We start from the raw sequence: 72,089 nt of genomic DNA, 5'->3' as shown, positions 1-72,089 counted from the left end.
TGATACATGCACCAAATAAACATAAATATTATGTATGTGCTAATTTTAAACATACTAGTTTGACCACTTTGGTGACTAACAAACTATATCAACATAATCACATACATAAAATAAATAACAAATGGCTTCAACAACTTAATCGCACAAAACAAATTGTTCTATGGCCCCAGAAATAATTATTCAAAACAGTCTAATAAATCAGACTAGTAATCAAAAAGACTGTAACCTAAGTTCCTGTGTCTTCAGAGGAGCTTGCGAAATCCACGTGAAAAGTACCAAATTTGTTTCAACTTTCATAATTCCACGTGAAACATTAATGTATGACACCAAATTTTCTCACTACTTTCTGGTGCCATTTACAAGGTTCTTTGTCTCTTAATCCTCCCCTTTTTTTTTTTGAAATGAACTTTTATTAAAGTAGAGACAAATATAATCACAGAAAACAAGAACCTTGTGGCCTCTGCAATGGCGCCACATGAGCCACAACCAAAACAATATGGGCAAATATTTGTAGTGCACACTCTTAATTCATATATACTGGTAAACACAATTTTGGTCATAGCATATACGAATATTAATGCGTTTGACCAGACCATAAAGAAATGCCGTTATTAGGGCTCAGGGTACAAATCATGAAATCCTAACGCTAGCATAACCATCCTAACGTCAGAGATCTAAAACAATAAACTTACTGATGATGCGATACGGTTAATTGTCACAGATTCATCATAAAATTTCAATAAGCGAATATTATCTGTGCAAGTAATCCAGGCTCTGATGCCACATGTAAGATTAATGCATACCAGGATCTTGAACACAATAATCTTACATAGAAACACAACACCGAAAACATACCTGTGCGGAAGACATTATCACGGATTGTATAAACTGGTTTCTACCTCCACTTACTAGCCTTACGTCACGGCCGTCATGATGGAAAAAGATATAGAATCGTTGGTAACCCTAATGGGTGGAGGGAGGACCAATTCATAGAGTTGAGATTTAATCCTAAGACGTCCATCAAGAACTGATCTAACGGACGAGATTTATTCTTTATTAAATATTAGTTATGGGCTTTACATTAATTGGGCCACACATAAGAATAATAAAATTCTAACAAACCAATGCAATCTATATACACCTCTAGCTACTTGAATTTTATTGAACCCATAACTTAAACGTCTATATCTGCCCCTGTTGATGCACAAATTCAAAATCGATAGTCATTCGAACCTTTACATTAAATTCATTCCAAGCACTTTGAAAACATGTTCATCAATATCTTTGGAAAACTATCTACTAAATTTTTATATAGCGATCAAAACTGTTCCTAATCATATTTGCGATTGCAACCGATTGCGACAAACTACTTTTAGGCAAATATTTAATTTTCTAGCTAGTTTGCCCACCAAGCAGTCCCAATAAATATCTGAAGCAGCCTTATCACCGTTCTCTTTTGTGTCATTAAATTGGATAACTTAATCAATATTTGTCCGTGGCTCCAAGAAACATCACCACTTCCAGAAAGACCATGCTGGCTTAGTGGCTTTGTGGATTCTTTAAACAGACGATGAACAAAAAATAAAGTATTCTTGACTTAGTTCAGAGAAATCGAAGAAGGAATTTAAAAGTGAATGGTACAACTATCATGGTACATAGATTTATATCCTTGAATTTTTTTTTTTTTTTTTATGAGAAATCCCACATGGTGTAAAGCTAGGGATAGCAAAGGGACATGCAGGTGCAATGCGGGTTAAAGTCAATATGGGACGGGGCAAATGGCGCGTGTTGAAGTAACAAGGTACGTAGGAGAAACACTACTAAAAATCTTTATTTTTTCTACCGATTTCCCACTAAAAAATATTTGGTGGCTATTTTTCACTGAATATCGATGGAAAATACCTAAATAGTAGTTGTTTCACACGGAGGAATTAGAAAGTTTTTTAGCGTTTTAATGGGAATCTGTTTCTCACCATGAGTTTTTCCAGTGAGTTGGTTCGGTAGGAATGAGGTGGGAAAATACTATTTTATAGCTCAATCTTCTCACTGAATGTTGGTGGGGAAAACTAAAGGCGGATGGAGCACTATAACTAGGGGTTCAATTGAACCCCAAACTTTGGATGCCGGATAAATTTATGTGTAAAAATTTATTAAAATTATAATAACTAATAGATATGAACTCATAACTTTAAAAATATAATGATAAAATTGAACCCTAGAGTTCAAATTCTAGATCCTATTGGGAAAACCTTTATTTCTAATAGTTAAAAAACTTACGTGGCTCGAGGCAGAGCAGTCATGCGGAGTGGGACAGGTTGAAAACACAGAAAAATGCTCTTAAACAGGGCAAAGAGGATTAAATATTTTACGGGTTAAAGTTCAGCCTGTGCCATGAAGTAATAAAAAAAAAGTGCTTTATCGATGTTGATCGATCATGATATCCATAGCAGCCCCCACCACTTTTGCATGCCTATGTGTGGAGCCAAATTAAAGGGGTACAAGTGCTAAGGCTAGGTGTGCATAATTTTTTGAATGTGATCGTCCCTCATTTTAATAAGGTGGGGGTCATGAGATAGCTGGGACCCTTTTACGTTTTCCCAAAACAAAAAAAAATCACGACAATACTATATATAGGCATTATGATTTATGAGTATGCATTCACTAGATGAATGTCTTAGTTAATTATTTTCTTAATTATGATATAATGTATAATGTGGATATTCCTGATCAGCTACCACTGGGTTATCCTGAAAAATTGTCTTATCAGCAAATACAGCAACATATGGTCCTTCTAACTTTTTCTTAGATAATACTCCTATAGGGTTAGGGGATTTTATATTTTCTAATCCATGTAAAGAAGATTAAAAAGAGAGAAAAGAAATGACAACACAACGACTGCCAAGAATTTAAATAGCAAAGTTGAAGTGTTAGATATATAAATAAGTTAAATCAAAATACGTTAATTGAGGCAAGAAACACTTCTTCAATAGCCTTTTGTTCAGTTTCTCATGGATTCAAACTCATCGGTATGAGTTAAGAAAATGGATTCTTAGCCTCTGATGTCTATATAAAAGAGCACGACAGAGCAAAAATACCTTCTTTAACTTTTATTCTAACGGGCTGACTACGTAAAAGTTCTTCGATATTGGTTCATGGGTTACTCGAACTAAGTTCTTATGTGTTTCTAGTTGTGTTAATCAAGCAATCAAATCTTAGTATATACGTATATGTTTTATGTATGCAGCATGATTTGTATATAGAAGATGTCTGGTTTTTGGAGCTTGTCAGCTCGATCAAAGTTTTTCTTGTGCAGAGGATGCAAGTTGCAACTATGCACGATACTAATGGTTTTCTTAATTTTAATTAGCTAAAGTAAGTGGACATAAGATAGAAAAGATAGTTAATTGATATGAAATTAAGGTTGTCACTTAGCAAAACCACTGATAAATTAGTAATAATTTCCATTTCAGTTAATTTAAATATTCTTAAAGAGGCTCCCTTTTAACATGACCATTACATTACACTACCACCATCTCATCTGAATGGATAGAATTTAAACTAGCTAATAATACCTTCCTAAAAGAGAAAAACTTAAAGTGAATGATAAGGTTTGATCGTACTACTTAAACCCCAAATGTTTAATCTCTAGTTTAATCCTTATTAATCTATTTGGTTTGTGGATAAGTTATTCCAAATCTTTATCCATTACGAGGTAAGATTGACTTGTGGTCCCCTTCGTTGCAAGTAGTATGATTACAACATACAAAATTAGTTTGGAAATCAAGTTTAAGCTTAATTAAGGATTCTTGTGGTTTGTAATTAAAGGAAGATAATCTTCTTGGATACATAATCAAAGTTCTATGTCAAGTATTACTTTTCAAAAGATAAAATGGTGGTTAACAGAAAGCTTGAAAGCTGTAAAACTAATTATTATAAAGGGTTATTTCAATCATCTAGAACTTTATATGGGAAGAGCTGTCTATCCTTTTTGAAGTTAACTCTTTTTATCTTTTAAATCATTGTTAAATTAATTAAATTAGTTAATTAACTGATCTTGGTAAATTGTTTTCTTCTCTTTCTTTTTGCCCTTTTTGGTTGCTCATAGAAGTACCAACATGCAGTTGGACACCTATTTAATTTTGGGCTGGTCTACATAACCAAAAACGTGTTATGTGTCGTGGGCTCATCACTAATCCACCAAATTGTGCCAATTTGTCACCTTCAAATGACGGGCAATTCGCAGAATTGTCCTTTTGGGATGGTCTTTAAATTTTGCCCCTCAAATTGCTGGTTTTTAAGTTTTGCCTTTCGCCTAAAATACATTGGCTCTGGATTCAAACCCCTAATCAATCAAAAAATTTAAAAAAAAATCACAAGACAGAGTTTGAATTTCGCTGAGACTTTTAATTATGTTAACTAAAAGTCCGCTTTATGCGTACAGATTTTACCTCGATATATATATATTTTATTTTTTACTTTTCAAGGCAAACTAACTTTTAGTTATGCTCAACTAAAAGTGTGCCCCATAAGACATAACTAAAAAAAGCTTATGCCCCGTAAGCTTGAAACCTCAAACTTTTCCTTAAAAGCTCCAAAATATATATATATATATATATATATATATATATATATATATATATATATATAAAGTATTTATTATATATTGTAGGTATACACACTTATATGTTATATGTTTATAAGTAAAGTTTAAATATAACTAACAAAGCAATGCCTTCACGAATATACATGTATACATATATATAAACTATGCCTTAACTAAAAGTTATACCTAAAATATAGTAAGAACATATATATATATATCAATATGCGGTTATATAACTTATATATATATATATATATATATATATATATATATATATATATATATATATATAGATATACTAAGTTATATATATATATACTTATAACTTATATATTATAACTTATGCCTTGCGAAATTATTTTTTTTATTTTTCGTATATACGTATACATATATATATATATATATATATACCTAAAATATAGTAAGAATATCGCCCTTATATATATTTCAATAGAGAAGGGCAAAACTTAAAGACCACAAATATGAGGGCCAAAATTTAAAGATCACAACTATGAGGGCTAAAATTTAAAGATGACAAATATGAGGGACAAAATTTAAAGACCACCCAAGAAGGCCAATCCGCGCAAAAAAAAGTCTAATGACAGTACCGGGCGGCCCAAATGAAAAGTTTTAACTTATTATTATAGAGAAATGATATTATCTATTAAATTAATTAGCTCTTCACAAAGAGGTGATACTGTCTTTTCATTTGTGTAAGTTTATAGAAGTCTTAGGAAAAAGGCTTCCATGGAAGAATTGATGATCACATATATGGAAGAAATAAACTTTGAAATCTAGGTACAATATAAGCACTTAAAATCTGATGAAATTTACATTTTTTTTATGCAGGGAGAAGTGACTAATTATAATCAGTGTTGACAAATTAACGTTTAACACTAACAGCAAAAGCCCACTTGGTTGCCATCTTTATCTTGTACTGATAGTAACTGAGATGGGCTGTGGCCTTGTGAGTCAAGATGAACTAATTAAGTAATGGGTCATAGTTCAAGCGTCCAACACTAACCAAATTTAAAGACCACCCAAGAAGGCCAATCTGCGCAAAAAAATGTCTAGTGACAGTACCGGGCAGCCCAAATGAAAAGTTTTAACTTATTATTATAGAGAAATGATATTATCTATTAAATTAATTAGCTCTTCACAAAGAGGTGATACTGTCTTTTCATTTGTGTAAGTTTATAGAAGTCTTAGGAAAAAGACTTCCATGGAAGAATTGATGATCACATATATGGAAGAAATAAACTTTGAAATCTAGGTACAATATAAGCACTTAGAATCTGATGAAATTTACATTTTTTTTATGCAGGGAGAAGTGACTAATTATAATCAGTGTTGACAAATTAACGTTTAACAACAGCAAAAGCCCACTTGGTTGCCATCTTTATCTTGTACTGATAGTAACTGAGATGGGCTGTGGCCTTGTGAGTCAAGATGAACTAATTAAGTAATGGGTCATAGTTCAAGCGTCCAACACTAACCAAATTTTAATTGAAATAATTTCACCATGTAGCCTATTTGCAAAGCGACATTAACCAACCGCCTTGTTTAAAAAACTTCATCCATAGCCAGTTAAACGTTTTTAGCATTAAAATCACAATTGTCGCAAGCTTCAAGAATTGGTTTTGAGTTTCGAATATGAAAATTGAGTTTAAATTTAGTGGGTGTTGTCGAAAAAGTTTGAAAAGATTGGTAGTTCAAACTTCAAAAAAAAACTTACTTTCAATTTCGAACAAATATGTCTGAAGTCTGACCTTAGCAAGCCAAACTTCAGGTACAATCGTCGATGATTTGGTCTTGGCAAGCCAAACTCAGGCCAAAATGTCATAAGTTTGCTGCTAAGCCTCATACACGAATTTTGAAACTTCAATTACATATGCCTGAAGTTTGTTCTGAAGTGGCTAAACATACGAATTTTTATACACTACAGCTATGGTTTAGATGGTGATCCCAAAATCGTTATTTGTTCACTTTCCCCGCTTTAATTTGTTTGTTTGTTTCTTATAATATATTTAACTAGCAAATTATTTATTTCATTATGGTTATATCTAACATAAAAATTAAAAAACAATATTTTGACGATTTTCTTATGGGTCAATTTGGGGCAAGTCTTAAGCGTAATTAGGCCAAAATTTTAGATGGGGACTCGGGTTGTGCCCATATTGACCCGTCATGAAAATATTTCGGGTCCTTCGAAGAAATGTTCTATTTCGGGGGCGGTCTTTAATTTTTGTCCCTCAAATCGTTGGCCTTTAATTTTTTCCCTTCGACACTTTAAGTAATAAAAAATTGGTTGAAAATACCCCTGACATTTTGGGTTAGAACCCCAGCAGAGTAAAATAAAAAATAAAAAAACCGCAAGGCGAGGTTTCATAGAAATTACGCCCATTCGGGCAAAGTTATGTCTTAAGGTATAGTTCTGTAGTATGCCTTTTCTGGCATAGCTTTGTGTTGGAAATCTTACGAAAAATACTTGATCACGAACACTCTAGAGAATTCTTCATAGCTTGAGGCATGTCAATTAAGACACTGTCCTTAAGGATATTTCACCCGGTATAGGTGTATCCCTCAGGATTCAACAAGCTCTTATAGTATAAAACTAGGAGCCAGAATCTAACAAAGATTAAAGATGAAAATCCAGCACAATATAATACGGTAGGAGAATTTTGTATTGATACCCCACGTAAAATAAGAAGACATAGACTTTATATAGATAGGAAATACCATCTCATCAAATGGCTCAAGGATATAGTCCAACGTTGACAGTAAAGATGTCAAGAATAAAAGCAACTAAGTCAAGGAATAAAGGCAATTAACATCTCTAATGATGATGATAACGGATGATATTAAAGGGTATTAAAAGTGACCAACTGTCTGTTACAACACAAAATAGACGTTGGGATAGTTATGACAATCATCATATTAAAGACTCATTAACTTGGTGTAAAGAGAATGAATTTATACAATATTCTTTTTGAGATATTAAATTATTTTTACATCAATCCCCCACATATCTTAAAAAGATTATCAAGGAATAAAATAAAATAAAATAAAAAATTTTGCTGGATTTTCACATATGAGTATAATGCGTCGAATTTGGTGTCGTGTAGACTATGAATCAGACCTAGATAAAATAAGATTATACTTACAAAATAACTGGTGAAGTTTAGAACTTCTATAAGCCAAGAATTCTTTTGTAAGCCCATTGTCTTATTTTATCACATTATACTCGCACAATCTTTGTCGTTATCGCGGTTTTGCGCTAAGATGCCATGCGCGTGTCCTGGTATTCGTGAGTGCTCTAGAAATCTGTCACAATTTCGTAGGAGCGGCACCACTCCACACTCATATAGTTCCAATCATCAAGGTATTCTGCAGAGCAATACACCACCTATAAAGGATATGAATTGGATGAAGAGTTTAACTCAACCTCATTTTGCCTTGCAGTATTGCACCATATTCACACACCATAGGAAGAGACATAATTTAATAGTGCATTTTTGATCAACTAATGACTTGTTATTATCCATATGAACCTAATTCATAGGATCTCCAATCACATAGGTTGGGTTACCATCATTGTTAATCTTCTCAAATGACAAAATCTCATTCCCCTAGATGTTTCTTTTGGTCTTGTGAATCGGCCAAATTCACCTCAGACTTCACACAATTATAAAAATCATCACATCTCACAACAGCTGCTCTTATCACAATATGTCGACACAAATAAATATTGCTTTTGTTCAAATTTAAATACTAGCTAAGTAATTTCTTAACCACTCAGCCTCATAACTAGCCAACCTCAAAGCTACATTCAGATATCATTATCGACATACTCTATAGTAATTATGTTTTTCTTGACTGATTTGTATGTTATTTCACCCCAACAAAAGGCGAACACATAGCTTTTAGCGGACTTTGTCTCATGTGAATCAAAGATCCAGAATCATCAATGTATCTCTCTAACACAACGAAAAATCCATCTAATACCATGATTCATGGTATCACATCAAAATATTATTTCAAAAACAGAATTGATCTCATCATCAATAGCTTCTTTCCAAAACTTTATTTTCAAAAACATTTTGAATAACAAAAGTCCACGTGCAATATTATCATAAAAATTCTTTCAAGATGACTCTAGTAAGACCATGACCCCCACATTTTAAGAAATTTAAGATAGGGAAATAATATTTTCATAAATAATGACACTGTAACCCCCACATTTTCAAAACTTTTAAGATAAAGTAATAATATTTTCATAACTCATAAGAAGTTTTACTAATTTCTCATAAAACATTTCATCTTATAAATAACAAACTAATAATATAACTTCACTCAAATAATTATGTAAAATTAACTCCCGCTATGTCATCATCAACAAATATTTTAAGAAAGCAATATGAGAGAAGTATCAATATCCCTTGTATTTTTGTCATTTAAATTAAAACATAGTAACACAAATAAATTATGGTTGTAATATTACTCATAATAATATTATTTTGGTTGACACAACTTTAACATACTCAAATAATACTCACTCCATTTCCTCCCCCCCATGAGCGAGAAGAACTCTTCCTTTTCAAGAACTAATCAAGTTCTTGAATCGCCAACATAAATAAATCATCTTTCTTTTTCAACTAGGGTTTAAACCACAAAATTATTTGTTTGCACAAAGATGCTTAGTAGCACCAAAATCGTCTAACACCCAATCTCTCATATTAGCCACAAGATTCACTTGAGAAATGACCACAACAATTATATCATCCGCTTGGTCAAATTATTTTTCCTTAGCGGGATTATTAATTCTCCGAATCTTCTTCTACGTATAGGAATATATGGCTTAATTTGCCCCACACAAAACAATTGTTATTTCCATTAAAAACTTGATAATCAATTTTCAGAATCTCATTGTAAATCACTAGCCAAACGATATTGGACACTCTCATATTAATTTTTCCTTTGAGCTAACACACTTCAATCACAAGTTGTCTACCAAGAAATATGACAATGTACACGAAAATGATTAGCTGAACAACGACATGCTTCATATTCTTTATTACAATAATATACTAATTATGACTGGAGATCAAAACTTAAAGCAGAACCATCCAATTAAATTAAAGAAACCGGTGAAATAAAAAATGTAGACCAAAGTAGGTGCCATGTCTCTAGATATATTCTGTGGAGTAACATACTATCAAGTCTAATGATCTTATCCTAATACTTTCTATTTCTTTTTAGTATCCCTTTGAGATATCAATACACTAGTTATTTAGTAACAATTTTTTGCCACAAAATCTCAATATTGAAAAGCTCAAAAATTTGCCAGTGTTACTTTTGGTATCTTTCGTATTCAAATATCAAAGTAATTTCTTAAAAATATAATTTTGTATGCCCCATATGTTGAATTACATACCTATAGAAAGTCCAAATTTAAATAGTCTTAGGCACATTCAAATACGAGCAAAAGCATACCTGGAACTTAGACAGATTGTACTAAGTTATTCTCTTTCAATTTTCCATAAGAATAAAGCAAGAAAGGTATCCTTAAGATTGTTGGAAATCTTACGAAAAATACTTGATCACGAACACTCTAGAGAATTCTTCATAGCTTGAGGCATGTCAATTAAGACACTGTCCTTAAGGATATTTCACCCGGTATAGGTGTATCCCCCAGAATTCAACAAGCTCCTAGTATAAAACCAGGAGCCAGAATTTAACAAAGATTAAAGATGAAAATCCAGCACAATATAATATGGCAGGAGAATTTTGTATTGATTTATTTCTACCCCATGTAAAATAAGAAGACATAGACTTTATATAGATAGAAAATACCATCTCATCAAATGGCTCAAGGATATAGTCCAACGTTGGCAGTAAAGATGTCAAGAAATAAAAGCAATTAAGTCAAGGAATAAAGGCAATTAACATCTCTAATGATGATGATAACGGATGATATTCAAGGGTGTTAAAAGTGACCAATTGTCTGTTGCAACACAAAATAGACGTTGGGATAGTTATGACAATAATCATCATATTAAAGACTCATTAACTTGGTGTAAAGAGAATGAATTTATACAATATTCTTTTTGAGATATTAAATTATTTTTACATCACTTTGTAGTATAACTTAATTTCTACAAAACTGTGCCGCCTTAAGGCATAGTTCTATCATCCTACAGAACTATGCCTTAAGGCATAACTTTGCCCCCAATAGACATAGTTTCTATGAAAACCTTGCCTTGCAAAATTGTTTTATTTTTAACTCTCCTGGGTTTCGATCCCAGAATCTCTGATTTCATAGACCAGCAAATAAGGATACTTTGGCCCACAAATTTTCAGTAAATGAGAAGTAAGGGCAAAAATTGAAGACCAACAATTTGAGGGACAAAAATTAATGACCAGTCCATATGAAGAACAGTCCGCACAATTTTTTGAAAATATTCTCAGCCCAACCCGCTCAAATTTGGGTAGGTTGAGTTGATCATATTTTCATGGGCTTTTGCGACCCATATAACTGTCATAACTCACCATAAGATGTCCATTATGCTTGGCCCATACAAATTGAAATCGGGGCGATTTGCAAAAGGGTCGATCCAACCAGACAAATCACAAATGTACAAACGATAAAGAATACACTTTCTTAATGGTAAGAAAAATGAGAAAACCTAATGTAACTTGAATAGCAATGACTTCCTAAAGAAAAAAATCGAGTCCAAAGTTTTAGATAATTGTCAGAAAATTTCTCAAATCCCTACTTTAAGAAAGAAAAATCAAACAAGAAAAAAAAGAGGTACTTTTGGCATATATTTGTACTCATGAACCTTGAATTACATATTTGCATAGACTATAATTGAAATACTACTTTTTCGCTTCTGGGAAAAGAAAAAATAAGTGCTAATTCTGAAAGTGTATGATATATCCGCACTTGAGATAAAGGAAATTATGAAAGACATGTCATACATAATACAATGGAAAGATTTTTCATCACAACTTGAAAGTACCATTGCTTCTAAATAATTGTACTCTAAAAACCATAAAAACAACAAAACTTCTTAATAAACTAATACTATATCCAAATCCAATTTGCATCGATTCTGGTTTAGTAAGAATTTCAATCATGTTTGAAGATGAATTTTCCTGATTTTAGGGTTTTATTTTGACATTCAGCAAGTACAGGAATGTCAATGAAAATGTTAAAAGAATAACACTGTTACCTTAGATCATATAAATAATTCACATTTTTCTAGCCGCCTAAAAGAAGTATTCAGAAATAAAATTACGCTATGCAGAAGTTAGTTGATCACTAGGACAAACTAGATGCAAACATTCCAGGGCCCCATACAACTATTTGAAGGGTTGTAATGATGTGGTTTGCTGGATTTGTAAAATGACATGAAAATATGCTACTTTTATAATGGCAGGGAACGGATGATCCCAACTATTAATGGAGGACAAAAATATTTTATTTCATATAGTTCAAGGGTAATTTTGAACTTTTTCCATACAGAAAGAATTGTTATTTCAATAATAAGAGAACACCAGTATTGTCACCTTAGACATCAAATATTTTCATCCCATGCAACTTCGTGGAGGGTTCTTCACCCTTTTCTTTTACTTCAAACTTCAAAGATATCAAGATCAGGAAACTATGAACAACAGGTGAATAACCACCCACTACATTGCACCCCAACTGTTATATCCCGCGTTTTCGCGTACTTGAAAATTTTGGAATAATTGTGACTTGTATGTTGTAAGGTCATATTTTGATTTAAATTAATATGTGTGACATTTATGAGAGACATTGATGTAGGAACATCGGAGAAGGCCAAGGGCAAAATTTGGAATTTTGAAAATTTGTTTCGGAAATTATGAAATGAGAATTTTAACGAATTGGGCCAAGAAAATTTGAAAGCAAATTGAGGCCCAAAGACCATGAGGTGGCCGGCCATGGTGTCCAAAAATGGCCCAAGTTCAAGTCACATGCTAAGCATGTGACAATTAAAAGGGGAGGACATGTGTATATATTCATATTCATCTTTGGAATGTTCAAGAAAACAAATCAAAACAACAAAAAATTTTTGGGAGCAACACTAAGGCCTTCGGCCGAACAGCCCTTAAGGAAAAAAAAAAAAAAAATTTCTAGCCTTTGTTTCCAATCCAAAAATCTCATCCTTCTTGAATTCTTGATAAGTTTGAAACGCTCTTCGACGTGATACAATTGGTTTGTCAAAAAGGCGACGTTTGCGGCAAAGTTGGAATTGAAGAAAAAGGTATGAATTCCATGTTTCATGTTATGGAATAAATATATACGTTATAACGATTAGAATTGAATGAAGATTTTGGAAGTGTGGTGTGTGTGTGTGTGCATGGCATGTGTGCGTGTGAAGGCCATGTTTGGCCGTGAGCTATGTGGAAGTGGAGTTGGAATGAATTCAAGTTTGTTTGGTTGATTAGTTGTGTTGTTGCGACCCTTGTGTCTTCAAATAACGCTTAATGACCTAAATTGGTATAGAGATTGCTTGTACTTAATTATGAGAAATTTATGTGAATTTGTATGATTTTTATATAAGTATGGAATTAAAGTCTTGAATGTAAATTATGGGTGTTGTTGGTGAATTTGAGAAACGAAAATGTGTTATGAACGTTTTTGTCGAAGAATGGGAGTTTTGAATGAATTATGAATTCGGTGGGATTTTTGTATATTTTGCGAATATTTTGTATAATGGTATGGAATGCTTTCGAATGATGTTGGAATGATTTTAATTAGCAAATGAATATGGAAGTATTGATATTAGTTTGGAATTGTGAAGTTGGAATGGAAATTATTGAATTATGTAGAAAGGAAGCTATTTGTGCCATAATGTAATTTATGATGATTGTTGATGTTGTTGGGTTGTTGTTGTTGATATTATGGCCGAGCTAAGCCTCGGGGATGTTGAACTTATAGGGGAGATGTGCCCAAATTTTTATAGAACAATATGGGCTAAAGTTGGAAATTGTGAGCCTCATGAATAGTAGGCGGGTCAATATGACCATTTGCGATTTTTGGCGAAATGGGATCGAAGCTTTGATGAGCTTAACAAGCGAGAAAGGTATGTAAAGCTATCCCTTTTCTTCTTTTAGCATGTCCTAGAGATACTAGGTTTGAATTTGAGCCTCGGGGATTATTCTGCTCCTCGAAACCCGAGTTTGATTTTAACTACTATTCATTCAATACAATTGAATCATAATTCCTATGTTTTGTTGGAAACTATTCGAAGGTCCATAATTTGCGCAAATGTGATAGAATTATTTCGAGGCTTGCATAAACAATTCCATAGAGTCGAAAGTTCGTAATTTATGTCCGCCACCTCGACTTGACCCGAGGTGGGCCCACTAGCCGAGGTTTCTTTCATTTGTCTCACTTAATCTATTTTTGTATGATATGAAGGGAGGACCTTTGCCTATGAGTTTGAGACTCCGTTTGATTCGTTCCGTAAATTATTTGGAAGCTTCTAAATGTGAACGACACTAAATTTTCCGAAATTAGTCTATGAAGTATTTTTCGTAAGTTTCGAAAATCTAAAGGCTCGTATCTTTTGTATATTAATTCCCGTAACCGCTACTTTCGTAAGCTTTTTGATCTTAATATGAATATGTATATGTATTTGTACGTCAAGTCTTGGAATTTAATTATGTATATGCATATGGCACGCACTACCTCGCTCGTGCCACATACTATGATATCGTTCGCCGGTTCCGGGCCGGTTTGTGATCGTGCGCACTATGATAAATTCGGAAGTATCTTTGTGTTGCGGTTTCCGAGACCTCGCCATAGGGCCGGTTACCGTATATGGAGTTATCTTTGTGATATGGCTAATGCTATGATTTGTTTTGTTGACGCGAGACGTCGCGACATGATATGATATGTTCGGGGTTTGTACGGAGATTTGAAACCTTCTGGAGTATGCTGTGTTGTGGCACCCGGCGTCGGAGTGGTGACCACGTTCACGAGCTTTATGCATGATTTTCTATTTGCATTATGTACGTATTACATATGTCCCCGTACGGAGTTTGATGCATATTGATCCGGTATTCTTCCGTACCTTTCATTTCGTTGTGGTTTGGATTTACGTACTTTATGCTTTACATACTCAGTACATCTTTCGTACTGACCCCCTTTCTTCGGGGGCTGCGTTTCATGCCCGCAGGTACAGAGGTTCGTGATTTGCTAGTGTAGGCCACACATTCCGCCATTACAGAGTGCTCCCTTCGATCCGGAGCCCGCATTTGGTATATATGTTTTACTATGTATTTTCTGCACATTTGTGAGCGTGACGGCACGGCGGGGCCCCCGCCCGTCCTATGTTCGTATGTTCTGTTCCGTTTGTAGAGGCCTGTAGTCATATATGTGGGTCATGGGTCACGTATGTGTTCGTTTGTTTATGGTTGCGTCTTAACGCGGTCCCATTCGCTACTACGGCCAAGTCGGCCAAATTATTTGTATATGTGTATATATGATCGGCGATGTATATTCCGCCGCCTCTCCGACTTTGATATGATACTTTTGTGCGCGCGACCGCCTAAGACAGTATTTATTTTCATTCTGCTACGAATGATGAATATGATATTTGAATTAAGCTATATTTTGATGATTCGATATGAAAGTCTGTTCGGGGTGTCCAAATAGGGCGCCAGTCACGGCCCACGGGGCTGGGTCGTGACAAAAGTGGTATCAGAGCAGTCTGTCCTCGGAATGTCTACGAGCCGTGTCTCGTAGAGTCTTGTTTATCGGTGTGTTGTGCACCACATCTATAAACGTGAGGCTACGGGACATTTAGGGTGTTACCTTTCTTTGGATCTTAGATCGTGCGATAGAGCCAGCTGTAGGAAACGGATTCCTTCCTACTAACCTTTGATTTCAGCTAGAGAACGGTATCGACAGAAGACAGTGACTGATGAAATTGGAAGCTACACGGTACACCGGTGAGCAACGGTATAAAAAAATGCATGTCGGGTAAGGTATTTGAAGTATGATGGAAATATAAAGTTGAAAATCAAAAAAAAAAGAAAACAGAAAACTGCCGCCGGAGCTATTTGAATTATGTATGTAAGGTAAGACCCGACGTATTTATGTTTTTACTTGAAATTGTTAGCCCTGTGTGGCTATGCTATGATACGATATATATATATATATATATGTGTGTGTACATGTTGGCCCTGTGAGGCGTTGCTGGTATCTCTTGTGTGTAGGTTTGGGATAATAAGAAATACAGAGGAACCTCTGCCCAAATTTTTTTTAGAAATACGAAAAGGAAAACGAGATACAAGTTTTTAACATGTCTTGAAAGTCGATACCGATAGAGTAAATCTATTAAGTTGGATTAAAGTTTAAAAGACATCCGCGTCGTTCGTAAGAAGCACCGTCCTTATTTGGGAAATCTTATTGCAAGAACGCATATATGAGCAGCAAATTGGTGATTTATTTAAATGGACCAGAAATATGTTTTGACTACATCTCGCCTTGGAAAAGTCGTGTTGGAGTGCAAAAATGTCCGGCGATTAAGTTTCACCTTATTGGGAAAATACAAAGCGTATGATAAGTAGTTGGGAATTAAATGATTTGCTTACCACTCGTATATATGGAGGTAATTATGTGAATTAAGCATTAAGAAGTTTGCGATGTCTGTCGGACTTTAGTTTTCTTCTGTTAGTAGTTGGAGAGACCCTTACAGAAATATTTTACCCGTTCCCGACGATTGATTAGAGTTGGAATCTGTGGAACAAACTTAACTTGTGGGCTGTGTGGAATTAGGTATACAGATGAAGGTAAGAGGCGACACGGTACCTATATTGTCAGAAAAGCGAAAGAACTTTCTCCAGGTCGGGGTGGGACCCGCCACGGGGACGTTTTGAAAGTTGTAAAGACCCCGACCTATCTTAAATTACGTGACAAAGGTCGTGCGGGGCGGTTGATGTGATTATACCGGCCTTAACGCACCTAAATGCATTAAAGTTGTAAAGTTAAGCGTCTTTAGGGCCAGAGTAATTTTAGATGGGTGACCCCCCTGGGAAGTGTACAAAATTTTCGCAATTATAGATATAAGAGATAAATAGGAAGTTTGAGGTAACCTAAAGGAAATTAGGGTATGTGGAATAGTTAGCAACTTTACAGAGGTCGCATGGGTTGCGGCAGATTAGATTGGCGAAAAGGAAAAAGGAGCAACGCAGCTCAGAAATTAGAGTAAGTTGGAACAAGTGATTAAAAATGTCTTGAGAAAGAAATGACAGAGTATATTTATATGTATGTGTATGACTCCCCTTTAATGACTATGTCGATTGATGGGTGGACCCTAATAGCTAGTGTTGCAATTTATGAAAGACATTATGCGGACAGAATTTATGAGACAAAGCGAAAGGTGTGGTGCAGATGTTCCGAGATAAATTGATATTGATTTTGCTATAGGTTGAGATTGGGACATTTTGATACAATGATATTTGGAGAGAAAGAGAGAGAAATTGAGTGGAATATAAGGGGATCAGAACGTCAGAAAAAGAGTGAAAGTAAGAAATGTAATTAAGCAGAGCTTCAAAAGAGCCGGCAGCCAAAGCACGAAATTATTTGCCAAAGGAACTGGAATGTGACAGTGCAGGGCAAAAGAAAAACCCATGCTATGGAACGATGAATAATTTGACTATCGAGGGAGCAGAACGAAAGACAAGGAACGAATATGAAGGAAGGGTGTGATTACTAACGGAAAAAAAAAATGGCTATATTAATTACGTTACTTGGGGACCAGTTATTAGATAAGATTTTGTATTATGTGATCAAGAGTTGTCATCGCCTCGTGATTTTATTAAGGCTTCATACGAGGCTAATCAAGTTATAGATCGTAAAGAAAAGACATGAGTATGGTGCAGGTACAGCCCCTGTAAAGGGGGGGAGAACGTATTGCGTTAGACTTAAAGTGGCATTACGATATCTTTAAATGTTAAGAAAGGAAATTTGTTGACTAGAGGCCGAGCTTAAGTTATCTACGTGCCAAAGAATAAACGGAAAGAATGAAGGACGCCTTAAGAGGATGCTTTTCGCCAATATAAATTGTGATATATTTATTCCATGATTTAATTCCCCCTATCGAGTAAATGGATGTTGTACAAAAGTACGCGGTAACATGTTCTAAAAAGGGTTGCGAGCCAAGTTCCTAAAAGAGTAATGAAGAGAATTATCAGACTCGAAGAATATTTTGGGTAATAACGATTGTCGTAATAAGGATACCAGTGCTTGGTAGTGTGGAAATCTCTGAAGGAAAGAAAGGGGTCCGTTAAATGCTAGAAAATAGTTCATGGACCACTAATTACGTGAAGCCCAAGGAAATGCACCATGAAATTATGTATAATATCGGTATGAAGTGGTGTCCGACCAAATTTGTAAACAGTCCGCGCAACAGAAATTACTCCACTCATGATTTGGAATTAGCCGCGGTGATTAATATTTTAAAAATATGGCGGCACTATTTATGTGGAGGCTACGCTGATAATTGTACAGACCGTCATTTTTAAGTAAGAAGAAAATGTTATGCATCAAAGGTATAAGAGAGTAAGAAAGGGCCTAAGGGCTATTATGCAGGACGAGCGAAATTTTCATAAGAACACAAACTCAATTGCTATAGCCTATCGAATGTTATGAGGAAATAATTCGGGGCACGAAGATTAGAATGAGTAAGGAAACGTTAACCAGGGAACTTCCGTAAACCCCGAAGCATTAGTAAAAATGGTCTGACTTTGATCAAGATTTTGTAAGCCATCTTTGCTACACCTCCGATTTTGATGAAGCCCCGTCTATTATGTCTCTGTATTTCTAAATTCGATTACGCTCCTATTTGATGTACCTTCGTTCGCCCGACTCTGATTACGAACCTGTTTGATATGCCTCTGTACGCCTAATTCTGGTTACGAATCTATTCGACGTGGCTTTGTACGTCTGATTCTGATTACAAATCTGTCTGATATATTTACGTATGTCCGATTGTGATTACGATCTGTTCGATATACTTTTGTACGTTTGGCCCTGGTTATGAATCTGTCTGATATGATGTCGGAATATAAATTTGTTTGCTATGCTTCTGCACTTTCAAATCTGAATACGTTTTGTCCGATATACTTTTGTGCATCCGACTCTGACAACAAATTTGTTTGGTATAATCCTGTACGTCTGACTCCGATCACGGATCTGTCTGGTCTATTTCCATACGTCTGATTTTGATTATGGACCTATCTGATATAGTTCAGCGCATTTGATACGTCTGGCCCCGATTTTGACTCTGTTTGAGGTAACGTCAGATTATGCTTTTGTCTGTCATACTTTTGTACCTCCGATTTTGGATCGATTAAATCGACATTCGTCGACCTCTGGGTTTTGATAAAGATCCTGTTCGTCATATGTCCTATTTAAGATTATGCAGACCGCTGGACTAATGAAGATTTCGAGCAGTTCTAATGCGGTGCTATTGAAGAATGGTAGGAAGGGCTGGAAAATGAAGGCCCTCACAAGCGCTCTGATTAAATAAAAGTATGTGGTTGGCAAGAGAACCCCCCCCACGAGGAGTTCCTCTTAAGACCTATAAGACTAATTCAACATTCGAGGACGAATGTTCTAAAGGGGGGGAGGATGTTATATCCCGCGTTTTCGCGTACTTGAAAATTTTGGAATAATTGTGACTTGTATGTTGTAAGGTCATATTTTGATTTAAATTAATATGTGTGACATTTATGAGAGACATTGATGTAGGAACATCGGAGAAGGCCAAGGGCAAAATTTGGAATTTTGAAAATTTGTTTCGGAAATTATGAAATGAGAATTTTAACGAATTGGGCCAAGAAAATTTGAAAGCAAATTGAGGCCCAAAGACCATGAGGTGGCCGGCCATGGTGTCCAAAAATGGCCCAAGTTCAAGTCACATGCTAAGCATGTGACAATTAAAAAGGGGAGGACATGTGTATATATTCATATTCATCTTTGGAATGTTCAAGAAAACAAATCAAAACAACAAAAAATTTTTGGGAGCAACACTAAGGCCTTCGGCGAAATTACCCTTAAGGAAAAAAAAAAAAAAAATTTCTAGCCTTTGTTTCCAATCCAAAAATCTCATCCTTCTTGAATTCTTGATAAGTTTGAAACGCTCTTCGACGTGATACAATTGGTTTGTCAAAAAGGCGACGTTTGCGGCAAAGTTGGAATTGAAGAAAAAGGTATGAATTCCATGTTTCATGTTATGGAATAAATATATACGTTATAACGATTAGAATTGAATGAAGATTTTGGAAGTGTGGTGTGTGTGTGTGCATGGCATGTGTGCGTGTGAAGGCCATGTTTGGCCGTGAGCTATGTGGAAGTGGAGTTGGAATGAATTCAAGTTTGTTTGGTTGATTAGTTGTGTTGTTGCGACCCTTGTGTCGCAAATAACGGCTTAATGACCTAAATTGGTATAGAGATTGCTTGTACTTAATTATGAGAAATTTATGTGAATTTGTATGATTTTTATATAAGTATGGAATTAAAGTCTTGAATGTAAATTATGGGTGTTGTTGGTGAATTTGAGAAACGAAAATGTGTTATGAACGTTTGTGTCGAAGAAGGGGAGTTTTGAATGAATTATGAATTCGGTGGGATTTTTGTATATTTTGCGAATATTTTGTATAATGGTATGGAATGCTTTCGAATGATGTTGGAATGATTTTAATTAGCAAATGAATATGGAAGTATTGATATTAGTTTGGAATTGTGAAGTTGGAATGGAAATTATTGAATTATGTAGAAAGGAAGCTATTTGTGCCATAATGTAATTTATGATGATTGTTGATGTTGTTGGGTTGTTGTTGTTGATATTATGGCCGAGCTAAGCCTCGGGGATGTTGAACTTATAGGGGAGATGCTGCCCAAATTTTTATAGAACAATATGGGCTAAAGTTGGAAATTGTGAGCCTCATGAATAGTAACTGGTCAATATGACCATTTGCAGATTTTCGGCGAAATGGGATCGAAGCTTTGATGAGCTTAACAAGCGAGAAAGGTATGTAAAGCTATCCCTTTTCTTCTTTTGGCATGCCCTAGAGATACTAGGTTTGAATTTGAGCCTCGGGGATTATTCTGCTCCTCGAAACCCGAGTTTGATTTTAACTACTATTCATTCAATACAATTGAATCATAATTCCTATGTTTTGTTGGAAACTATTCGAACGTCCATAATTTGCGCAAATGTGATAGAATTATTTCGAGGCTTGCATAAACAATTCCATAGAGTCGAAAGTTCGTAATTTATGCCCGCCACCTCGACTTGACCCGAGGTGGGCCCACTAGCCGAGATTTCTTTCATTTGTCTCACTTAATCTATTTTTGTATGATATGAAGGGAGGACCTTTGCCTATGAGTTTGAGACTCCGTTTGATTTGTTCCGTAAATTATTTGGAAGCTTCTAAATGTGAACGACACTAAATTTTCTGAAATTAGTCTATGAAGTATTTTTCGTAAGTTTCGAAAATCTAAAGGCTCGTATCTTTTGTATATTAATTCCGACAGAACCGCTACTTGCTGTAAGCTTTTTGATCTTAATATGAATATGTATATGTATTTGTCTGTCAAGTCTTGGAATTTAATTATGTATATGCATATGGCTTCTGCACTACTCTGCTCGTGCCTATACTATGATATCGTTCGCCGGTTCCCGGGCCGGTTTGTGATCGTGCGCACTATGATAAATTCGGAAGTATGCTGTGTTGCGGTTTCCGAGACCTCGCCATAGGGCCGGTTACCGTATATGGAGTTATGCTGTGATATGGCTAATGCTATGATTTGTTTTGCTGACGCGAGACGTCGCGACATGATATGATATGTTCGGGGTTTGTACGGAGATTTGAAACCTTCTGGAGTATGCTGTGTTGTGGCACCAGCGTCGGAGTGGTGACCACGTTCCTGAGCTTTATGCATGATTTTCTATTTGCATTATGTACGTATTACATATGTCCCCAGTACAGGTTTGATGCATATTGATCCGGTATTCTTCCCCTGTACCTTTCATTTCAGTTGTGGTTTGGATTTCTGTACTTTATGCTTTACATACTCAGTACATCTTTCGTACTGACCCCCTTTCTTCGGGGGCTGCGTTTCATGCCCGCAGGTACAGAGGTTCGTGATTTGCCGCAGTAGGCCACACATTCTCGCCATTACTGAGTGCTCCTTCGATCCCGAGCCCACATTTGGTATATATGTTTTACTAGGTATTTTTTCGCACATTTGGATCAGTACGGGGCACGGGGGCCCCGTCCCGTCCTATGTTCGTATGTTCTCGTTCCGTTTGCAGAGGCCTGTAGTCATATATGTGGGTCATGGGTCACGTATGTGTTCGTTTGTTTATGGTTGCGTCTTAACGCGGTCCCATTCGCTACTACGGCCAAGTCGGCCAAATTATTTGTATATGTGTATATATGATCGGCGATGTATATTCCGCCGCCTCTCCGACTTTGATATGATACTTTTGTGCGCGCGACCGCCTAAGACAGCATTTATTTTCATTCTGCTACGAAGGATGAATATGATATTTGAATTAAGCTATATTTTGATGATTCGATATGAAAGTCTGTTCGGGGTGTCCAAATAGGCGCGGGCCACGCCACAATGGCCGGGTCGTGACACCAACACTATCCATACAACTATACAATTTCAAAATATATAATAGATAATTATATAAAATGCCACCTGCTGATACAAAAGAGTTATGTTTACATTCGTTTAAAATTCTGGGTTCGCCTTTGCCTCACCAAAGTAAAAACTATAAGGCGACAGGCCAACACAAAAATATAATACAACTCACACAAAACTTATGCAGATCAAGAACAACAAGTGCATTGAGCCAGTCCATTCTCATTGCAAACATGACACCTCTTATTTTGTTCTTCATCCTCATCAAAAATTCGAGCAAAGGCAAGAACCTTACATCCCCACAACCTCACAAACATAATCAATTGGCCTTAAAGGAAGGCCTCTTAATAACTTTGGCAATTCAACAATTTCATTCAATTGCTTAATCAATTCAGCACCTCAATGTATTTCCCTTTGATAAAAACTTGTGGCAATGTCACATTATTGTTCTTCTCACCCATAACACTTTTGTAATTCCTTCCTATACACGTTGTGCATTGAGACGTCTCTTTCATCGACTTTAACCTGATAACTTCTTAATTTCATTTTCACCATATAACAGTCTTCGAATTCCTTCGTATACTCGTGAAGTAAATCATACACGACTTGTTTTGTTTCAAGTTGCAAGATACCTTTTGTTAGGTTATAATAATAATAGACTACTTGCTCCAAATTAGAATTTTATAACCTTTACTTGTTTTAACGATCTAATTGCAAGTCCCTTCGGGGACATCCGATAAAAAAAAAAAAAAAAAAAAAATCTAATTGCAAAATAAAAAATATATTCTCTTTTCTTGTTTCTTATTATTTTTTGTCATTCCTCTCTATCTTAATTATAAGTCAAGATGTTAAGAGGTTTGGACTTAAATTCTGACTTGTAAATGTTTGTCCATCTAGTAATGTCTATCTGGTTAGTGAATATGTACATTTGTTGATGACTTAATACCTAGATAGACTCTTAAACTTGACATGTTTTGTAAGATAGACATTCAAACTTTATTAAATGAGATAAACCGCTTAAATTTGAGCCAGTATCTCATAGGCATCTCACGATGACATAGCAAATGCATGTTTTGCACGCACAGCTGAGCCATTGAATAACTCAAATTATGCTTTCTCTTTTTTACTCAAATTACTTTACATATGCAATTGTCTTTTTACATTTCCAAAAACAACTCCATGTGGGTCTCGTAACTCCTTCACTGATATCCTCATATTCTTCTCCTTCACCATTAGCTTCATGTTCTCCATAGCTATGATGACCTTTTTTGGTAATTAAATTATTACTATATCACCAGAAAATATAATTTTATAGAAGAAAACCCAATAAGATACAATTATACAAATAAATCTTTTGATGTTTCTAATGTGCTTACTGTGAAAATGAAGCATTAAACCCAACACATGGATATTTCTAAACAAATCTTGTATTCAAGAAATGGGTATTCTTGGCTGTGGTTTATGGCGTCAAAACTGGGAGAAAGTCTGAAGGTGAAGTCTGATTCTAAGAAAAGTTTTTTAACTCATATGACCAAATTGAGTGATTGTTTTGAAGGGCCGGAGTTTTTTTGGGAAGAAGATGGACAATTGGTTTGGGGTGGGGAGGTGGTGGGGTGTAAAGGCGTAGTGGGTGGGAGGGGTTTGTTTATTCTTTTTTGTTATTATATTTCTTTAACATCTGTACTTTTCAAATTTTTAATAGATAATTTAGTTATATTTTTATAAACTTTTTAAAAAATTACATGTGTCATTCAATAATTGGTCTACTCAACACATCATAAGCAAGTGTATTTCACACACTTGATCTTATGTACACAGTATTTAAAAGATACACTTTTGCTTTAAGTTTATCCTGGCCACTCACTAAGTTTAAGTGTATACTATCTTACAAAATACGTTTAAAAACTATCTATATAAGCCTTTGTTGATATACTAGTTTAACTGTTTAAGTAGTCACATCTATGTTGAATAGAATAAAAAAAGTACTAACATAAAAGAAAAAAGAAAGAATAAACAAAACAAATATAACATGGATAGACAGAATTAAAAAATTGCTAATTACTCCGCCTTTCTCTTCGATAAAACGCACATATTTAAGCTATACAATTTATGTTACTTCAAGGGTTGATTAGCTGACCCATCCAGCAGCCGCAATTGACCCGTTTAAAAGATGGGTCGGCTGCTGTTGCAACCTAAATTGACCCAACAAAGAAATATTATTGACCCAACCCGTTAAATATGGGATGGGTTACACATTCATGGATCAAATCTATCACCTCTATTTAGTTGTTCAGTTTAATATAACAGCTTTTAAGAAACTAAATAATACGTCCAAAATCAATTACGAGGTTTTCACGTCACTTCAGTAGTTGAAAACTTTGTTTTTATCTTCTTTTGTTTCGCTCTTGCCATTTCTTTTCCTATTACTTGCTTCGTTTTATAATAGTGCCCTGATTTGTTTCTATGAATCAGGAGTTCCAACTCACAAATATCATTCTACCATCAATAATCACGTCCGCTATTTTGTGGAGGTTGTTCCCAAAATTCCACATTCAACTCCTAGAATACACATCATTGCTCTGCTATGTTCATTACAAAAAACAAATCTCAAAAGAATTCTAGGTAAATAAGAACCAAAAACTATATAGGAAAAGATAAAATTGCCAAAAAATTATGAGAAGTTATCATGAACGATCCTCCACAGAAATTCCACAAGGAATAGCCTTACTTGAAGAAGTATGAATTCTCTGGCTAGGATGCTAAAAATGTGGACGCCTGTATTTTCCTCAGCCAATTTGGTTACTCTATGTAATAGCTGAAGGGCTTCATTTCTCACTTGTAATTTGACCTCGTAAATTGCATCCATTTTATGTTGTAGCAGCACATTCTTGTCCCTAGTTGTGACAAAAATTCTACTACCTTTACCAAACCAATCATGATAACCAGCCAAAGCACGTATCTGGTTCACATGATCAACTCCATCAAGAACAACGAGGACCTTCTTAGATTGAAGTTTTTCTCTTATCAAGGTGGTTCCCTCAAATATGTCATTAGCCTGAACATGATAATTGAAGGTTTCTTTGATGAGGTCATTTTGCAAATATACAAGGTCATGTTCCTTTGTAACTTCCCCAATAGTTGGAAGAAACACTGCACCTTCAAAGTGGTGTGAAAACATGTCAAAAATGGCTTTTGCAGTTGCAGTCTTTCCCGTTCTTGGGGCTCCCCACATCCCAATAACACGAACATTTTCATCAAATCCTATCCTTAAACATCCTAGCCTTTTCATGTGAAATTCCACTGCCCTGAGATGCATTATTTCAGTTGATTTGATGATTGTCACCTCCCTCTCAACCACTTTAACAATTTCTTGGATGACCTTCGCTTCATTCCTATACATAGAACAAGAAATAATCAAATGAGATTACCAAATTTTCACAAGAACGAAAAAGTAAAAACAAATAAAACAAAAACGACAAACTTATATTTGTTAATAAGACGTATTTCATTTTTCACAATTTACGTGATACACTTTGTTGGAAATATTAACAGTATTAATCAGTAAAATGAACAAAAGAATATAATCAACTTATCGGATGAACGCTGCGTCATGGCAAGCCACTGCCTTGCAAGCGATTTCGGACCGACTGTGGCACAAATTGTTTATCCCGGTCGCTCCCTAAGGTTCCACAACACTTCCAAACACTTGCACTAGTAGCTGAAAGTTTGGAGTTTGGACAAACACAGTTGCCCATAAAAAGAAGAAGAAGAAAAGATTTTACTTTATCTTTTTTGATATGCCAAATATGATCCCATAAGATCATATATGTAGCAAAGTATTTAGCTTTTTTTGAAAATATTTTTCATGAAATTATAAGAGTAATTAAGATCATAAAGACAATTGTAATGAAGGCCATAAAGACAATTCAAAACATTATCCTTCATTATGAGGGCTACCATTAAGACTCATAAAACATATAATCAATTCTTCTGTTGACCAAAATTAATAGTAGATATTATATAAATTTCAAAGATGTTTCTTATTCTTTATTTGAGATATTAATAATATAAGTATCCATGTTTTACAATCCCCCACATATCTAAAAAAAATAATAAGAAATAATTTCTGGGCAAAAGGAAGGAACATGTACTTAAGTGTCAATATCTTTCAATTTGAATTAACACATAGTGAAATGAGGCAACAACTAATATCCACAAAGTGAAGTACTCTTGAACTAAATGGACATAAGTTGAGACCCCCACAACACATACGATATCCTTAATTTTATGCAAACTCCGCGATACTAACAAAGTGCTTTTATGGTCATGCACACACCTCGGGTCTTATGAGTGCTCTAGAAAGACGGCCCAAGTCTTTCATAAAAGGCGACCACACCTTTACACTCACGTAGGTGATTCCATCAAGTCTATCTCAAATAGACCACCTTAAGGCTATGGAACCATTAAGAGCAGAATAAGCTCAACCTTCTCATATCAAACGGTGAATCCATTAAGTGCTTCTCAAACACACCCCCACAACGGGCTATGGATTAAGAGTAAAACTCAACCTTACAAAATACTACCACACGTCATAGGGATAGGATATGTAGTGTATATTGACGGCCTATATGGCTTCGTTTGACCACAAATGGGTATCCACCATATTACCTCAATCCATGGCTTTAGCCCTATCCCCCTAGACGTTTCAAGAATTATTCTCTTTGCCAAATTTTGGTTAAAGATCCGCCAAATTTCTCTCGGACCTTACAAATTCCAAGCTTTAACAATTGCTTGACAACATCATGTCTAACGCAAATATGTCCTTGTTTTTTCATTGTACACACTACTCTTAGCAATTCCAATTGCCTCCTGTGAGTCACAATGTAAAGAACTGGTTTAGCTTGTTCCCCATAATGACACATCTGTCAATATTAGAGCTAAAAATCATCATTTACAAGTAGTAACATGTGAGTTATTTCAAGACTGATATATGCCCTTGTAACACCTTTTTTTTTTTTTTTGTTAAATCATTCTCAAAAATGCAAATTACATTTTTCATTATGAATATTTTTCTCATTTATTACCCTCACTATTTTGAGAATTTAATAAAATTTTACACTCATGAAAATATATCACACAATAATGAAAAAAAAATTAGGTAAAAGATAATTTTACCTTTTTATCTCTTGAGTTTGATAGGTAGAAAAGTGATTAAACCTTTTCAACTCACAACAAAGCTTGTAGATAACTTCTACCTTCACATCTACTGATTTTTCAGTTCTTCATCACCTTGACATCCATAAAGAGATGTAATATATCTTTCTACTTCTACTCAATGTGTTCTAGAAATTAGCTAAGTCTGAATGCACTAGTTCAACTAATTCTGTTTTTCTACTTAGTGATAGTCTTAAAAGACCTTTTGTTATGTTTTGCTTCTACACAAACTAAGCACTTAGAAAACTCATCAAAATTCATCGCATGAATTAAATCTGTTTTCTAAATCCTCTAATAGACGCAATATTAACAATAGCTTAGCCTTCCACAAATCAATAGACTCAGTAATATAAGCAGAATTGAAAGCACTTTCATTTTTATGATTTCTTAAAGGCTATAAAAATTCACAATTTTCAGCTATTAAACATACTATAAAATTTTCATAAAGGTTCACCAACCTTAAGATAATATTTAAATGTAAACATCATTTATTTACATGGTCAAAAAATTGTATAACAACTTTCAAGTGTAGATATGATCCTCCCAATTTAAATAATTCATATCATTTCACAGCTTTGAGATGTTTGTGCTTATCTGACCTTTTCTCATCATGTTTTCTCTTGGCTGAATTCTATCTTCCGAGATGGGGGTAAGGTCTGCTGTCACACCCCAACTTTTGATAGGGCATGATGGGCACCCGACCCTTACTTAGGGCCGAGCGAACCCGCTGATTCTCGTGATACTCATAATCTTACTGGACTCTTAAATTACGAAATGAGTGCATAATGTAAGCTTTTCAAAAAAACATGCTTTTCGTCTTTCTCAAATCAAGTAAAATCTGTAATCATATGAAATTTGTAACATAATGCATAATGATACATCGGCTTACAGAGCCGCTTACAAAACTGACATGTTATATACGTGACTCTAGTCTCTAACATAAATCAAGATACCATAACACAGATACTGCGGCTCGGCAATACTCCGGAAGGAAATGGAGCTCGCAATCCAGTGGAACATCTTCTACTAATATCCTCTACTCATCGTATACACTGCGTGGCATGAAACGCGTAGCGTCCACAAGAAGGACGTCGGTACGAATAATGTATTGAGTATGTAAGGCATGGATAACAACATAATATAGATATGGAAGGTAACATGGAATAAGAGAGATGTACATCCGGATGCCTCATAAGGCGGATGTCATGCATGCTTAGCCTTTAAAAAAAATATTTCTATACATATACATAGTACCATGCCGGCCATTAAGGCTCGGTGGCATATATATAGTATCATGCCCGGCCATAAGGCTCGGTGTTATCATCATTAACGCGCGTCCGGCCTCCCACACGGGGGCAATATGCCCCCTTTGCGGTGGTGTTGCCATGCCCGGCCGACTATAGCGCGGCGCGGTGTGAGAAAATACATACATATATATAAAGCATGCATGAGAGCCCAATCAAAAGCCACAATTATATCGGAGTGACGTAAGGTCGGTAGCCTCCGATTATGTTATGGAATAATCATCATCGCTCTATCTCACCTTGAAGGAACAATTATTATAAGGCGAGATCAACAACAATGAATAAAATCGAGAAAATCATGACATAATCTCAATAATCTCATAATAGCATTAACATCATAAGCTTTGGAATTTCTAAAATTAAAATCATCATCATCATAATCATCATAAAAACATTCTCATCTTTAACATCGTCATTCATATTGTAAAAACATGTCTGTTGTTGTTGTCATAAAAGTTTATAGAATCATAAATCTTTGACTCGGAAAATAGGGACATTTTGAAAAATATTTATGGATTATCAAGAAAGAAGTCATGCCTTTGAATCATGAACTCTATGAATCATAAATTTCTAGCTTTTGAGAATAAGAATATTCTTGAAAAACATTTATGGATTCAGATGAAGGGATCATGGGACATTTGGAAAACACCTATTGGATTCATAAGAAAAGAATCATGCCTTTAGAAGAAAGGGACTAGCCTTAACATACCTTTGGAGCTTACTCTCCGACTTTCCAACTTGCTTCCTGTCGCACGATTTATTTAGGATCGGTCGTCATCTCATAATCTACATAGGCAACCATTCGTATTATCATTAGGCTCATTATCACACTCTTATCTTAAGTCTCTAAATAAATTCCTTTTAAGGTCTCAAATTCGGACACATCTCCCTATTTATATGCCTAGCCCGAATTCTCAATACCAACAATCAACAACCAATAACAACAACGAAACAACAACAACCTCATTACTACCAAAATATTCCATCAAATACTCCACATGATATTTTCTCCAATTCACAAACGAATTCGATACATAATTATTCCATAAATTTATCTCCGTAAATAAGCCTTAAATGATACCAAAAGAGAAAGATTCATATGCTAATACCGCGATATCTCCAATACTTGCCTTACTCCCAAGCCACAAATTCACCGCAACACAATATTATAATCGTAACTATACGCCGGCGGAACCCGAATCCGGAGATTTTTACTTAACTCGCGTTGAAATTTAATGGAAGGAAGGTTGGAGAATTCTCTAGAATTTTTGGGAATGAGGGGTTAAACCCCTTTATATAGTTGCTCGAAGTCAGCTGCTTGATCTTCGTTCACCGACTTCCGTAGGAGTTCTTGTTCATCCGCGGAAATTATTTCGAGACCTAAAACTTTTATACATCGATCTCTTTATTTGCATACTTGGATATGTCCAAAACTTCATACAGTCTGTATAACTTATTCAACATCCCAACTTAGCAAAACTTATTTTATTTTTTTCCGATTCGTTTAACCTCCAACCTTCGCGGCACTTACTTATCATTTGTTGAACATAACATAAACACTTATAACTTCAAACATAATCCTGTCCTTTGAGCTTATGTGACTAACCTATGATGCAACTCAACGCACGAGAATACGGGATGTAACATCTGCGTACATTTTACCCTCCCCAGACCCCACACTATGGGATTTCACTGGGTATGTTGTTGTTGTTGTATATCATTTCACAACTTTAAATTAAACTTCACACGATTTTACACAAAATATATTTATGTTAAAAAATAATATGATGAGATCGCAAATCATCAAAAAGCATGTGATATATGTTAGTCCAACACTTATTATGCATTTTAAGATCATCACAAAATTGATATCTACCCTAATCACTTACATCGCTAATATTTTATAAGAAACACAAGGGTAGATTTGTAAATAAATAAGAGTGGAGTTGTAAGAAAATAGAACCCGATTATTGCGACATTCTTTTCTTGCCATTGAAATTGTCTTTGTCTTCCCATTGAAATATGACAATTTCCATTCTAAAGAAAATTATTGTTGTCTCGGATTTGTGTCCGTTCAAATCTCTTATTTTGATCCCATAGCTAGCCTCGTTGCCCAGTGTTTCCGTTATTATATAATAATTAGCATGTCTCCAAAAGTGCAGTTATTTGACGAAGATAACTGCATATGAAATTAAACAACGATCTCGAAGTGAACATCTTAGTAATAAAATTACTTCATGAACAAGAGCAGTGTATGAAGATAATATTTTTCTTCAATCAAAAGCTCACAACTTTGATAAATCGGGAATAATTAACCTCTTCCTTGCCAATTCATACTCGCTAAAATAACGTACTCTAATTTAACATTATAATTTAATATTAAATGTCAAGCTCCAACACATACATGAGTTCCTTCAAATATACATAACACCCATCCAATCAACTTTCATTATCATGATAAGCAACAAAAGTTTTGAAATAAATATTAGAATATTTGCTACAATTCCTTTTTAGGACAACATTCACATTGTTGTCTCAAACAAAATGTACTCTATTAATCAGCATCCAATCACAAGATTTATCTTTTGCAATGGCTATTACGACTTGACAATAACAATTCATCGATGCAAAAGTGTCGGTTTAATTCCTAACGAAATACTCATCAAGAGGTTTCGTAACCATTCAACCTCATTGTCAGTCAATTCAATATTACAAACTCATATTCCATGATAAATTTAGCTATTATTCTTTTTTCCTCCTCTTGATCTTTTGCTTCTCCACAAACATTTTATTTTTTTCAAAAACACTTTTAATAACAAGACCTAAGTGAAATATTATCACTTTTTAAAAGATTCTCTCAACATAACTCTAATAAGATAGCGTAACCCCCACATTTTCAGAATTTTAATATAGGGGAATAATATTTCATAACTCGTACGAAATATTTATACTTTCTCATAAGACATTTCTTCTTATAAATAACAAGCTAAAATATAACTTCATCAACAAATAATCATGTAAAATCTACTCACACTATGTCATCATTAACAAATATTTTAAGAAGTAATATGAGAAAGGTAAGTATCAATACTAATATTTTGTCATTTATTTAAAAATAAGTAGGCACAAACAAACTATGGTTACAATATCCATTACTCACAAAAATATTATTGAGGTTGACACAACCTTACCATACTCAAATAAAATCGTCACTCCATTTTTTCCAATATGAGTTTAAGAAGAACTTTCTCTTTTCAAGAACTTGAGTAGTTCTTGAATTACCAACATAAATAAATCATTCTTCTTCTTTAACTTGGGTGACACAAAATAAACTTTGTTAACACAAATTTGCTTAGTAGCACAAGAGTCTAACACTCAATCTCTTGCATTAGCCACAAGATTCACTTGAGAAATGACTACAACTATTATATCATTCTCTCACTCAAATTTATTCATGTCAAATTTCTCACTTTAAAAAAAAAAAAAAAAAAAAGACAAAACAGGTTTCTCATCTTTTTTCCAGGACCACATTCTTAGAGCGCAAATAGAAGTATTTTACATTCATCACCAAAATATGTGTAGAATTATTTTACCTCTCCTTATGCTACTGATCAATATTGCATAAAATAAATCGCTTTCAAAGTGTTGGAAATGTTAACAGTATTAATCAGTAAAACGAGCAAAAGGATAGAATCACTTATCGGATGAACGCTGCGTCGTGGCAAGCCACTACCTTGAAAGCGATTTCGGACCGACTGTGGTGCAAATCGTTTAGCCCGGTCGCTCCCCAAGGTTCCACAACACTTCCAAACACTTGCACTAGTGACTGGAAGTTTGGAGTTTGCACAAATACAATTGCCCAAAAAGAGAAGAAGAAGAAGAAAAGATTTTACTTTATCTTTTTTTGCTATGTCCAAATATGGTCCCATAAGATCATATATGTAGCAAAGTATTTAGCTTTTTCTGAAAATATTTTTCATGAAATTATAAGAGTAATTAAGATCATAAAGACAGTTGTAATGAAGGCCATAAAGACAATTCGAAACATTTTCCCTCATTACCATTAACACTCATAAAACATATAATCAATTCTTCTTTTGACCAAAATTAACAGTAGATATTATATAAATTTCAAAGATGTTTCTTATTCTTTATTTGAGATATTAATAATATAAGTATATATGTTTTACACTCTTTTCTTTTTAATAAGTTTAAAAAAGAATGATTTTTTTTTTATATTTAATAACAATTATTTTTAAAATTTTCATTCTCATCTTAAAAATATCTATGACATGTCTTTCAAAGTCTTTCTTCTTTATTATTAATCTAGTTTCAACGTGCCTCGCACGTTATCCCCTGTCAATCTCTCAGATGTTAGATGATGTTATTTGAAATTACATATTATTTATTTTATAATGTACAAAAATATCGTTTGATTGTATCCACTTAATACTTCCCATTATCCTTTATGCTTTTCCCTACATGGAAAAAATGTTATGACTAAAATATCCGAAGATTAGGAATTGAGCTAGTGACCATATATTTTATTTATTTTCATTATACTGAAGATAGTTATATTCCACAAAATTAAAAGAATATCAGTCATTTGTTTGCCGAAGAAGTTAAATGTATTCTAAGAAAAGAATATACATGATAACACGTTTGTTCACAAATAATTCACACAAATTATAGGGACAAAATGTGTCACTCATAGGTGAGAACTCATAGTTTTCCTATTCCACTTGACCAAGTGACACAGCATTTTAGCAGACCCAAAAAGAATAAAAACAACAACCTTGCTAACTAGAATACATGAAAGAAATTAATATCTCCGTCAAGACTTTTATATTGAGCGTGTGTCAGTGGCTAATGAATTTAAAACAAATGATTTTAGAATGGTATAACAATATAATCCTTCATATATTGATAAGATGTTTGTTTAATGAGTTCTTGTCCTTATGAAATAGGTATCTTTTAAACCGCAAGATATATAGTCGGAACTTATTAAAATTCCATACAAGTTAATAACTTTTATTTCTTAAGTTGGAGTATTAAGTTATTAACTTATAAATTGGGCAAAGCTATTATTGTTACACTTTTATCCAACTTAAGAAATATGTTGATCAATAACTTATCTTTTGAAGGGTATAAAAGTTGCTCAATATTTGAGGATATTTTATCTTATATGCAATGTAGTGTATTTTAATTTTTAAAGGGTATAATATCTTTTTATGGATTGAAGTTCAATTTTTTTTTTTTACACGTTGGCCTAGGTCTAATCCCAATTCAATTTTTAAGCCTGTTGAAAATCCCATTGTATTATAAATTTCACGTTGCCTAGGCTATGACGACCCATTGAATTGCACGCTAATATTCCCCTTCTTAATTTATTCTTCTCTCAATCAGTTTTTTTTTTTTTTCTGGGTTCTTATTCATATTGTAGATACCAACTCAAATTCATATTCTGTTATAATTCTACTGAAATAAAAATGTGTCACTGACCCTCGGTTATTTTTCTGTTTTAAAAAGGTAATCTTTTGTAATAATAGAAAATAATAAATATAGTAAGATAATTGAATTATTAAATTTGAAAAGCAAATAAAAAATTTATTCTGAAATTACATAGACGAACGGAAAGTTTGTTCTTGGTATTGAAAGCAATGCTTATAGCCTGTATGGCCAAGCTTCTAAAATCAGCTTATTTTAAAAAGTACTTTTCAAAAAAACACTTTTGGCGAAAATCAGTTTGTGTTTGACCAATTAATTATAAAAGCACTTTTGAACAGCAATTAGTGTTTGGCTAAGCTTTTAAAAAGTGTTTCTATTTGTATTTTTCTCAAAAGTACTTTTAAAAAAAATGCTTTTAGGCAAAAGCGCTTCTGCTACTCTCCAAAAGCACTTATTTTCTTCCAAAAGCTTGGCCAAACACTTCACTTTTTTTCAAATAAGCACTTATTGAAAAAATAAGTACTTTTGGGGCAAAAATAAGCTTGGCCAAACAGGCTATTAGTCAAGCTTCTATAAATTATTGATTCACAAAAAGATATATGGTTCACAAGTGAGAATAGCTTAGAGAGAAGAAAACATGTTTCAGTGCAATAAGAAAGGACGTCATTATCTAGCTGTAAGTTTATATGGGAAAATTGTAGTTGATTTCAACTTCTAAAAATTATGCAAGGCTAATCTGACAAAACTTCAACCTAACGCTACGGAATCTGTACATTTGCTAATGGGCATACTCGAAGGAACTTGCCAGAAGTTAAGGCCATACACGCTGAAGGTAGAGGCCAACACAACTACTATATGAACTCTATAGATTCTAAACAAAATAGGATTAAATAATTTCGAGTTTATGTTTACAAATAACTGACTACGTTATGACCTTTTTTAATGACAATTCTGTCCTTTTCTAGTAGAAGTTAAAATTAACAGCTTGAGGGCATAAAAGCCGTTCAATATTTAAGGGATATTTTGGTCAACTAACATTTATATTCATGTTTTTAAAATAATATATACACATAGATATAGATAGATACGTGCAGTTGCACGTTATTTCAAATCAATCTCAATCATAATAAGAAAATTTAAATAATATTATTTGTAATTACATATATTTATTTTATGAGTTACAACATAGTATAAGATTGTATCTACTTAATACTTAGTTGAAATTGATGTTCTCGGTATTTATTCTTTTTCCGTTTTCCCCTTTTATAAAACATGTTATGACAGATCATTCAATATTAGAGATTAAGTGATCATATATTCATTTAGTGTCATTTATTTAAAGTACAAACCCACGTTATTTAATAAAAATAGTAGTTGTAAATCTTCGCAACATACCTACAAACATAACACTCTAAAGTCTAAATGTATCATAGTGGAGATTACAAATATGAATATAATCGTAGTTTTACAGCCAACAAAAAAGGAGCCTCTTTTCAACCCTCACTCCTAAATGCTCTAAATTCACTATCTTTTAAGAAGTTAAGAACTGACAGAAATGTAGTTATGACAAAAATATAGTTACATACTTGAGAACACAATCAATTGTCATGTACTATTTGAAGTCCGATTTTTTAAATCAAAACATATGGGAGTCGAAGTGTAAGTAAACGAAAGAAGTAGTAGGAAATCTAATTGAAAAAGATTGATACGCTTAAAGTAAACAAGAAGTGGTTGAGAATGGAAAAACAGCATACCTGACCGGCCTGAAGAGATTTTGTTCGCTTGAATTACCTCCAACAATTGTGACACAAAGTCGAGGAAAACAAACACAAGCCCTGTGATAGAAATAGGGAAAAAAGAACTCAAATACAGATACATGACCGTAAATACCAACTATAGATGAAGCTTCAAACTAGCCATGGGTTTCTTCTTGGCTGGAGCTTCCTCACTGAGAGAGTCTTTCAGTCAAAGATATATGCACATATGTAAATGAAAAAAATGTAACCCATTGGAAGTTAATCGAAAGCCTTCATGATCAGAAAGTTCCATTAATCACAAGAGAATTACCCTCATTACAAGAAAATTGAGAAGACGAAGGTTAAAATGAACGATTGTTCATCAACCCTTCTAGAAACACTTGTTCTTCAGTAAACGTTATAAACTTTTGACTTCTGCACTTCTTTAAAAAGGTCACCGTTTTCTGTACGACTTTTGGGTTATATGATAATAATATAAAATAAAAAGAAGAATAGGAGGGAAACCAGAAAAGTAAGAAAAAAGATAAATAAAAATCCTAATTAAGAATCCTGTACCCCGTCTCTCCTCCCCCGCTTCATTTTTTTCTTTTTCTTTTAATCCCTGTTCACCCTAGTTTCCTACAATTAGTTACTACTATTTAGATTTTTAGCGTAAAAGAGGAAAAGGTAAGAGAATAAGGTCTTAACTGGTGTTATTTCTAATTTTTCAATATAAATACAAAGTAAATAAACCAAATTATGCATGAACGACAATATATAATTTTTTTTCCACAAGCCAAGAAAATCTAAATAAAAAATAGTTGCTTCGAAGATAATAGTAGTGCACTATTTTAGCCAACCATTGAGGGGCAGCGGACAAAGAATCAAAACTTTTAAAATTGCTATTGATGAACTCTTAATAAATTATCAAAACTGTAATGACGGAAATCAAGCAACATCAAAATATTTGGAGCAGATAATTACCAGTTTTATTTTCCTGTAATCACATTACTCTGCCAAAGCATAGTTTCACTCTTAAGACAAGTAATGTGAAAGCGAAATCGAAAGTAAAATGTTTCACCAAAATTCCCATACTTGGACTTATACTTGGCCAAAACCCGATGTAGAAAAAGGGAAAAAAGAAAAGATTTAATACAAAGATACTTGAAATAAACACCAACCAAAAGATGAAGAACTTGTACCTTCAAATTTTCTCAAGGATGATAAAATTCCTCTCTAATATCATTCAAGAAAGCCGATGGACGTTCGAATGTTCAACTTTCCCCTAGAAACACTTTTAACAAAACCCAAACAATACTTAACACTATGAAGCAAAGTACTTATCGAGCAAAAACAACAAATAAATATTTTAGTGTCATTATCTATTCATAAAATGCAAGACGAAAAACTCATTAAGTGAACACACTCAAGATCAATCAAATCTCACAAAATGGACGATCAAATAACCAAAAGATACAAACTTTATGTATATGGCTTAAACGTTTATGTATAAGTTTTATAAAATCATGAACTATCTCTTTGTTCTGATCATTGTAACTTAAAAGTTTTAGACCTGTATTTCAAAATTTAAGGCGATAAAAAATCTTCCCCGCTTCAATTACGTAGCAATAAAGTTTGTATCGTTTGGTTAAGTTTCAAAAGAAAGAAGGAAAAAGCGCCTGTATTCTTCCCCTTCTTTCTTCTTTGTCAACCAATGGATGGTTTAATGCAATTCGGAGGGCTAAGATTTTCGGGTTTATCAATTCAAGTAAGAATCTATTACTAATCAAAAGATACAAACTTTATCTCTACGGAATTGAAAAATAATCAAACAATACAAACTTTATTGCTACATGGTTGAAGCGGTGAAGATCAGAACATAGACATAGTTCATGATTTTAGAAAACTTATGCATAAAGATTTAAGCCATATTCACGTAATTATGCCTTTAGAATGCTACAAAAATAACTAAAGTATGTGTATACCTTAGACTTCACGGATTTTGTAGGAAAGCCTAGTCCCTCTTTAACACGCAGAGTTTTGTACATATGGTTTAAACCTGTTTAGAAAAATCTTCTTCCCCTTTCTCCTTTCCTACATACTTTGTCTGCAATTCAACCAAAACAAAAAAAAAATTGCTAAATTAAGGATTAAATATTCATGTAAATTAAAAGTTTAGATGGAACTCTCAAATGGAAGAGGGAAAAGGGGGAGAAAAAAAAAAGGAGAAGGAGGAGAACGTTTTGGGGGAGGAAATCGACCGGGGGGTAAAAGGTTTTTGGGAGGAATGTCGTTGTTTCCATCCGTTACAGGGAATTAATAAGCGAAGCGACTGTTGAAGTCTATTTTTCCCCTTTTTTCCTTTTTTGGATTCTAAGGCATGCCACATGCCTATGTCCATGCTTTATATAGATACTAGAGAATTTGCCTGCACTTCACGCAGAGTAATAAATTTTATTGAATTTAAAGTAACTCTTAATCTTTTCTTATTAGTTTTCCTTTTAATGATTTTTTGCTTTTGCTTTTACTTTTCATCTCTTGTCCTTTTCTGTCACTTAGATTAATTTTACCGTTCATAATTCTGTCACGTAATTATTTTTCATCTTTCGCCTTTTCTTACTCTCTTTTTGTTTTTCCTTTGCTTGTCCTTTAATTTCATCCTTCGTTTTCTTCCTCAAATTAATTCCCTCCGGTCCCTTAAGAAACTTATATCCCTCCCTGAATAACCAAAACAATCTCCTTTCCTTGACATACTACTCTTACGGTTGCAAAATCACTTTCTCCCTTGATATATTCACTTTCTTTTTTATTAGTCGTGTTCGAGTTTTGAGCAAGGGCAAAAATTGGTAGAAAATGCTTTTCTCAAAATGCGCCTTATACGATGCAAATTTTGATTAATCAGATTTTGATGCGGTTATCGAACATTGGGTAGAGAATAAAAAAAACTAAATACATTCAAAGAGAGAAAGGAGAAGGTTTGCATATGCAAGATTGAAAAGATGATTAGATATTCGGTATTAGTAACGCAGAAAAGAGAAAACAGTAAGATTAAAAAAAAGATGTTCGACGTCAATATTTGTAGTAATAAATACAAATAGCAATAAAGAAACTAAAGATTACTAAGAAACTATATCAAGAGTTTCAACTTTCACGGATACGAAATATGGTGAATTTTATCCAATCAATCATCTAGCCGATCACACAATGAGTTGATATGATGAATATTATTCAAAACTCTTGGTTGAACCCACGACACATGAACGATCCCTTCTGCTTGATAGATTATTCCCTTTGATAAGAGGGAGGCCGATAATGATTTTTTATAGAATATTGAAAAATAATTTAAACGTAATGATGGAGAAAATATTATTGAAAGAATGAAGGCAAAGCATTTCCCGAAAACTATGTTTAGAATAGTAAATTGTACTACTGCATTTGAATGCTTCAAGAATATAGCCATTCAACCTTAGTTCCTATCAAACTCTATATACAACTCCATGAGCTTAATGTGGAAGAGAACAAAGGATCAAAGAGATGCACATCCACTAATTATAGTAATGAATACAAATAGCTGACCACGTTACAAAAAATATACTATACGTATAGTAACGTACAGTGAGAAATTGCTATACAAGTAACTCTTTGATATTTTGTACCACAAGGATTCAACCTAATAGAAACAAATAATTTTTGGAAGATGGAATAGAAGATAGAGGAGCAGCAAGATATTCAAGCCATTTTATAGATATGTTAAAGGTAGCAACGTCTCAATCCAGATAGAGTAAAAGGTTAGTTACTCTTTTTAAAAAAGCCAAACCTCCGATGGAAGACATTTGAATCGGTTTTATTTTATATTTTAAATAGATACATTATTATAAAATACTAAGAGATCACACCTTTGAAATTTGAATAGCAGCTGTTATGCCTGGAGAAGTTTACAATGGAAGAAGAAGAGGTAACGTCAAAGAAAAGAAACAGATAGGGCTTTTTGGAAAAGAGATTAATAGTAATAATTAGATATAAAAATAAGAATTATATATAGTTACCGTACACAAAACATGGTTTCTGTCCTTGTGAGCTCACCATGATACACAAAAAAGATGAACTTAAACGTTCAGGATTTGACAAATCCTGAAAGCACTGGCTGTTACGTAACCTTCACTTGATATATGACTCTCAACCCTGCCAACACAATTAATAGAAATCCGATAGATGTGTTCTTGATCATGTTCTGTTCACATCCGCAAATACATGAATTTACAACTGCCCTAATTGAAAATCCAAGTGTGAACCGTGCAGGCATGCACTGGAATAGAAAGAATTGGATCTTATAATTAAGAGGAATTTAATGAATTGATGCAACTTTTGACGGTTTAACCGAACCGTTGCAACTGTTGAGTTTATGACCGAGCCATGGTATTAAAACTAAGAGGAAAGAGACAGAATAATAGGGGAAAAGGAAAAAAGCTAAATAGCATTTACATTGATAGAGGCATTAATCGCATAGATTACATGTCCTGCAATTATATATATATAAAATTGAAACATTGCAACTGTTGAGTTTATGACAGAGCCATGGTATTAAAACTAAGAGGAAAGAGACAAAATAATAGGGGAAAAGGCCAAAAAAAAAAAAAAAAAAAAAAAAAAGATAAATAGCATTTCGTTTAATGAGACATGCCACATCACCGGGCCTTATGTCCTGCAATTATATACATCTAGATAGATATAGATATTTCTTCAAAAATAAATATAAAAACTATGGCCATGACCGAATATCTGTTGAGTTGTCTTCGTCCACTGGTAAAGTTGTGCAACAACAACAAATATCACAATGAGAAACTAAAATTTTATGATCAAATACCACCCAACAATTTAGGCTTAATAACCGGGGTTGTTGTTGCAGTTATTATTATTATTCAAAAGAACAATTGCATATAAAGTGAAGTTAGGTGAGCTTTTATGACATTAATTGAGAAAATAAGATCTCTTGGTCCCTTACCATTTGGATAGAAGAGAATGACCTTTTCAGATCTCTTATGTGCTTTTTTCAGATCTCTCTTATGCGTAAAAAATGAAGATATCTGGTAAAAGAGTCATAATTATTTGGGAGAGAAGTGAAATAAAGATTTGTTCTTACCTATTTCGGACGTCGATCCCAGTTAAGTTGGCAGCTTCAGTTAAGGCTTGTTTCCATCTCTTTACCCTTTCCGGTTGGTCCTTGTAATTCTCATTGAGTTTGGCAAATGAATTGGCGAAAGTATTCTTTTGGTGTCGAACATCTGATGGATCCACATCATAAAATACAGGCAAAACATATTGCCCATACTTCTTATTGCATTCCATAATCTTTACGAGTTCGTCCAAGCACCAAGGTGATGAGGCATAATCTACAGAAAAAATAGGGATGGCCGTTCTTGATACTTCAACGGCCTCCAAAAGTTGGGTAGAAATCTCAGTTCCTACTCTGAGACTCACATCGTCTTTAAAAATTGTCAGCCCACTGCTCTCTAAAGCTTCATACAGATGGGATGTGAAGCTGTTCCTAGTATCCTCTCCCCGAAAATTCAAGAAACCGTCGTACTTCTTTTTAGCAAACTTTCCAACGTCGTGTTTTTTCGGGAGATTAAGCCTCATCGCAGTGGAAATGCAATTTGTCTTCAGATTCTTCAAAGTCGGGAAGAATAACTTTTGGGTGCAAACAGCCATTGTATATGACTCCTCAACCTAGCTAATGACAACGTGAGGGAACAAAATTGGGATGGACTATGTTATGGATCCTAAATAAAGCAACAATTGAGGGAGAGACAGAGAGAGAGATAGAGAGACCAGAGAGGCGCTAACAATATTTACCCTACTTCCATTACTCTAGCACTTTGCTGTTTAACCCTAAAGGCTAAGCCCCTCAACATAGGATCCCACATATAATTTTTACTTGCGCAAAAAACATATATGTACGTAGTAAGTGGGTATATTTACAGAACATGATGATACTTTTCAGTTTATAAAATATATCAATAGGTTTGTTACAAAATCTATACGAATCAGGTAAATTAAAAAGAAGTAAATAAAACACATTAAATTAACTGTTTTCCTTATTTTATCCTCTTTTCTCTCTCCATTCAAAATTAATAGATATTGTTCCCTGATTTTCTCCAACTTTTATTTTTTTATTTCATCCACTTTTCTCTCCCCATTCAAAATTAAGAGATATTGTTCCCTAATTTTCTCCAACTCTTACTCAAAAAGTCCATTCTAATCGGTAATTTTTATGTACAAAGTCCATACACCAGAAAACATATATGTATAATTTTTGAATGCAATATGTATAACTGTATAAATTCGTTATAATTTTTATATATGAAACATGCATAAAAATCGTATGTGTATTTTGATTATGATAAAGTACATTTAAATTGTAAAAAAATATAATCAAAGTATGTATAAATATTGAGAAAATATGTATAATAAATTTGTTATTGATACAAACCAGATTTCATACAAAGTTCATACACCAGAAAATAAATATGAATAAATTTTTGTATGCAATATGTATAACTGTATAAATTCGTTATAATTTTATGTATGAAATATGTGTAAAAGTTGTATGTATATTTTGATTATGATAAGGTTATTGTAAATATGATAATGTGGATGTCCATAACTTCTAGGAGTTAATTCACCATTATGTGCACCATTATATGTAGTTATACCACACTTCCACTACTCCCTCATTCATCTCCCACAACCACATATTCTTCCCACCTTCTCAAGGGGTTAATGCCATATTCAAGACAATCTTGTAACCCCCCCTCTCTATGGAGTAGTATAAATAGAGATATGATATTTGATGTACTACACACTTGAAAGAAAAGAAGAAAGTCATCTTTACATTGTTTTATTCTATATTGTTTCTCTTGTTCTAATATTTTATATTGTTACTTTGAGCTTATTTTTGCAATACGTTATCAGCACGAAGCTCTAATCTTCAAACTCCAAGTAATATATTAATCTCTTCGACTGTGAGGTATGTTTACTGTCATTTTCCTTCATAATATCAATATGCTAACATGGTAACAGAAAGCTTTGATTAACTTTGTTCAAGGTGATTTATCAGTACTACTGCCAATCGTTGTTTTTTGTATGTGGAATCGGCTTTCCTTCTCTAAAATTGGGTTGATGTTTAAACGCTTTAATTTTCTGTTATAAATCAAACAGAAAAACGTGACTAATCTTGCTACTAAACTGATGCAGTCTATGTGGATGGACTGTAGCTATCACAAACATTTGAATTTTTTTAACATATGGTAAATAATTAATTTTTCATTCTTTCTTTGGTAAGAATTCTGTAAGTGCTTTATAATTCACTAGTTCCTCTAAAACTTTACAAGTTTAGAAACGACATGTCATTTATCCTACTCAGAAAAGGTATGTTAATGTTTGTAACAATAATTTTGATCCAGGAGTATAGGTTGTGAAATTTTTATAATGGCTTTACAGTATTGTCTTAATTGATCTTTGAGTGATGGTTGTATAATCGATAGTAGGATCCTTTATATGTTTCAATTAGTTCCTTTAATCTTACTTTTCCAGTGATGAAAAGATTTGCTCTTTTGTGAGAAACAAAAGGGTACTATTTGTGAAAAAGGACACTGTTTTGAGAGAGAGAAAAAAAGGTATTCTTCTATGGAAAAAAAAAGTACTCCTTTTGTGAAAAAAATGTACTGTTATTTTTTGTTTGTGGAAATAAAGATTCTGTTTTGAAATTACATTATTTTATTATTTCTAACTTTAATATTTTTATGATAGTTTTGATCATCATGTCGAATTTGTCGAAGCTTGAGTTTGTGGCACTTGATATCTCTGGAAATAATTACTTATCATGGGTACTCGATCTTTGAAATTCACCTAGATGCCAAAGGTCTTGGTGCCACTATTACTCAGGATAATACAACATCGAGTCAGAACAAAGCAAAGGCAATGATTTTCCTTCGTCATCATCTAGATGAAGGATTGAAGGTTTAATACCTGACAGTGAAAGATCCACTTGAATTGTGGACTGGTTTGAAGGAAAGGTATGACCACATTAAGGTAACGGTATTGCCCAGGGCTCGTTATAAGTGGATTCACTTACGGTTACAGGATTTTAAAACTGTATGTGATTATAACTCTGTTGTTTATAGAATTACTTCCCAATTGAAGTTATGTGGGGATAATATAACTGACGAGGATATGTTGGAAAAGACTCTTACGACTTTTCATGCCTCCAATTTGGTATTACAACAGCAGTACCGTGAGAGGGGTTTTAAAAAGCATGTTGATTTGACCTCATGTCTTCTTGTGGCTGAGCAGCATAATACCCTTTTATTAAAAAATCATGATGCCCGTCCCACTAGAACTACTCCATTCCTGGAAGCGAACGTGCTAGCAGCACATGGCCCAGCTGAAAGAAGACCAAATGATCAGGGCCATAATAATGAGAGTGGGCATGGCAAGGGCAAGGGACGATATAATAATCGTCGTGATGGTGGTCACCATAAAAGGGAGAACAATATGGGTTATCAAGGCAATCCTTCAAGGAGCAACTGTCATCGTTGTGGTTTGAAAGGTCACTGGAAAAATGAATGCCGGGCGCCTGAACATTTTGCCAGGCTTTATCAAAATTCCTTCAAAAGAAAGGCAAATAGAGGTGGTGCCTCTTCTGCTAATGCCCGGGTGGAGTCTCACATGACTTTAAAAAATGATGATGAGGCAGGGCCTTCACGAAAATATGATGATAATGTTGAAGCTAATTTGGCTTTGAAAAGATGACGATTTTGATGGGCTTGATGATATTACTCATTTGGATGTTGAAGACTTCTTTGGAGATCAAAATTGAGATTTGATCGTTTCACTGGGGAATGTGTTATGTTGTTATTGTTTATGTATTTTAAGTTGTCCTTATGTTGTTTTATTTTCGAGTAGTACTTAAGTTCTCTATGTTTTTTTATTTTCAAGGATTAGTACTTAAGTTTTCTGTTGTTAGTTTCCGTATTTCTTACGATGTATTTTTATTTTTATGAAGATAAATAAAATTCCCCAGTCTTCAATTGGATCCAAGATGAGTAGTGGATATATGTGCCTTTTGGATAGTGCTACAACTCACACTATATTAAGAGAAAAGAAATATTTCTCTCATTTGGTTATGAAAAAGGCCTATGTTAATACAATATCTGGTAGTACAAAATTAATTGAAGGTTCTGGAAAAGCGACCTTATTACTACCCGGGGGAACAATATTGGCCATTAATAATGCACTGTATTGTAGCAAGTTTGGAAGAAACTTATTAAGTTTCAAGGTTATTCGCCAAAATGGCTATCATGTTGAGACTGCCAATGAAGGACAGGTTGAGTACCTTTATATTAATTACAATGAAAGCGGGGGAAAAGTTTGTGAATGAAAAAATACCCGCACCTTGTTCTGGGTTGTACCATACAAGTATTGGTGCGGTTGAAACACATGTTGTAGTAAACAAAAGATTTAATGGTTCTAATGATTTTATCATTTGGCATGACCGGTTGGGCCATCCCGGTTCTAATATGATGCGTAAAATAATTAAGAATTCACATGGGCATACTTTGAAGAACCAAAAGATTCTTCAATTTAAGGAATTCTCTTGTGCTGCTTGTTCTCAAGGAAAATTGGTTATTAAACCATCAGCAACTAAGGTTGGGATTGAATCCCCTGCATTTCTGGAACGTATACAGGGTGATATATGTGGGCCAATTCACCCTCCATGTGGACCATTTAAATATTATATGGTCTTGATTGAAGCATCTACAAGATGGTCACATGTGTGCTTATTATCAACTCGCAATATGGCTTTTGCGAGATTGTTGGCTCAAATAATAAGGTTAATAGCACAATTTCCAGATAATGCGATAAAGAAAATTCATCTTGATAATCTTTGGTGAGTTTACATCTTAGGCCTTTAATGATTATTGTATGGCCACTGGAATAACAGTTCAACATCCAGTTGCTCATGTTCATACTCAAAATGGTCTAGTAAAATCAATGATTAAATGCCTACAATTGATAGCCAGACCATTGCTAATGAGGACAAAACTTCCTGTTTCGGTATGGGGATATGCTATTTTGCATGCAGCAGCACTTGTGCGCATAAGGCCAACCAGTTATCATGAATTCTCCCCATTACAATTGACTTTTGGTTAGCAGCCAAATATTTCCCATCTTCAAATTTTTGGATGTGCAGTATATGTTCCAATTGCTCCACCACAACGCATAAAGATGGGTCCCAAAGAAGGTTGGGGATATGTTGGGTATGAATCTCCTTCAATTTTAAAATATTTAGAACCGAGGATTTGGAGATTTATTTACGGCAAGATTTCTTGATTGCCATTTTGATAAATCGGTATACCCAACGTTAGGGGGAGAAAATAAGCAGCTGGAAAAAGAGATAGATTGGAATGCATTATCACTGTCTGATTTAGATCCTAGAACAAATCAATGTGATCAAGAGGTTCAAAAGATGATTTATTTGCAAAATGTCGCAAATCAATCGCCGGATGCATTTACTAACCTTCCAAGAGTTACTAAATCTCATATTTATTTCACAAATTCCCTAGTTCGAGTTGATGTCCCGTAGGGACAAACGGTTAATGCAAATGAAGTCCGTGCCACGTCCGAAACGTGGTAGACCAATCGGTTCCAAGAATAAAAATCCTCGAAAAGGAAAGAAATAAATGATCAAGATGATCATAATGTGAGGGAAATTGCTCAAGAAGAGCCCCGGGACATAATAAATGATAAACCCATAAAGGAGGTCCAGATACTTCAAAACAATGATAGTGAAGAGATCTCGATAAGTTATGTCTCGATGGGGAAAAGGTGGAACCAAAATGATATTGTGTTGACAATATTTTTGCATATAATGTTCTTTGTTGAAATAATGCAACAAGATGAGGATCTTGAGCCAAAATCTACGTCGATAAATGTAGACAGAGAAATGATTGGCAAAATGGAAGGACGCAATTGACGAAATTAGCTTCACTTGAAAAACGTGAAGTTTTCGGACCAATAGTCCGAACACCTGAAGATGTCAAGCCAGTGGGGTACAAATGGGTGTTTGTGCGAAAACAAAATGAAAAAGGTGAAGTCATAAGATATAAAGATCGACTTGTGGCACAAGGATTTTCGCAAAGGCCTGACATTGATTATGTGGAGACATATTCTCCTGTGGTGGATGCAATTACCTTCAGGTATCTAATAAATCTGGCAGTTCGTGAGAAGCTTGATATGCGACTGATGGATATTGTCACAGCCTATTTATATGGCTCATTGGACCACGATATTTTTATGAAAATCCCTGAAGGATTCAAAGTGCCTGAAGCATACAAAAGTTCGAGGGAAACTTGTTCAATAAAGCTTCAGAAATCTTTATATGGATTGAAACAATCAGGGCGGATGTGGTACAATCGTCTCAGTGAATATTTGCTAAAGGAAGGATATAAAAATGATCCTATTTGTCCTTGTGTTTTTATAAGAAGGTCTCGGTCTAAATTTGTCATAATAGATGTGTATGTTGATGACTTGAATATCATTGGCACTCCTAAAGAGCTTTCAAAAGCTATAGAGTGTTTGAAGAAAAAATTTGAAATGAACGATCTAGGTAGGACAAAATTTTGTCTTGGCCTACAAATTGAGCATTTGACAAATGGAATATTTGTCCATCAATCAACATACCTCGAAAAGGTTTTAAAGAGTTTTTACATGGATAAATCACATCCGTTGAGTACCCGATGGTTGTGAGATCGCTTTTGACATAAATAAAGATCCATTTCGACCTCAAGAAAATGATGAAGAGCTCATTGGTGATGAAACTCCATATCTCAGTGCAATTGGGGCACTGATGTATCTAGCCAATAATACCCAACCAGATATATGTTTTGCAGCGAGTTTATTGGCAAGATGCGGTCCTCACAAGAAGACATTGGAATGGTGTTAAGCATATATTCAGATATCTTCAGGGAACAATTGATATGGGATTATTTTATTCTTATGAATCCAAGTCAGATATGATCGATTATGCAAATGCAGGATATTTTTTTTTACCCACATAAAAACCGATCTCAAACAGGCTATTTATTTACATATGGAGGTACAATTATATCATGGCATTAAATGAAGCAAACAATAACTGCCACTTCTTCAAATCATGCGGAGATAATAGCCATCCATGAAGCTAGTCGGGAGTCTGTTTGGTTGAGATCATTGACTTAACATATTCAGGAAATGTGTGGTTTTCTTTTGAAAAGGGATATTCCAACTATATTATACGAAGATAATCCGCATGTATTGCTTTGAAGGGAGGATACATTAAAGGAGACAGAACAAAACACATTTCACCAAAGTTCTTTTTACTCATGATCTTGAAAAGAAAGGTGAGATAGATGTTCAACAAATTCGCTCGATTGATAATTTGGCGGATCTGTTCACTAAAGCATTACCAACCTTGACATTTGAGAAAAGCGCCGATATACAAGATTGGAATGCGTCGTCTCCGAGAACTAAAGTGATCTTTTCATCGGGGGGGGGGGAAATACACGGCTCGTACTCTTTTTTCCTTGGTCGAGGTTTTGTCCAATTGGGTTTTCCTGACAAGGTTTTTAACGAGGCAGAAAATAATGTGTAACGAGACACATTATCGGACATCCCGGGAGGGGGGGGGGGTTGTAAATATGTTAATGTGGATATCCATAACTTCTAGGAGTTAATTCACCATTATGTTCACCATTATATGTAGTTATACCACACCTCCACTACTCCCTCATTCATCTCCCACAACCACATATTCTTCCCACCTTCTTGTCACGCCCCAAAACCCACCCTAGACGTGACCGGCATCCGACGTCATGAACAACATCGGAAGAACCTAAACGATACAATAATAACACTTGAACCCGCCGGGTTCAACATTCGCCTCAACGGTTTATAAAGTAAATGTAACAAATCATGAATATATAAATTAAATTAGCGGAAGTCTTTATTCACCAAATACTTAGTCAAACGTAATAACGTGCCCGAGAGTTAATCAATAACTCAACCACTACCCACAAGAGCGTATACTATGGAGCTTCTAAGATAATGATGAATGTCTAAATCATCGGGACGCAACCCGAAACAAAAAGGCGAAGAGTAAAGATAGAATGGTGCCCACGAACAATCATGTGGGCTCACCGAATAGTCTCAAGCAGCCAAGTTCTCTTAAGTCGTAGGCGTATCACTTAACCCTGCTCCTCAATGATACCTAACATACCATCAAAAACAACAATGGTATGCCGAGTGCACCGGGTACTCGGTGAGTGTCTCTAGACAACAAATATTATAAAAATAAAATATAATAATACATAAAGAAATCGGTTACGAGAAGATGGCATAAGCAGTCATTCCACTTTTTTTGATTCTTAATATCATTTGTTAAACATTCCAAAACCATTACTCAATATAAGACAAGTAATCGGCACGCGTATCTTAATAAGAATTATCAAAACCGATTATAAAGTCTTTTGTCAAGTTACAACTTTCAAATATGCCTTTCAAATTGGTCAATTAAGATAGTCATCAACAATTCCATAAGAGAATAAGAATGTCACACATGCCAATACGAGGCCCAAGAATAAGTCACATCGAGGTACGATCATAAGGGTTCCACATAACAAGCGGCGCACCACATAGGATTATAAAATCCTCGGTGACCACTCATCCTCCCGAATGGCTAGGCATAAACACACAGAATATGAAATCCTCGGTGACCACTCCTCCTCCCGAATGTCTGGGCGTAAGCACGCCGAATACGAGATCCTCGGTGACCACATTTCATCCTCCCGAATGGTTAGGCATAAACACACCAGAATATGAGATCCTCGGTGACCACTCATCCTCCCGAATGGCTAGGCATAAGCACACACGGATTATGAGATCCTCGGTGACCACTCATCCTCCCGAATGGCTAGGCGTAAGCACCGGATTATGAGATCCTCGGTGACCACTCATCCTCCCGAATGGCTAGGCGTAAGCACGCCGGAATATGAGACCCTCGGTGACCATTCATCCTCCCGAATGGCTGGCGTAAGCACACCCACGTAGTTCATAGCATAAAAGTCGAATTACAATTCATCTCAAGGTAGTCACATCACCATTTACCATTAAGGTTCGTTATGCCATATCGTAAAGATAAATCGTTTCAAAGAATGTCCTGAAAACGTTTCACTTCTTTAAACAAGTTTCAATTTCCACAATTCGTAATAACACACTTTTATGAGTCAACAACCTTTCAAGTAACTAGTTAAATCATCCATCAAGAGAATTCCAATATCATTACCAATCGTTATCCTTCATTATTAAGCATCTCTTATAGAGGAAGACATTATAATATCATATACATATATAGGGTTTGTTACAATCTAGGTTTAATGTGGGTTTGTCCCCTCACACACATTAACCACCATTTAGTCATGAATTGGAGTTCAAGAACCATGAGAAGAATTACTTCTCCTTTCATTCATTAAAGAATCTTCAATAAAATTAATACTTCCAACAATGGTTTCAAAAGTGATTTTAAAAGAGACATACAAATCACAACCAAAGAGTTCATAAAAACCTATAGAAACAGTATGTTCAAAAGAGACATACAAATCACCTTTATAGTTAAAAAGGATTTTTTTTTTTTGAAGAGACATACATTCAAAATAAGGTTTTTAAAAGGGAGACATACATCCAAAATAAGGTTTTTAAAAGGGAGACATGCCTTAATTTGTTAAACAAGGTTTAACAACTCACTTTTCTAATGAAGAATACCCAAACCCTAGCTTGAATTACTTTGGAAGGAATTATGTTGCAACCCTTTTAGGGTTCTTGAGGCTTGGGACTTGTTATTATTGACTTTAGGGTAATTTTTCGTGAATGGGGTCTTTGGGGAAATAAACCTCAAACATTAAATATAACTTAAAACGCGTAAACCCGACCTTTTGACCCGAAACTGACCCGTTTCGCGATGGGTCCGCGATGCGGGACCATCGCGCGATGTTCTGCAGCTCAATACTCAGACTTGCGCGATTGGCCCGCGATGCGGGGCCATCGCACGCGCTCCCACGCGCCTGAAAAGGCGACGTGTGTCGATTTTGCACAGTGTTCGGTAAAATGGACATAACTTCTTATACGTAACTCCGTTTGGGCTGGGAGACCTACCGTTGGAAAGCCATTTCAAAGATCTACAACTTTTATTGAGGAAGTTTTTCCAAATTCACAACAAATTTTCATGAAAATCGCCCTAAGAAGACAGACCTACCAAAACTTAAGCAGAATTTAAGAGGCCTTAAGAACTTCGCTAATCGGTTTGACTTCAAAACGACCATCCTCCACCCGAATTCACCAAGAATGGATTCATATAGATAAAATATCATCTTAATACTAGATTTTTATATATTCACACCTAGTTCAAGTTTACGGGGTGTTACACTTCTCAAGGGGTTAATGCCATATTCAAGACAATCTTGTAACCCCCTCTCTATGGAGTAGTATAAATAGAGATATGATATGTGATGTACTACACACTTGAAAGAAAAGAAGAAAGTCATCTTTACATTGTTTTATTCTATATTGTTTCTCTTGTTCTAATATTTTATATTGTTACTTTGAGCTTGTTTTTGCAATAAAAGTACATATAAATTGTATAAAATCTTATCAAAGTATGTATAGATTATGAGAAAGTATATATGTATAATAAGTTTTCTGATTGATACAAACCAGATTCCATACACATTTCATACACTAATTCATATCGAATTTATTCGCATTTCATACACATTGTACCGCATACAGCTAAATGATATATAGCAAATTTCATACACATTTCATACATATATTAGTTTTTGACATTTTTGAAAACTACAGTTTATCTAATATATAAATATTTCAAACACACAATGATCACACATATTTCAAAACGATACAAACCAATTTTTATATACAATTAATACATAGGTCAGTAATAAAAAATACTTTGTAATATTGGTTGAAAATTTAATCTAGGAGAGAAGATGAATTTTAGGTCTGGAAATTGTGTCTATCATAGAAGGAGAGGGAGATGGAGAGAGAGAGAAATCTTTTTAAAAAGTAGAAGAAGTTGATTAGTAACTATCCTAAAATTGAACCCACATTTAAAATCAGATTCTTTTCCTTTAAAAAAGCCTAAAATCGTGGGATCCCATTAAACCAAAATCTGGTATACTTTGTAATTTTGTTGGTATGTTTTGTAAATAAGGAAAAGTATCCTTATATTTTGTAATATAGAGTCTTAAGTAGTATTATTAGGTCATTTTCCCATTTTTTCCTGCCCATTACTTTCAATAAAGCCCAAGCCCATTCATAACAGAGTGTTTGTTGGTCAGTTCTTAAGCATTCTCTAAGAGGTCGTTTGGTTGGAAACAATTTATCCCAGAATAACTTATCCTAAGATTAGTTATTCCACCATCCACAGGGATAAAATAACACTACAATCCCAGAATAACTGATCCCCGGATTATTTATCCTTATCCCTTGTACCAAACGAGCCCTAAGTGTTGGAAGTACGTCAGACCTTTCTCCAGGCCAAAAGAATTGTGAACGCGATCAAGTCCATTTATAGCCCCTTAACATAGAAAAGAACACAAATACCATTGAAGGCAAATTATATACATATTCATACCCACATGATATGTGTCAGATACTGATAGGGTATCATAAAAGACTGATTCATTACTTTAAGAAAAAAAACTCGTCAATCCTTTATGATACACACATGCCATATATCATATACTGACAGGTATCGTCGATGGTAGGTCCATTCCTTCAAAAGAAAAAAATTATAAAAAATACAACAAATAGAGTTTAAGCTTAATTTTGATATATTAATTTGATATCATTTTTAGCAAGTTAAAGTTTGTAAAAAAAAAAAAAATTACAAAAAAATAGAGTCATATCTTAGAGATTACTTTTATTTTCATTTGCAAATGAGAAAGTATTATAAGAATATATTTTCTATTAATTTAGATTTTAATAAATAAACTAGTGACTCTAATTTTTTTTTTATATTATTTCTTGTTGTAGTCTAATTATTTAATTTTTCTATATTCTTATAATCTAAAATTAATTAGCTACTATATTGATTTTTATATTAAAAAAAAAACCAGCAAAAAAAGACAAAAGAAAGAGAAGAAAACAAACATACTTACCTCAGTGACGTGAGCACATGTGCAGTGCTTCCATAATCCGTCAGTTGCACAACAAAATGGAGGTAATTATTTTGTAGGACATGGGTATTTATATAATTAGCTTATGGAGGGGCATTTTCGTGTCAATAATTTGCCTATAATGGGCATTTGTGTTGTTTTCCCAACTATATTTGCATAGTCTGTTCCATTTTGTTAGCAAAATTTTAGAGTACGCATGTATCCCCTCTATGTGTCCACTCAATTTCGTTGTATTAATGCATACTGTCACAATAAGTTGTATGCACGAGCTCAACAGACTGTATCAACGCATACAATTGCGCTGGATACGCAAAATTCGCGGGATAATTTTAGATACAGTCATCCGCCATTGAAGATACATACAATACAACATACAGTTGAAGAAAACGACGACCCATATGTTACGAATCGGCCCCAACCCACACTAACAGCTATTGGGCCAAGAAGAAGTAATAGGATCAAAAGAATTTCACAAAGGCTGATTTGGGATCTAGGCCCATTAAGCATCTAGTTCAAAAAAAAAAAAAGACGAGAAGTTAGAATAGTGGTAATGAGTATTGTTGAGAAAATTGTTTAGCCCTCTCATCCCCTTTATCAGAGTCTAAGCTTCTCTCTTTTGATTGTTGTTTTTGATTAGTTCCATTTCTTTGTTGCAATCCTGAGTTTAGTGATTATAATATATCGGTGTTTCTATCGTGAAATTAGATTTGTTTTCATTGGTGCTTTCATTGATGTACTCTAATGGCAATGGTGGTATTAGTCGATTCACGGTGTCGGTAATCCGGAGACCCGGATTTATCGAAGCGGAGCAAAACTTCACGTTCCTTGGCTTCTCTGAGGAATACTAGCTACCTCTTCCTTCCTTATATCTCGATAGTGAGGCACTCGACTAGTTTTGTTGGATGTATAGCAACAAACAATTTTGGGATTGGAAGCATTTTACGGAGAAGTTAGCATTGTGTTTTCGAGCACGACTCTTCGCAGAGTCTTCTATGGTGCACTCTCAAATTACCAATATTCTTGCTTTGCTACAGAAGGTGCAAGATAGTTATTCAGGTATGTCCAAGCAACTTGACAAAATACATCTCTCAACTTCCAGTATATCTAATCTCACGGGATTGCCACCAACAAAAATGCAAGAGATTACAATAAAAGATGCAATTTACGATCCTACTACGACAGTTAGCGAAAAGATAGCTTCTGCTTTCGCGTATAATTTCGGGGTACATCTTGCAATCGACACAAAAACAGTGGAGGAAAATTCCCCGGAGTTAGTTGAAGACATAGTGTTTGTCAAAATTCCCAGAGTCATGAAACTACTCTGGTTTGCCAAATTGCAAACAATGACACACTGATCGTTCTTCCTGTTGCCCCAGAGTCATAAGTAGGAAAGGTCTGCAGGTTATTCTGGTGATTATCAAGGAGGTTATAGGCCTCATTTTTTCAGACGATCAGCCCCTTCAGTAGCTAGTGCACCTACTCGGTTCCAGGGACCGGGTCAGAGTCCAAGGGCACCATTTCTTCTTACAGGGAAAAGTCCAGTCAGGCAAGGCCCCCATTGCCCTGTTGTGATCAGTGAGGTAAGGTCCAATCTGGCTAGTGCCACTAGGGTATGGAGGTGTGCTACACTTGTGGGTAGCCTGTTCATGTTATGCGGGACTGTCCGTCTCGTGGTAGGGGTGGCCCGGCTCGGTAAACCGGTTCGGTCGCGACTTTCATCTTCTTCGTTCGCCCTCCGGGCAAGGTTCTCACCCCCCTAGCGAGGGTAGGGGTAGGGGCGAGAGGTCGACATCCGGTTCGGGCGGCGGTCGAGAACCATATTTATGCACTCATAAGGCGGCAGGATCTTGAGTCATCCCCAGATGTTGTGACATGTATCTTATCCATTTGTTCTCTTGATGTTTATGTATTGATTGATCCAAGCTCCACGCTATCTTATATTACTCCATATATTGCTGATAAGTTTGGTATTAAGCCAGAATCTTTATCCAAGCCTTTCTCAGTTTCTACCCCAGTCGGGGAGCCTGTTATTGCAAGACGAATTTATCGTAAGTGTGTGATTACTATATGTGGCCGCGAAACTCTTGCTGATTTAGTAGAATTAGAAATGGTGGACTTCGATGCCATTATGGGTATGGACTGGTTGGCTTCTTGCTATGCCGATGTTGAATGTTGGTCCAAAACTGTGAAGTTTCAGTTTCCGGGCGAACTAGTTCTTAAATGGAAGGGCAATACTCCAGCACCAAAGGGTAGGTTTATTTCCTACCTTAAGGCGTGGAAAATGATCTCCAAAGGCTATATTTATCATTTGGTTCGAGTTAGGAGCACTGAAGTCGAACCACCAACTCTACAGTCTGTTCCAGTAGTTAATGAATTTCAGGATGTATTACCCGATGAATTACCAGGTCTTCCTCCCAAAAAGGAAATCAAATTTGTGATTGATGTGTATCCGGGCACTCAGCCCATCTCTATTCCTCCCTATCGTATGTCCCCTGCCGAATTGCAAGAATTGAAGGTGCAATTGCAGGACTTGCTAGAGAAGGGCTTCATTAGGCCCAGCACTTCTCCGTGGGGAGCGCCGGTATTATTTGTGCACAAGAATGATGGCTCACTAAGAATGAGTATTGACTACCGACAACTAAATAAGGTGACTATCAAGAATAAATATCCACTACTCAGAATTGATGATTTATTTGATCAGCTGCATGGTGACAAATGTTTCTCGAAGATTGACTTAAGGTCAGGATATCATCAACTACGTGTAAAAGGGGAAGATATTCCAAAGACAGCTTTCCGAACGAGATATGGGCATTTTAAATTCTTAGTTATGTCCTTGCATTATGCTCCAGCGGCATTCATGGCACTAATGAATATTGTATTTGGCCCTTCTTAGATATCTTTGTTATTGTATTCATTGACGATATTTTAGTATGTTCTCGTTCTGAAGCAGAACACGTTGATCACCTTAGGAAGGTGTTACAACTATTGTGAGATCGAAGGTTGTACGCAAAGTTCTCCAAATGTGAATTCTGGTTAACTTCAGTAGCTTTTCTAGGCCATATTATGTTTGACGAGGGTATTAAAGTAAAGCCGTTAAGAATTGGGCCAGGCCAACAACAGCCTCAGAAGTTCAAAGTTTCTTGGGCCTTGCAGGATATTATCGAAGATTTGTAGAAGGATTCTCTTCTATAGCAGCCTCGCTGACAAGGTTAACTCAAAAGGCAACAAAGTTCCAATGGTCAGAACCTTGCAAATAGAGTTTTCAGAAATTGAAGGACAAATTGATGTCCGCCCCTATTTTTACCATTCCAGAAGGGATTGAGGGTTACACTATATATTGTAATGCTTCATGCGTAGGTCTGGGATGTATATTAATGCAAAATGGTAAGGTGATCACTTATGCCTCCCGACCGTTACGGAAACATGAGCAAAACTATCCAACCCATGATCTTGAATTGGCGGCAGTAATTTACGCTCTGAAGATATGGCGACATTACTTATATGGAGTTCATGTTGATATTTATACAGATCACAAAAGCCTTCAATATATATTCAAGCAGAATGAGTTGAACTTGAGGCAACGAAGATGGCTCGAATTGCTGAAAGATTATGATGCCGATATCTTATATCATCCTGGCAAAGCCAATGTTGTTGCTGATGCGTTAAGTCGCAAGTCAATGGGTAGTCTATTGCATGTGCCAGCTGAAAAGCTGGAAATGACTAAAGAACTTCACCTCCTAGCAAGCCTAAGAGTTCGCTTATTAGATTCAGAAGATACTAGTGTTGCTATACAGAATATATCTCAATCGACTTTTGTCTCAGAAGTAAAGGCTCAACAATATATAGATCCACTTCTAGTCAATATCAAAGAGGGAGTTGAACAGAACCGGATTTTAGCCTTTGAACTTGATTCAGATGGGGTTCTTAAACATCGAGGCTGTTTGTGTGTTCCAAATGTAGCCGGACTTTGGGATAGAATCATGTCAAAATTCCATTATTTTCTGTATTCTATTCATCCTGGCTTCACAGAGATGTATCACAACCTTAAGGGTTTCTATTGGTGGAAAAATATGAAAGAAAGATATTGCGAGCTTTGTAGATCAATGCCCTACTTGCCAACAAGTGAAGATTGAGCACCAAAAGCCTAGCGGCTTATTACAGGAAATGGATATCCCGGCTTGGAAATGAGAAACGATTAATATGGATTTTATTACGGTATTTTCCCGTTCTTATCGCAAGTTTGATTCTATGTGTTCATCGATAGGCTAACCAAATCAGCCCATTTCTTTCCAGTAAGGACTACTTATACTGGTGAAGATTATGCCATGCTATACATTAAGGAGATTGTGCATCTTCATGGTATTCCTGTGTCTATTATTTCTAACAGAGGCGCTCAATTTACAGCAAACTTCTGGAAGTCTTTCTATAAAAGTCCTTGCACTCAGATGAGTCTTAGTACAGCCTTCCACCCACAGACAGATGACCAGGCAGAGCAAACTGTTGACACCTAATTTTGTCCCTCCTTTATTCAAATTTATTTCCTTGGGCTTTTAAATTAATTAAATCTAGATATTTTATTTTCGCTACTACTTTTTATTTTTTACTGCTATTAATATTATTACTTTCATTTTCACTATGCTACTATCAACATTACTTTCGTTACTTATCACAAATTTTAAATGGTTCGTTATCGTTTCATTTCTAAGATTTGTACTCGTTAAATTAATTTTACTTTATTAAACCCTTTACCTTCTACATACTAATCATTATTTATCTTCACATAATACATATATTGTACTAGTTGTTAAATTAGAAGCTCAAAATAATTAAAATAGAGGAGGAGGGGCCAATATTTTTCAGCCAAATTAATGGCCCAAAATACAAACACATTATCCATTAATTCGGCCAGCTCAATATGTTGAATGCACAGACCAGCCCAATTCTCACCCGTCACCAGCCCATTACCCAATACCCGATCCGGCCCACTTTCCTTCATTTTCATCAGCTCCGTTTGGAACAAAACAAAAAAAAAACCTAATCTCTTCTCTTTCTTTTTCTTCACGCCGCAAGCCTCTCTCTCTCCTCCCTTTCTCTTCTCTCTCATCCATGTTTAGCAAAACCCATTTCCTCTTTCAACCATGGCAGATTGCCATCCCATTTTCGTGTAACACCTCCACTCTCCTGTCCATTTCGAGGAAAATCTTTATTTACACCCTCTGTGGACAAAAATTCGCCCATCCATTTTAGAGTAAATTGGCACTTTTTCACCTTTTCTTTCTTTTTCACGGGTTTGGTCAAAAAAGATGTATCACAAGAAGTCAAGAAACTTTTCTGAGATCTGAGCAAAAGATTTGTTCACGGGTTAATCCAAACGGCTTTTTTTTAAGCTTTTGTTTGGAGCCAAAATGGGGATTCAAAATCGAAACCCTAGTTTTCGACACCTATAAATAGGTCTTTAAGTGCTCAGCCAAAGGGGGGATTTTCGATGAGAGATGAGTATTTTCTAAAATCTTGAGTTTCTTTCGTTCTCAAAAATCTGGTCACAAACATTTTCAAATCAGAAAATACTTCCTGTTATGAGATTTGTATTGAAAAGTTAAGTTTTCATAAATCGATCAACTTTCGTCGCTGTTCGGCAAAAGAACTCCAATTAGGACAGAAGTACTTTCATTGTGACTCGAGTGTCGAATCTGTCAATACGAGAGTAGATTCGAGGCTTTGACGTCCCACTTCACTGCACCACGAACAGGTACAATCTGATGCTATTCGAGCTTCTCGTCTTGTTAAATTCTATTGGTAGGAATTCTGTTAGCATATAGAAACCACGTCTTAATGCCTCACTGTACTATGTATGATTCAAGAAATATGTTTGCGCTTTCTCATTGCGTATGGCTGCTATCGTCGAATAATGGTGAATAGATATTAAAGTCCATGTCTTAGTTCCTAGCATTTATTGACATCCGAATCTGCTTTACGAGTCCTATAGACTGAGTCATACTAATTCTGCGTCTGAAGTCTCTAAATATAAAGTTCTTTGCTCCTGCTAAAAGATCAGTATTTGTATGCGTTTATGTGTATATTAATTTAGATTTTGTTAGTCGATGTTATATGCTAAGTATGGATCTAAGAGGTTAATTAGTTACTCAAGTTTGGTTAGGATTCCCATTTAAAATACAACAACTTAAATACGATTGGTCTTTGATTCTTATCTTGTGATTTGGTCCCGAAACGTTTTTTAAGGAAGAGTTAATCTTGAATTATAGATATGTCTAGGTTTTAACCTGAGTAATAGTTATTTGCGCATGGCTTTAGCGGGTTATAACGTTAAGTGTTGATTCCTCTTCATATATTGATTGTATGCAAGTATTCTTTCTGTGTCATCGATGTTGCCGGGCTGTTGATTTTGTTGATCTGAGTTCTGAACAGTGTAGTTTTGTGTTAGTCTATCATTGTACTTCTCTGACTTTATTGCTCAGAATATTGCATTCTTCATGACGATAAAGTTTTCAGGTCGACTCAAACAGCTTTTTTAAAATGCATAAATGATGGTCTGGTCCTGTATGCTGGTCATTGTAATACTTCCTCTTGTCTGTGTTTGGTCCTTATATGTTGAGCAGTATGGGGCTCATTTAGATTAGCAGATTTGATCGCACGATCCTATTATGGTTTCTGTTCTAGCATCCTATGTCGGGAGGATTATTAGGCTATACTTATGAATGTGGTCAAGTTGTTGTTAGCATTTCTGTAGGTTTACAGTCTCGTGATCTACTGTGAATTTAGTTTTTTTTAATGTCTTTTGAGATCACTTAGCCGTCTAAATAAGATAGTACTTCTTGGATACTGTTCCTGTTTGCTCATTCGAACAATGGTGAACTAGATCTAGCTTCAGCTGTTATGTCCATGGGCTGTTTTTGTGATAGGAGCTGTTGGGATTGTCCGTATGATATAATCTGTGCATTTTTTGTTTGGTTGCTTAAATAGAGGTTCTCTGCCTTGAGTTGACTATTACTTGAAAGCGTCTTTGTTTGCAAAGTATTAAATCCTTGGTATTTCCAACCCAAAATGTCGTTCTCTATTCAAGTTCCTTATTCTCATTGAACATCTTCTGTTTCCTCAAGTTACGGGCTGTGATCGATGTCATTTAATTTTAATTGGTGTCATGGATTGATTCTGTTTTGGGTCTGTATACAACGGTATACCTAATTTTCTTTAGTTTAAATACTGTAATGTGAATTTCCCCTTTGTTTGTTCCCATTTAGTCTGTTTGGCTTCTGTGAAGTGTTAAAGGGGGTGTAGTTCGAAATATTCAGTTCTCTACTTGGATGCATATCAGTTGGTATATGTAATGTAATAGGGGTATACTCCCTGACAGTCAGATGACCAATTGAGCCTCGGAAATTTTGGGTTCCATCTTGTATTACTTAACAATGGGTCTGCCAAATGATATATATATATGCTCAGCCCATTCGATTACCCACTTATATAATCTATTGGTTTGTTTCAAAACTTACATTATATGTTTAAATTCATTTAATAACTGCATACTAATCCTTTTTCTTTTATTTTGTGCATGACCATCTCACACACGAGTCCGAGCGACTCGTCTCCTCCCGCATTCGATGTTGGGCCGAAGCCCAACGAAACATTTCCATCGAGTCAGCCCGTCAGCCACCCGAAGCAATCTGTTAAACTTCACTGGGCCGAAGCCCAACAGCATGAACAGTAGCGGTCTTAAAATGGGCTGAGCCCATTTAAATCACTTTTGTTTTACTCTCTCTTAGTTCATTTTTTATTTATGTATTTGATTGCAATTACATGACTAACACTTTAGCTGTTTTGTTTGATTAGATTAGATGAACCTTAGCGGAATTAGTAGGTTAGTACGATGGTAGTCGATTTAAAAGAGAAACCGGCAATTACCCCCCCCCCCCCCCCCCGCCCCATAGGCTTCATTCCTCTTTTTAGGATGAAATGATTTATAATCTATAATATTTATTTTAGAATGACGGATTTTCCATATATCATGACTATATGTTTTGGGTCAAAAGAATCATGATTCGCTTTTACTATCTTCGGAATTTCGAAGCATCACTAATACACAGACATAAATCAAATATATTTTATGAATAACTCTCTAAGTTTTGAACCAATTATGCATATTTTAGCCAAACATAGTTAAATAAAGAGGAAGAAATTCACATCCTTATAAAAGCAAAGCTAGATTTAGTTTGCATCTATCTTATTAATACTATTTTAGTCAAAGTTCAAATTTGTTAAAATCTATTACTTACATGCAAATCATTACGTTTTTTTTTTCAAATTTACTTTCAAAAGTATTTAAAGTTTCCTCTTTATGCAAATTGCTGTATCTACTACAAATCTTATTTTAAATAATATTATTGTATTTATAACTTTAACAACACTCATAAAGTTATTTTCTTTTCTACCATACTATATTTATACCTAGCCTAATTAAAATTGAGTCCGGTCGGATTAACCATTTTTTTGGAATTTAGAGGATGCCTAATACCTTCCCTCTAGGTTAGTTGAACTCTTACCCAGAATTTTGGTTTCGTAGACTTTAAAATAAAATCAACTTTAGATAATCACTTTAATAACCTTAGGTGCCCTAATTCACCATAATTAATTAGGTGGCGACTCCTAACTTGAAATAACCCCGGAATTACCTTTGGATGTTGTAAACTATTTTGACCTGGTTAAAATAGGGTATGACACAAACTATCCTGACTTTGGAAGATATGCTACGGGCTTATGTCTTTGGATTTCCAAGAAAGCTGGGATGATCATTTTACTCTTATAGAGTTTGCCTATAATAATAGCTATCACGCCAGTATCAAAATGGCTCTGTATAAGGCTCTGTATGGTAGGAAGTGCAGGTCTCTTGCCGGTTGGTTTGAAGTCGGAGAAGCAAGTTTGTTTGGGCCAGGTCTTGTTCATCAGACTATTGAAAAGATAAAGCTTATTCAAGAGCGGTTACGTACAACTCAGAGTCGTCAGAAATCTTATGCGGATGTTCGACGACGAGAAATTAAAATTCCAGGTAGGTGATTGGGTGTTTCTGAAAATATCACCTATAAAGGGCGTAATGAGGTTTGGTTAGAAAGGGAAGCTCAGTCCCAGATACATCGGACCTTATAAGATCGTCCGACGAGTAGGCCAGGTAGCTTATGAATTAGAACTGCCATCAGAACTACAAACAGTCCATCCAGTCTTCCATGTATCCATGTTGAGGAAATGTATCGGAGATCCTTCCAGAATCGTACCTGTTAATGATATACAAATCACAATGAACCCATCCAATAAGGAAGAACAAATTGTCATCCTCGATAGACAGGTCCGCAGACTTAGAACCAAAGATATGGCTTCGAAAGGTTCTTATGAGAAGCAAAGATAGGGAAAAGATGACATGGCAAGCTGAGGTGGAAATGAAATCCAAATGTCCTCACTTATTCCTGGTTAAAGGTAATCAATAACTAAACATTCCTTCATCTCCCTCAATGACGTTAACTGAAACAAATATGCTAAGATTCAAATGTAATTTTGCTCTATAATGTAGATGACTTGAAAGGTAAAAGTCATATTTAAACTTTTCGAGAGGCATGTATGGGAAATGTTATTATGTTATTTTATGATTATGTGTTGTCGAATACGGGATCCTATATGGCATGTAGATTGGGTTTGCTCTATGCAGGCATTGGTAGTAGCCAATTTACAGGGGGAACTTCGTCGAAATTTCCACAGAAATTAGCATAAACAAGTATACCTCACGTTCTCCAAACATTCGAGGATGAATGTTCTTTGCGGGGAGAATGTTACATCTCGCCTTCCGAAAAGCTAGCATGTCTCGTACCTTGTAGTAGATGCTCGTAAAATGATAGTGACTTTGAGTTCACGGGAGGTGCAAATCATGACGAACACTTGTCAAGGGATTAGAAATTTTGTTAGAGATGTGATTCCATGTAAACAAAGGTTTAAGTTCATATGTATCGAGTATTGGAAGGATTAGAAGTTAAGCGAATTGAGGGAATTAAGTTTGTCGAAACTTAGGAAAAACTTGACAGAATTCCGGATAGGATTTTGGTCCAACTTTAGGGACGTGTATCTTCTAGAACATGAGGAGTTATGGAACGCATAACCTAGGTAAATTGAAGTTAAGAGAGTTTTCTTTCCAATACAATTGACAGATCGCAAATCCGAGATGTACGGTGGAAGATACGACCCCTACAAAATTGTATAATTTCTCTGATGGCAAGTCGACGATTGCATATGGACGAACCGTCAACATGTTGACCTTCCGTCAATGTTCATGTTGAGTTGAGGCAGTGACAACCGACTTTCACAAGTATAAATACCATCCACCTGTTATTTCCACCATATTTCTCCAAGTCTAGAAGCCTCATAGCATATGTTTACACCCTTCTAAGGATTCTATCTCCACCATAAGTATTGCAATCTATCATCCAACTAGGCTCGGGAAGTGCGGGTAATGTTGTGAGCTTAGATTTTATCTTTATATCGCTGTGGGAAAGGTGTATCTCGTGTCCAAACCAGTAGCAAGTACTAATTAACCCAATTGAGGTAAAGATTTCCTTCTCTATTACCAATAAATTAAGTTAATTCGAAGTTATACTTGTTAGATTGTTGGGTGTTAAGTCTAATTGGGCGAAAGACGGCATAATCCTCTTATGGGATATTGTTAATGGAATTATATGATTATTGAATTAGATCAAATGCCTTTGATGTTGGTTTTGTTGTTTTTGTGATCATGGGAACGTAGTATAACAGAGGAAATGTTGCCCGAATTTCCTTAACCCCAAATAGTCTCAAAGATACGAACAATTAAGGCCTAACTAAGGTCGAATATCGCCATGTAGGGGTAAGGGATGAGCGGGCTTCGGAATAAGAAATTCCTTCAAGTAGCGGATCGACGAATTAAGGTATGTAAGGTGTTTGCTACTTCTCTTTCCTTGGCACAAATCTAAATTTAGCGTACCGATGCTTATACCCTGATAATTCTACTCCATTCATGTATCACTACTTATAGATGTTCCTTATTGAATTACTTACATCTTTCCCTAATTAGTTTTGATATACTTCTCCAATGATTCTTGAAATATTATCATGTTTATCATCATTAAGTTATTTCTTTGAGTTCGATGCAAATTTCATAATTCATTTGGAGGTTACCGACCTTGTGTCACTCCGAAAGGCTTGATTTTAGTTCATTGGCTCCTCATCCATTATGTATATATATGTATTCACTATTTTACTACACCGCGCCGTGCTATAGTCGACCGGGCAGGCACGTAGATATGCACAGGAAAGCAGTGGGCATGTTATGATGTTACCCTGGATGGGGGATGATGATGCTACTATATGTATATAATTGCATATGATATTTTTTTATACTCATGTATTGCATGTTGTACGTCCTCAGATGGCTCAGGTTACTTCTATCCTTCTATAGTTACATCTTACTTATGTTATTGTTTCTTGCCTTACATACTCAGTACTTTTATCCGTACTGGCATCCCATTCTACGGGACATTGTATTTCGTGCTGCAGGTCCTGACAGGCGTAGCGGAGGACCTCCACTACAGTAGGATTTCCAGCTTCAGCGAGTGTCAGCAAAGTGTCACTACTCGGAACTTGCTATCTTTTGGTATACATATGTTATCATGATATATGTTCACATGCTATGGGTACGTCGGGGCCCTGTCCCGACCCTTATGTATGAACACTCCTAGAGGCTCATAGACATAGTGGGTTATGTAGATGTTATGTCTGGCCTCGTCGATCTTGTTTTGGCTTTGGTATTCTCCTGATAGCTTTGCCGGCTTTATGACACTCATGATGTTGTAGCGGCCTTGTCGGCTCGCTTATGTATATATATACATATATGTTGGATCATTGCATATTTCTATAATTGGGCCTTTTCTGCGTGCAGGTTTCCTTTGAGTCATGTTTGAGTCATATGATATCGAATAACGGTTATATGATAATCATGGTAACTGTTACGCGAGATGCTATCCAGCTTATAGGTCGGTGCCCGTCATGCTCCTCGTCAGGGTGTGGCATCATGGTCAGATCTGACGCTGATGATGACAATGAGAATGATTAGGTAAATTTTTTTTATGTTAAGAAAAATCTGAAAAGTTACTCTAAAAAAACTAATATCTTTAGAAAATGTGTTGATTGATGCCTATCATAGCCTTATTAATGAGAAGAATGCTCTAAATGAAGAAATTAATGATTTAGAACAAGTAAGGGATGATTTGGAGCTTGTTTGGATGGGCTTATTTTAAGCAGCTTATAAGCTGCTTTAGATAAGCTAAGTCAAACGGGCCTAATTATTTTTTTGAGCTTATTTTAAGCAGAAAATGACTTTAAGTTGATCAGCCAAACACTCAAAAATCTAAAAACAGCTTATAAGCAGCTTATAAGCCAATCCAAATGGGCTCTTAGTAGTCACTATTGTAGATCTGAAAGTGCAAGTTGAGGAAGTAACTCGAGAAAATTCTCTGTTACAAACCCAAAAAAAAAATAGATGAACACTCCATCTAAAGGGAAACAAGTGGACAGTGAGACTTACCTTGAGCTTGAAAATGAGCTTAGGAAAACCAAAATAAGTCTCACTACTGAGCTAGAGAAGAATAAGCAACTTCAAGAGGATTTGAAAAAGGTTAAAATTGATTTTGACAAGTCACTTCATTGGACCTGGTCCTCTGATGTGGTTGCTGCTATGTACAAGAGTACTGGTGGAAGGCAAGGCATTAGTTTACAAAAGCCCAAAGCTCCATACAATCCCCATAGCAAGTATGTTGTTGTAACTAATAATTGGCTATGCACTTATTGTGGTCAACCGGCCACTATACCCGGTCCGCGAAAGAAGAAGAATATCCGCCTATATGGGAAAAAAGAGTCTTAATTCCCCGTTCTATCAGTATAAGGGACCCAAAATGGTTTGGGTTCCTAAATCTAACGGGTGACTTTGTTTGCAGGCTGGAGTGAAAGGAAGCAGTAAAAAATGGTACATAATAGTGGCTGCTCGAAGTATATGACTGGAAGAATGGATGATTTCCTCTCACTCAAAGCCTTCCAAGGTAGAAGTGTGTCTTTTGGGAATGGCAAGAAAGGATATATTGTTGGTATTAGCAAATTGGCAAGACACACTCCCATGCGATTGAAAATGTCTATTATGTAAATGGCTTGAAGTATAGTCTGTTAAGTGTGTCCTAAATCTGTGATAAGGGAAATGAAGTGAAGTTCTTGTCTTGTTCTTACACCGTCACCAATCTCAAAACTGGTGAAGTAGTCTTTGATTGCAAAAACGTTCAAGAACATCTATGTTGCAGATTTTGATTCATTGAATGGTGGTGATTTGACATGTCTCAGTGCTATAGATGATGATGATGAGCTGTGGCACAAATGACTAGGACATGCAAGCTTCTCTCTATTGAATAAGCTTTTTGTGAAGAACCTGGTCCATGGGCTGCCAAATGTCAAGTTCAAAGATCACAAGGCGCATCATGCTTGCATAAGAGGAAAGGTGTCGATCCTCTTTAAACCAAAGAAGGAAGTGGGAACCTCAAGGCCACTGGATCTTTTTCACATGGATTTGTGTGGTCCAATGAGGGTTCAAAGCAGAGGAGGAAAGAAGTATATCTTTGTGATTGTTGATGACTACTCCAAATTTACTTGGACTCTGTTTCTAAGAACCAAGGATGAAATATTCCCTGTGTTTGTGGCCTTTGTGAAACAGATTCAAGTGAAGTCGGGAAATCAAGTTGTGAGTATTAGATCTGATCATGGTAGAAATCAAGTTGTGAGTATTAGATCTGATCCTGGTACTGAGTTTGACAATGCCAAGTTTGAAGAGTTCTGTGCTAAAAATGGTATAAGCCACAATTTTCTGCTCCCATAAAAGCTCAGTAAAATGGTGTTGTGGAGAGGAAAAACAGGAAAGTCAAGGTATGGCTGTGACAATGTCGAAAGAAGTGGTGTGTCTGAAATTGTTTGGGCTGAAGCTGTTAACACTGCTTATCACTTGATAAACAGGTGCATGATTAGTTCCTTGCTTGAGAAGACTCCTTATGAATTGCTAAATGGGAGAAAGCCCATGCTGACTTATGTGAGAGCTTTTGGATACAAATGCTTTGTTCTCAACAATGGTAAGAGGCTTTGGGAAAGTTTGATGCAAAAGGAGATGAAGGAATATTTCTAGGGTACTCTTCTCATAGCAAGACATATAAAGTCTTCAACAAAAAAACTCAATATATAGAGGAAAGTATGCATGTGATCTTTAATGAATCAAATGAATTGGGTGACAAAAGGATACACAATGATAAAGCTGATGATGGGGAATTTCTAAAATTCCTGATGAGGCCATAGAAATCTCTAATGGAAAGACTAAAATGATGAGCTAAGTTGAGCGAAGCAATGAAAAATATGCAACAGCGTATCCAAAAGGCGAGAGGAACCTGGTTCCTCCATTATCCCACTTGAAGCTGAAAATCGGGTAACTAATGTTGTTTCAAGCACTCCCGAGAAGGAGCAAAAAAGTAGAGTCATGTCTCTGTAGATATCAATGATGGATTAAACATGGAGGGACCTAATCCCTCGAACCCTGAAGTCCAGATATCCAACCGAAAGCACAAACGTTCTCATCCAATCCACAATGTGATTACTCCCTTAGACTCTTGTATTCAAACTAGGTGTAGGGCAAGAAACATGTTTGCCTTCTCAGCCTTCATATGTCTAATTGAACCCAAAAATATCAAGAAGGCATTAAAAGATGATGACTAGATAGCTGCTACGCAAGAAGAACTTCATCAATTTGAGAGAAACAAGGTGTGGCACAGTTGGTTTTCGGATAAAACAGTTGATCGGGACTAGTGGAAGCTTCGCAATAAGCTTATTAATTTGAAAACACTACAAGGAACAAGGCAAGGCTGGTGGTTCAAGGATACAATCAAGAAGAATGTATTGATTATGATGAGACCTTCACTCCTGTTGCAAAAATGGAAGCAATTAGGATTCTTATTGCTTTTACATCTCATATAGAATTCAAATTGTTCCAAATAGATGTCAAAAGTCCCTTCCTTAATGGGTACCTGAAGTAGGAAGTCTTTGTCAAGCAACCTCTGGGTTTTGAAAGTCATTGTCACGACCCAACTAGAGGGCCATGACGGGTACCCGGAGCTAACCTACTAAGCACCTCTGAACATACATCTCATAATCATTTCTAGGTGTACCACAAAGATAGCTCATGGGTGTCATACTCTGTAAGGGCATATATCACAAGATAATGGCACATTTCTATATAATCATCAACAACTATGCCCATAAACACAAGCCAACAAGGCTGCTAAAATATTATACAACAATATGAACTGATAAGGTTATGGGACATCTAGCTACATACATCTGTCTACGAGCCTCTATATAGAATACAGGAATTCATAAGGATGGAGCAGGACTCCTCCATGCCAAAGTATATACACAAAAGAGTAATACCAATAGACTGTAGCTCTGAAGCAAATAGAGCGCTCCTGAAACTCCGCTGATGAAGCTCCTAAGTATCTAATTTGTCTCCTTGCTTTCCTGCGGGCATGAAAGCAGCGTCCACAAGAAAGGACGTCAGTATGAATAATGTACTGAGTATGTAAGGTATTTAACAACAACATAATAAAGATAGGGAATACGAGATAAAGAGATAATCGTATATTCGATTGCCTCTCAAGGCGGATATCATGCATGCTTAACTTTAAAAAACAAACATTTTCATATATATATATATCATATCATCATTATATATATATTGTCAGGCGGAACGAATGTACCAGATCCATAACCATATATCCCGCGTCCGGGACGAGATCATAGTATACCAACTGATCAGGTGGTTATGCGTATATAATGCTTCGACCTTTTTCCCATATCCCATATATACATATATAATATAAATAGCATGCATGAGAGCCCAAATAAAATCTACTACTTTATCGGAGTGACGTAAGATCGGTAACCTCCGATTTATATTATGGAACAATCATCATCGTTATATCTCACCTTGAAGAAAAAATTATCATAAGGTGAGATCAACAACAATAAATAAAATCAAGAAAATCATGAAATAAGCTCAATAATCTCATAATAGCATCAAAACCATAAGCTTTGGAATCTCCATAAATGGGATCATCATTATCATCATAGAAAACATCTATCTTTAGCATCATAAGAACTTTGAGAATCATGAACTTTTAGGTTTTTGGGAATAAGGATATTATGGAAAACATGTATGGGTTCATAAGAAGAGAATCATGCCTTTAGAAAGAAAGATATTTAGCCTTAACATACCTGGAAGCTTACTCCTCGACTTCCCAACCTACCTCCTGTCTTGCGATCTACTTAAGATCATTCATAGTCTCATAATCTACCTATAAAACCATTCATACTATTGTTAGGCTTATCATCATATGCTTGTCTTAAGCCTTCAAATTAAATCATTTTAGAATCTGCTGAAATTCAGGCAACATCTCCTCTATTTATATTCCTAGCCCGAAATCACAATACCAATAACCAACAACAACAACATCAACACTAACATCAACAACATCATCCTCAGTACCAATATACTCCATAAAACATCCCACAGGATGTTTACCCAATTTCTCAACCAACTAATTGATTATACGACTATTTAATAGTTCTATCTTCATAAATAAACCTAAATCAATATCAATAAGGAGAGATTCATACCTTGTTCTTACTAGAACAGCAATATCTTCAATATTTACTTTGAATCCAAGCAAAATCCATCGTAAAATAGTACTATAGTCACCGCTATACATCACGCGAGCCTCGATTAATACTCCGCCACTCGAAATCACTCCAATCCCTCAATTTTATGACACACATTTGGGTGAAAAATAAGGGTTTTGACCCTTATATTGAGTGTTGAAGTTGGTTGTCGCCGACTTAAAAATTGCTCTGCACGTTCACGCAGCCTTGTGGCACATTCGCACAGGGTTGCTCAGTGCTTCTCTGCGCGTTCGCGCCACCTCCAGGAGCGTTCGCGCCACCTCCAGGCGCGTTCGCGTAGGGTTAATCCCTGCTCTAGCAGTCCGTCTTGAAATGCTCATAACATTTGATTCTGATATCAGATCGACGCGCGGTTTGTTACATTAGTAACTAGACTTCCTGAACATCAATTTAGGCTTCAAAACTCTTGATATACTAGGAGATATTCCTTTCTCAAGTCAGACCAAAATTATCATACGAAACCTTGCCCATCCTTTCTCCAAAGTTCCAACAAACTTAATTTCGTTAATTCACTTGTTCTCCAATCCTTCCATGACCTATTACATGAACTTAAACCCTCATAACCATAAAATATGCGCATATAATCTCATATGTCCTAGAAAATAACTTCAGTGTCTACAATTAAACAACTAACACCTAACGAATCTCAACGTACAAAACTACAAGGTGTAACAGTCATGAGCATCCTGAGCATGTGTTCAAGCTTGACAAGGCTCTATATGGTTTAAAGCAAGCTCCTCGGGCATAGTATGAGAGCTTGTCATAGGTTCTTCTTGAAATGGCTTTAAAATAGGAAAAATTGACAACACCTTAGTTCTGAAGAAAAGAAGAAGGAATTTGTTGATTGTTCAAGTTTATGTTGATGATATCATTTTTGGTGCCACCAAGATTCCCTTTGTGAAGAGTTCACCAAGCTAATGGGAAGTGAATTTGAGATGAGCATGATGGGTGAGCTAAATTTCTTCTTGCGGCTGCAAGTAAAGCAAACCTCAAAAGGCACGTTGATCAACAATAATACATCAAGGAGCTGCTTAACATGGAGAATGCTAATCCCACTAATACACCTATAGCCACTGGTACTCGGTTAGACAGGGATGAACTTGGTTCTCCTGTGAATGAAACCATATATAGAGGTATCATTGGGTCACTACTGTACTTAATCACAGCAGACCTGACATTGTCTTTAGTGTTGGATTGTGTGCAAGGTTAAAATCAAGTCTAAAGCAATCTCATTTGAAAGTTGCATAAAGAATCTTGAGGTATCTTAAGGGGACTCAGGACCTGGTCCTCTTCTATCCTTCAGGAAATAATTTAACTTGGTTGGATATGTTGATGCTGATTATGTTGGGTACTTGGTGAATAGGAAGAGCACATCTAGAATGGCATATTTTTTGGGGTCTTTCTTGATCTCATGGGATACAAAGAAACAAAATTTTGTGGCTCTTTCTACTGCTGAAGCTGAGCATTTGGTTGCTGCCTCTTATTGTGCTCAATTGCCATGGAATGGATAAAACAACAGCTTGAGGATTACGGTGTTCTTACTGATTGTGTGCCCTTGTTGTGTGATAATACAAGTGCACTTAATATGACAAAGAATCCAGTGCAACACAAAAGGACCAAGCACATTGATGTGAGGCACCACTTTCTAAGGGATAATGTTGAAAAGAGCTTGATCTGTATGAAGCTTTGCAAGACAGAGGACCAGGCATTAGACATCTTCACCAAGGCACTGAGCAGGGAGAATTTGGAAAGAAATCGTTTGGAGTTGGGCATGATTAAGCTCAACTAGTTGTCTCTCCTTAAAAATCCCTTAATGTTTGGCTATGATAAGAGGAAAGGCACAATGCTAATAAGTGTTTTTTGGTGGCATCTAACTCACTCTTATACTGCTACACGCATGGCATCTTCAGGACAACAAAAGTATTGGTGACATTGCATCTTAAGATAATGTTC

At 35.3% G+C, this 72,089-nt stretch overlaps 3 protein-coding genes across 5 annotated transcripts; 1 reads left to right on the top strand and 2 right to left on the bottom strand.

Moving 5' to 3' along the window:
• Positions 1–24,439: 24,439 nt before the first annotated feature.
• On the bottom strand, positions 24,440–32,605 carry LOC132059358 (disease resistance protein Roq1-like). 3 transcript variants are annotated; one of them, XM_059451950.1, is made up of 3 exons: positions 32,553–32,605; positions 25,891–25,926; positions 24,440–25,693 (listed from the first exon to the last, which is right to left on the bottom strand). In XM_059451950.1, the coding sequence occupies exons 2-3, from the start codon at positions 25,911–25,913 to the stop codon at positions 24,973–24,975; spliced, it is 744 nt and encodes a 247-aa protein (XP_059307933.1). In that variant the 5' UTR covers positions 25,914–25,926; positions 32,553–32,605; the 3' UTR covers positions 24,440–24,972. The 3 variants fall into 3 exon arrangements, with proteins under 3 accessions (XP_059307933.1, XP_059307931.1, XP_059307932.1); XM_059451948.1 differs by lacking the exon at positions 32,553–32,605 and adding an exon at positions 27,519–27,642 and having other exon boundaries at positions 24,445–25,693; positions 25,891–27,170; XM_059451949.1 differs by lacking the exon at positions 32,553–32,605 and adding an exon at positions 27,519–27,636 and having other exon boundaries at positions 24,445–25,693; positions 25,891–27,223.
• Positions 32,606–41,139: 8,534 nt separating this feature from the next.
• On the bottom strand, positions 41,140–41,810 carry LOC132061120 (TMV resistance protein N-like). The gene has a single exon (XM_059453987.1). It carries the CDS (start codon positions 41,710–41,712, stop codon positions 41,140–41,142), a length of 573 nt encoding a protein of 190 aa, XP_059309970.1. The 5' UTR covers positions 41,713–41,810.
• A 986-nt stretch (positions 41,811–42,796) lies between these two features.
• LOC132060671 (uncharacterized) lies at positions 42,797–45,050 on the top strand. Its single transcript, XM_059453646.1, has one exon. It carries the CDS (start codon positions 44,236–44,238, stop codon positions 44,812–44,814), a length of 579 nt encoding a protein of 192 aa, XP_059309629.1. The 5' UTR covers positions 42,797–44,235; the 3' UTR covers positions 44,815–45,050.
• The last annotated feature ends 27,039 nt before the right edge of the window (positions 45,051–72,089 follow it).

The sequence above is a fragment of the Lycium ferocissimum genome, chromosome 6 (genome assembly GCF_029784015.1).
Source record: "Lycium ferocissimum isolate CSIRO_LF1 chromosome 6, AGI_CSIRO_Lferr_CH_V1, whole genome shotgun sequence".
In the NCBI taxonomy this organism is placed as follows: Eukaryota; Viridiplantae; Streptophyta; class Magnoliopsida; order Solanales; family Solanaceae; genus Lycium; species Lycium ferocissimum.
Note: the sequence above shows the minus strand (reverse complement) of the source record. Positions and strands in the feature narration are given on the sequence as shown.

Coding starts and splice junctions, on each gene's coding strand:
- LOC132059358 (XM_059451950.1), bottom strand. CDS start 25,913: ATGACGCAGCGTTCATCCGATAA. Junction 25,694..25,890: donor ACGCAGCGTTCATCCGATAA/GTTGATTATATT, acceptor TTCTATGTATAG/GAATGAAGCGAAGGTCATCC.
- LOC132061120 (XM_059453987.1), bottom strand. CDS start 41,712: ATGGCTGTTTGCACCCAAAAGTTATTCTTCCCGACTTTGAAGAATCTG.
- LOC132060671 (XM_059453646.1), top strand. CDS start 44,236: ATGTTGGAAAAGACTCTTACGACTTTTCATGCCTCCAATTTGGTATTA.